Below are 72,089 nucleotides of genomic sequence, written 5' to 3' on the forward strand. Positions count from 1 at the left end.
AGCGCGTTCTCCACAAGGGATGTTCATTCCCCGTACTTTTTTTTCTTGTTTGGCGCCCATTTACCCCGCACGTTCTGGGTGTGCGTCCCCCACGTACGATAATATGTTGCACTCCAGTCTGAACTATCATGCATTGCGGCGTCGCGCGCAGAACTCTCACCCTGGGGTCACCGTCGTACAGTATATAAGGGGCGCGAGCCGCCGACCTCTCCACAAGCACACGGGAGCTGGTAGCCAGGAGCAGCTTCTCGTGCGCTTCCCTCTACCTCAGCGCGGAGTCTCCACACATCGCCAAGCTTGTTCGACAGCTCGTCAGCCATGGCAAGCGAGCCCCTGGCCAACAGCCCTCCGGCCGACAGCGAGACCTTGGGAGTCATGAAGAAAGAAGACGAATGTGGTTAGAGCCTAGTCGGGACCGAAGCTACCGCGAAGTCCCTCTGAGAGGAACTTGCAATGGGAGAAGTGCCCTGACGGGAGGCTGGGTGGCTGTCGTGGCTACTCCACTCTGCCCTGCGGGCTCGGTGCTTCAGTGCCATGATTTTGTCCCACTCTCTCTCCTTCTCTCTGTCTCTCTCTCTCCCCCCCTCGCTCTTTTTTTTTTTCCTGTTCCTCTTTTCCCAGACATAAAATCTGAAGTCACCTCAAAGACTGGAGAGGCGAAAATCAAAGAGGAAATGAAAGAGGAAAAATTCCAGCCCGAAGCGGACAGCAGAGTGGGAGGTGTTGGCTTCCCGGCTGGAGGCGACAGCTGCTTGTGCGCCAAAACCCACTGGGACTTGGGCAACTTGGAGAAGCCGGACAAACTGCTGCCCGCGTCCGGACCAGAGCAGCCGCCCGCGCTCGTGCAGCCGCCGGCGCCTGAGACGCTTGAGGCGCCCGAGGCGTTTCCGAACCGTCCCCAACGCCGCTACCGCATTGCCTTCACCCAGTACCAACTACAGGAGATGGAGGAGTATTTCCAGCGCGTCCACTACCCCGACGTGTTTGCTCGGTAAGGGGCTTATGACGGAGGTGGGGTGCATGTCGCTACGGGGCTCCCAAGCGTCTCTTTGGGGATTTCTTTCCCTTCTGTCGGGAGCCACTCGGCTCCTGCCCAGGCGGAGCGCTCCAGAGCCGCCCCGGCCCGCCTTCACTCGTGGGCTGGGCGGGGCGGGGCTCCCGGGGGATTCGCCCGCCTGCAGACCTGGGAGGGGGAGGGCCGCCACTAAATTGTAGCGAGTGCAGCCGGGTCTATCCTATCTTTTTCACTCTGGGGGGGAAAGGGCACGGGGGTCGGAACGGAAAAGTACCAGAGGCCCCTCGTCAGCCAATGGAAGCTAGGCGCGGTGGCGCGCGCCTCAGATCCCAGCTGGGAGTGAGTGTGGCCCGCGCCCACAACCTAGCTACCTGTGAGAAACCCGGAGGTGGGAAGATCGACGTTTGAAGTGGGCCAGGGCATAAATGGGAGAAGCTGTTCAAAAAATAAAGTGAAAGGGAGCTGGAAGCATAGCGCCTTGACTGATTCATTCGTGAGGTGTTTCTTTTTTATATTTGAATCTTGAACTTGAAGGGTTGTTTTTTTTTTTTTCTGTGTATGTCTCAGTATTGAGATTTGAACTCAGGGCTGGGCACTGTCCCTTTTTCGTTCTAGGCTCTGTCACTTGAGCCGCAGCTCCACTTCTGGCTTTTGGGGAGTTAATTGGAGATGAGAATCTCACAAACTTTCCTCCTGGGGCTGGCCTTAACCATCAGCGCCCACCAAATATTGAAGTATTGCTTAGACATATAATGAAGGTTTTTAAGAGTCCTTTCTTCACAGTTGGAGCCTCCAGGCCAGTTCTCTTGCCTCAGACTAGTCCTGGTCCTGCCTTGAAGCGCTCTTTTCTAACCCTGCAACAGCTCTTAGCTTGTCAAGGCTTTCCTAAGAAGCCCTCCTCTTGGAAGCCGAGCGCGCCTATTTGGTCCCTGGAGGGAGCGGGAAGAGGAGAGGAGGGTGACTGGTCTGAGTAGGGGAGGCGGGGGCGGGGAACTCGGGAGGGGCAGGAAGGCGCGCGGGGGGAGGGGGGTGCAGGGACAGGCCAGAGAGGGACCCGAACCAGGACCAATTGGTGTACGCAAAGGTACCGCTTTTTCTTCCTTTACTCGCCACAGAACAGGAAAGAATAATTTCTACAGAGCATAGAAGTCATTAAAGATTAAGCTTCTCTCCTTTGGAATAAATGGAACAGGCACTTGATAGCTCACACCTGTAATCCTAGCTACTCAAGAGGCTGAGATCTGTGGATTGAGGTTCAGAGCCAGCCTGGGCAAGAAAGTCTGTGAGATTCTTACCTCCCGTTAACCACCAAACACACCAGAACTGGAGCTGCGGCTGAAGTGGTAAAGCTCCAGCTTTGAACACAAAAAAACCTCATGGACAGTGCCCAGGCCCTGAGTTCAAGCCCCAGGAACAGCACCGGGAAAAAAAAAAAAAAAAAGCAATTTGCGGTATGGGGGCCTGGCTGAAGTGCCTAGCTAAGACTTCTAGCCTGGGGTGGGGGGCGGAGTTGAACTTCACAAGAAAAGGACTGATCTCTGCTATTTCACAAGCAAAAAGCCACTCACTCATTTGGCTAACTACCAGACAGTTTCACAGATATTTCCTTGTGTGTTTCAAGTTTGTTTTGGTGCTAGTATTCAGGCTTGAACAAGGAATCTCATGCTCGTGCTAGACACTGGTACTCCGCCTGAGCCATGCCTTCAATCCAGCTTTTTAAATCATGTTAATTGGTAATAGAGTCTCTCAAGGTTTTCTGGCCATACTGACTACAAATCAGAATCCTTCTATCTCAGCCTCCTGAGTAACTAATACCACAGATGTGACCCTCCATTGTCCAGCTATTCTCTTGTTTCTGTCTCATTTTACAGATCAGTTGCATGTGGAAAAACCCTCCCTAAAGCAAACTAAAAGATGACTTGTAAAAAATGTGTGGATAGAAATAAGGTACAACAACATATTTCACTTTAGGCTGAACTAATGATTTGCCCTTTTGCCTCCTCAGGGAGGAGCTTGCTGAGCGCCTGGGTTTGGCTGAAGGCAGAGTGCAGGTCAGTAAATCTTGAAAAAAGCAATGTAGCAATGAAAGCATTCATCTGGACATCTTGATTTGATATGTTGGCATTGTCTTTTTTGTGTTTGGATCTTTTTCTCAGTGTGTGTGCACGCGCGCGCGTGCATGTGTCCATTGGGGGTTGAACCCAGAACCTCCTGAATGTTAAGAATACACAGAGGTACATCTTTCATCACTTGCCTAGCATGAATCCCTGGGGTTATTATAGCCAGCAGAGCAAAACCTTTAAAGGACAGATGCAAGAAAGTTGCATAATTTTCCACTAACCTGAGAAAAATGGAAAGCTAGAGAGAATTTTATCCAGCCAAATTTGTACATTGCAGAATGCCACAAAAATTCACCTTCATGAAACTACCAAATGTGATAAGTGAGTATTCTCTTGAAGAATTTCTTGCATCAAAGATTTTGTTTAGTATTTAGGTGGTATTTGTTTTGAAAATATAGGTTTACAGAAAATTGTTTTTGGAAGATGTTCCTCATTCAGTCCAGATTCTTCCCTTTATTAATTTAAATGCATTTTCATTTATTCAGGAAGTAATTTTCAAGACACCAAAAGATAACTATTTGAGAATGTTTGGTTTGTTTTGTTTTTGCCAGTCCTGGGGCCTAGACTAAGGGCCTGAGCACTGTCCCTGGCTTCTTTTTGCTCAAGGCTAGCACTCTGCCACTTGAGCCACAGCACCACTTCTGGCTTTTTCTCTTTATGTGGTGCTGAGGAATTGAACCCAGAGCTTCATTTTTACGAGGTGAGCACTTTACCTCTAGGCCGTATTCCCAGCCCCTTGAGAATGTTTAAAAAACTTAAAAATCCAGTAGTTGAGTGCCAGTCATAGTGATACTCAGTTGTAATCCTGGCTTTCCCAAGGCTAAGGTGAAATGCCACCCAAGGCAAAAGCCAGACCCTATATGCCAAAAATGAGGGGGTAAGCACATACGCGTATCTAGAAAAACAATCCAACAAAACTTCCCATTGAGGGGCTGGGGATATGGCCTAGTGGCAAGAGAGCTTGCCTCGTATACATGAGGCCCTGGGTTCGATTCCCCAGCACCACATATACAGAAAACGGCCAGAAGCGGCGCTGTGGCTCACGTGGCAGAGTGCTAGCCTTGAGCGGGAAGAAGCCAGGGACAGTGCTCAGGCCCTGAGTCCAAGGCCCAGGACTGGCAAAAAAAAAAAAAAAAAAAAAAACTTCCCATTGAATACTGGAATGCTAGTGCCACAGACTAAGGTCACAGACAGGTCTAGCATCAGGTTGGAGACAAGACAAACAGAAAAACAAAAAGCAGGTTTGCTGGTTTGCTTCCTCATTCATTCCTGGGTTTACTAGACCTTTCAGTAGATTTCTGAAAGAAAAAAAAGCTAGAAAACTGTAAATAAGGAACAGTATAATGTTCTCCATTCTTTTAAAATTGTTCAATACGAACATTTGTCTTTCTTTTTTGCTTTCTTTCTTTTCTTTGTGGTATGCATGTTTGAAATCAGGACCTTGCACTTACTAGACAGAGCTTCTACCACTTGAGCAACACCCCTGCCCTCCCTTGTGAGAACTGATAATTTTCCTCCCTTTCTTTACCAAACATTATAGGCATAGGTTTTATTGGTGATGTTTTAGAATTTTTTTAAAACCAGAATTGGAAATACTGACTTCACATGAGCTCACACTGCAATTGGGCACTAAAGTCTAGACTATTAGGATACAGGAGGCTAAAATATCAAATATCAAAGAAGCTGTCCCAGAAAAACAAGCCGCAAAGATTCTAGGACTGACTGCATGGTCATATCACCCTTCACCTTACTGTCACCCGCTTAATTCTCAAGAGGAAAGATGAGCCTTTAAAATGTACTAGGGTTTGGACTTAGGACCTTATGCTTTTTAGGCAGGTAATGTACCACTGAGCCACACTTCCAGCCCTGCCTTCTTCTAGTATGACATTAACTGTTCAATATAGTAAATCAATCTTTTTCTCCTCTGAAGATCTGGTTTCAGAATAGAAGAGCGAAATGGAGACGAGAACAGAGGAACCGAACATATAATCACCCAATTCCTGTCGCTCTGAGCTCCCCAATTGGTATAATTATTAATGGGCCTTTTGGTCCAATTCCTGTTGTGGAGGCTACTTGGAAACATTTTCCTGTGGTGCCCCAGCCCATACGCTTCCCTCTATTGCCTGTTGTACCTCAGCCATTCCTGCCACCCAGGATGCCCTGGCCGCCCCTAGTGCCTATGCCTATGTTTCCTGGGCATCCTGGGTTTCCTGGACTTCCTGGTCCTGCTGGGCAGCCTGGATTTCGTGGTCCCATGGAGCCTCATGTGTTTCCTTTTCCTGCTGGGCCTCCTGTCTTTCCTGGGCCTGTTGGGTTTCCTATGTGTGTCGGTCCTGATCGACCTGCTGAGCCTCTTGGGCATCCTGGGTTTCCTGGGCATGTTGGTCCCTTTGGTCCCCTTGGTCCACTTGGTCCCCTTGGTCCCATTGATCCCGTTGGTCCTGTTGGTCCTGTTGGATCCTCTGAGCCTACTGGGCTTCTTGGGTTTCCTGGGCCTGATGGGCTTCAGCTTCCTGAGCAGGCTAATCCTGCTGGACCTCCTCTGCTTCCTGTACCTCCTGAGCTTCCTGGGCCTCCCTTGGACATGGGTCTTCAAGATATGCCTTGGAACCCCTTCCACAGCAGTCATTGCCATGCTCCTCACTAAAACATGTTGTTCATGGCAATTTTTTTTCCCCAAAGTATTTTTCTGCGAAATTTAAAAATTGTCCATACATAGCATGGGAACCAAGAGTAGTTCACCAAATACGTCTCAAATGAAATCCGTCGAGTAATGTTAGGGCCTTGTTTATTTTCGTTGTTGGCCTTATGATTATATGTTGTTCAATAAAGTTTTCCATCAGCATCGTTGTGTATTGGTTTTGAGTGCCAAGTAGGGATGGCAGAGGATGGGTAGTAATTGCTTTGAATGGAATGAGAAAGAGGTTTCCTTTTATAAAGTAATATACTAAGTCACTATCAATAGGCTGTGCACCCACAGAGTTCTCTAATTTACAGTGAGCTGCAAATTGTCTTTCTACACCCTCAAAACATCTCCATCCGAATTTTCTCATTGCCCAGTTGGGAGAAAAGGTGGGAGGAGCTGAGTCTCTAAGGAGAAAATGGTGTTTTCAGGTAGAATCATGGGAGGAGGCCAGGTGGGAGAAACTGAGTCTCATGGAAGAAAATGCACTCCTACCCTCCCTTAAAGCCCCATGAATAGTAGGTTTTAAGGAAGCTCCCCTAAGAGCTCGAGGTTTGGCCTGGGCTCCAATGCATGGGGCTTTAAGGGAGGTAGCAGCCAAACAGTTGCACAGTATTTCTTTTATGCTAATATACACTCCTATCCAGTATATATATATATATATATATATATATATTTTTTTTTTTTTTTTGCCAGTCCTGGGCTTGAACCTGCTCAGGGCCTTGGCTCTGTCTCTGAGCCTCTCTGTCCTGAAGGCTAGCATTGTACCACTTGAGCGACAGCTCCACTTCTGGTTTTTTCTGAGTAGTTTATTGGAGATAAGCGTCTTACAGACTTTGTTGCCCAAGCTAGCTCCAAGCCTCAAATCTGTGTCTCCTGAGAAGCTAGGATTACAGGCGTGAGCCACCAGCACCCGGCTCCAGTATTCTCAATTCTATAATTCACTGCTCTCGGTTCTGTGAAGGAGAGAAGGTAATAAGAGACATGTGGTCCTCAGACATCAAGGGAACTATAGGAAGGACCTCTATCAAGACAAAAAAAAAAGGCCTTCACACCAGGTACTCTTGACTCACTCCTATAATCCTACACACATGCTTACTTTCATACTTAACAGGTGATTCTGAAACAGCCACTCTAACTTCCTCTTATTAATTTCTTTCTTGTTATGCAATATATTTTGATGCTTTAAATCTTAAAACCGTAGGTAAGTACAAATAAAATTCCAAAAGCCTAATAGACCTCCACACCTTCAGATTAAAGGCCAAACAGCATCCAGCACATAAACCTGAAGTTAACTCTCATATCCAATCTGATACACACAAACATAGAACATTTATTTTAACTCAAGCTGCCTGGAAGATGTACATGGGAATATTCTTCCCCACAAGCACATTAGGTCTTCAAGAGACATTTATACTTGTCTATGTGTATATGCGCATGTGAACATGTGCGTATGATGATACTGGGCTTGAACTAAGGGCTTGGGCACTGTCCTGAGTTTTTTGCTCAAGGCTAGCACTCCACCACTTGAGCTACATCTCAGCTTCTTGCTTTTTAATGGTTAACTGGAGATAAGAGTCTCATGGATTTTCGTGCCCAGGCTGGCTTTGAACCATGATACTTAGATCTCAGCCTCCTGAGTAGCTAGGATTACAGTCCTAAGCCACTGGATCCTAGCTCATTTATACTGTCTTTAAACTAATATTTACCTGTAGCAGTTTAAATGATCCCCCTCATTCTAAGTTTAGTATGTATGTATGCAAGCATTCATTTTTGTCCCAGTACTAGGACTTGAAGTTAGAGCCTGTCCTGAGTTCTCTACCATTTGAGCTATAGCTCCACTGCTCGCTTTTGGCCATCCCCTTTCCCATTCACTGCCACCAAAGAGAATTGGGAATGCCCCTGAGTAAAGAAACTAACAAAGGTTAACTAACATCTCATCTTAACCTGTACAGCTCAGAACCCTGGGGGAGTGGGGGAGGGAATACAACTACTTCCTGCACAACCTCCACTCCCAGGACAAGGGTGCTTCACCCCAGAATCAGGAGTGAGCTGTTAACTCTATTTGGGAAATAGACCAAGTAAGAGGCCTGGGTCAGTTGTGTTATCAAGTTTTAAGTAGAAAAGACAGTACACTGCTCTTCTAGTTTTTGCTGTATTTATTTATTGTCAGAGTGATGTACAGAGAGGTTACAGTTTCATACGTAAGGCAGTGAGTACATTTCTTATCAAACTTGTTACCTCCTCCCTCATTTTTCCTCCTCCTTTCCCCCCTCCCTATTCTCTCCCCTCCTCCCTAACTTGTACAGTTGGCTTACAGCATATTGTCTTGTAAGTATTGCTGTTGCATTGGTTCACCTTTTGCCCTTTGTTTCTCCATTTTGATGTTACCCTTGCCTTCTCTAGTTCTGATAAACATATGCAATACCCAGGGTACCAAAATGAGTTACAGTGACATCAGGGATAAAACCATGGGGAAGAAAGACAAAAGAAAGAGGCATAATTTCACATTGTATGTTGAAAATAACAACAACATTGCTGTATGTTTTGTTTTTGCTATTTCCTTGTAGCTTGGAATGTAAAATAATTTGTTCAAAAAAAGTTTTGGGGGCTGGGAATATGGCCTAGTGGCGAGAGTGATTGCCTCATATACATGAAGCCCTGGGTTCGATTCCCCAGGACCACATATATAGAAAACGTCCAGAAGTGGAGCTGTGGCTCAAGTGGCAGAGTGCTAGCCTTGAGCAAAAAGAAGCCAGGGACAGTGCTCAGACCCTGAGTCCAAGGCCCAGGACTGGCAAAAAAAAAAAAAGTTTTGCTCTGAATAAATATTTAGCTTTTGTATTGCAAAAAAAATCTCAGATTAATATATCCTGTGTGTGTGTGTGTGTGTGTGTGTGTGTGTGTGTGTGTGTATGTATACAAGCACATGCCAGTCCTGAAGCTTGAAGTCAGGGTCTGGGCACCATGTCTGTGTTTTTGTGTACAAAGCTAATGCTCTGCCATATGAGCCACAGCTTCACTTGCAGCAATTTTTAGTTAATTGGAAATCATCTCTCAGGCTTTTCCTTACTGGACTGGCTCCTCAGATCTCAGCCTCCTCAGTAGCTAGAATTGCAGGAGTAAGCCACCAGGCACAGGGCCCTTTTTTTCAAACACTTAATCAGCATCTTAGAAATCTAACTTGACAATGTCTGATAATCAAAAAATTAATGTTTTAAGCCATCTATTGGTCTCCAATTAGTAAAAAAGAGTGCAGCTGTTTTCTGGTGGCTCACACCTGTAATCCTAGCTACTTAGGAGGCTAGGAATCATAGTTCAAGCCTGCCAAGACAGAAAAGTCAGTAAGATTCATCTCCAATTAACCACCAAAGAGCTAGAAAAGGAGCTGTGGCTCAACTGGTAGAGAGTGCCTTGAGAGAAAAAATCCAAGCAAGAGCTAGAAGCCTTGATACCAAACCCTAGTATTGGCACAAAATAAAAGGAACTACAAATAATGATTTTGTATTCCTAATAATAGTAGTGCTCTGAGTACACATAGAAATACTATTTTGTTCTTTTCTTTCTTTTTTTGGTGCCACTCCTGGGGCTTGAACTCAGGGTCTGGGCACTGTCCCTGAGGGTTTCTTTTTTCTGAAGGCTAGTGCTGCAACACTTCCAGTTTTTATGGTCCTTAATTTGGACATAAGAGTCCCACAGATATTTCTGCCTTGGCTGGCTTCAAACCATGATCCTCACATTTCAGTCTTTTCAGTATCTAGTATTACAGGTGTGAGCCACCAGTGCCCAGCAATTTTTTTTTTGCCAATCCTGGAGCTTGATCTCAGGACCTGACCACTGTCCCTGGCTTCTTTTTGCTCAAGGCTAGCACTCTACCACTTGACTCAGAGAGCCACTTCTGGCTTTTTCTGTTTATGTGGTGCTGAGGAATCGAACCCAGGGCTTCATGTTTGCAAGGCAAGCATCTACTGCTAAGCCACACTACCAGCCCTCAGCTCTTTTTCTTTAATACCAGTACTTGAGCTTAAACTTAAGGCCTCTCGCTCTAGCTTAGCTTGTTTGCTCAAAGTTGGCATGTTCTACTGTTTCATCCATACCGCCTCTTCCAGCTTTTTGGTGCTTAAATGAATGTGAGTGTCTTACAGAATTTTGTGTGCAGGCTGGCTTTGAACTGTGATCCTCAGAATTTAGCCTCTTGAACAACTAGAAAAAGTGGCATGAGCCACGAGCACCTGGTAAGGTGCCAAATAATTCACGCTGGTTTGATTACCATGACAACTGTTGAAATGTGTAAAAACTGTTGAAATAGGTCAAATATGGTGCCCAAATACAGTACTTTATATTTCCTGATTGGTCATTTAAAAACTTTACTAATTTGAATTCTCATTGCTCAGGGCCTCCTATAGGCAGAAAATTGAAGAGTTAGAACAAAATTGGTCCACAGAGCTTGTACTGGAGCTCCCAAACCTTGAGTGGGCACACTTAGTGGAGGTAAATGGTATCACAATATATTCCTAGTCACATACCCCTTTGCCTGGGAATGCTGTATTAACCAATATAAGAGGGGATGGAGATTCATTTGGGATTTTCCCAATGTTCCAATTTGTCAAGGGAGTAAAATATGTCGAAAAGAATGACCTCTTTCCTCAGCTTCTCTCTTTAAATGAGCATTTTCTCATTTTTTGAGGTAGCTTAACATAAGATCACCTTAATTTGGCAAGCAAGACAGATGTTCATGAACCCTATCCCAAAAGGATGCCAGCAGGGTCAAGTGTCAGTGGCTGAAGCCTCTGATCCTGGCTACTCAGGAAGCTGAAACCTGGAGGATCATGGTATGAAGCCACCCTGTGAAGAAAAGGCTGCTAGATTCTAGATTTCATCTCTAATTAAACAACCAAAAGGCAGACTGGAGGTATGGCTCAAATGGGAGAATATCAGCCAAGTGATCAAGCTGACCAAGCACAAGGTCTTGAATTCAAACCTCAGTACCATCAAGAAGAAGAAGAAGAAGGAGAAGGAGAAGGAGAAGGAGAAGGAGAAGGAGAAGGAGAAGGAGAAGGAGAAGGAGAAGAAGAAAGTAAAGAAAGAAAGAGAAGAAAGAAGAAGGGGCTGGCCCAGTAGTAGAATGCCTTCCTCATATATATGAAGCCCAGGGTTCAATTCCTCAGCACCACATATATAGAAAAAGCCAGAAGGGGCGCTGTGACTCAAGTGGTAGAGTGCTAGCCTTGAGCAAAAAGAAGTCAGGGAGAGTGCTCAGGCCCAGAGTGCTCAGGCCCTGAGTTCAAGCCCAAGCACCGGCAAAGAGAGAGAGAGAGAGAGAGAGGGAAAAGAACAAAAGAATGACAGCCCACTCTCTTTGTTTTGGGTTGGAAACAAGGGCTGGGTGCCAGCGGCTCATGCCTGTAATCCTAGCTACTCAGAAGGCTGAGATCTGAGGACTACAGTTGGAAGCTAGCCCTGACATCGTGTGTGTGTGTGTGTGTGTGTGTGTGTGTGTGTGTGTGTGTGTGTATTATCTCCTATTAGCCATCATAAAGCCAGAAATGGAGCTGTGGCTCAAGTTCGAAGAGCCTTGTTTCAAGGCTCTGTGCCTTTCTTCTGGAAGACACCCAATTTAAAGCAAAACTAGGCTCACAGTCCCTCAACGCACACCCAGTATTTTATAGATGAGGGAGCACAGGTCTGAAGAAGTGGAATAGCTTATCCAAGATAGCATGCGGACTTCATTCCAGAAAAAAGCCAGGCTCTGAGTGCCCACATGTTCCCTTGGTGCCCACAATCACCTAATCGGGAGCAGTGCACACAGGCTCAGGTTCTCATCAGCTACATCATTCCAGACTGCTTTCTTGAAAGAGATTGTAATCTTGGGGCTCCACCCTAAGTCTTGGCACTAGGCCATTTTAACGCAAGGAAAAGTAAGCAACTTCTGACGGCACACAATCTCCTGGTTTCCATGCTCCAGTCCTGAGCAGCAGGGGCTTGAGAGAGTGATGCAATTTGTACCCTCGTCACAAAAGGCTGAGTATGCTCCCACTGCAATAACCCTCACTTCCCCCAATCCCTTTGTAAAGCTGGGTCTGCCAACTGGCAGCACAACACATAAGCAACAGCCAACTCTGGGCTTGTGTTGAATTAACTTTTTTTGTAAAGTAGGCTAATAGTTTGGAAACTGTTCTTATGCAATTTGTATTCATTTTAAAGTGTGGTTATTTATGTTTTGCCTCAATCAATGTCACACACTCTCCTCACATGCGAATGTGGTGTGGTGGAAACCCCAAGGTGCAAATGGCATAAGCTTAATGTTCAAATATACTCCAGTGGTCTGTATGCCTCCCCGTGAGAAGTGGGGATCTTAAGGAGACTGTCTGAATTCCCAACATTTACATGCAAATATTTTTAGACTCTAAGAATACAAAAGACTCCTTCTGAAAGCACACTCTGTGTGCTTCACAAACAAGGGAACACAAGTGATTGAACAGGCAGCAAATAGGCATGGGCAGCATAACTGATATACCTGGACACCTCAGAAGTGCAGCCCCTAGCCAAAATTAGGGCTTCAGAGAAATGCAAAATGGGAATATGATTTCCTTTCCCAGGCAAAGAATCTTGGTTTAAGGAATAGACAAGGGGGCCTGGGAGTATGGCCTAGTGGCAAGAGTGCTTGCCTCCTACACATGAAGCTCTCAGTTCGATTCCCCAGCACCACATATATGGAAAACAGTCAGAGGGGGCGCTGTGGCTCAAGTGGCAGGGTGCTAGCCTTGAGCAAGAAGAGACCAGGGACAGTGCTCAGGCCCTGAGTCCAAGGCCCAGGACTGGCCAAAAAAAAAAAAAGAAAAGAAAAGAAAGAACTAGACAAGAGCTGGGTGCCAGACGCTCATGCCTGTAATCCTAGCTACTCAGAAGGCTGAAATCTGAGGACTGCAATTCGAAGCCAGCCCTGGCATATGTGTGTGTGTGTGTGTGTCTGTGTGTGTGTGTATGTGTGTGTATAATTATTATCTCTGATTAACCACCATGAAGCCAGAGATGGAGCTGTGTCTCAAGTGGTAGAGTACCAATCTTGAACAATAAAGCAAAGGGACAATACACAGGCCCTGAGTTTGGGACTCAGTATCAAAAAAGGGTGGGTGGGGGATAAACAATGACAGGATAGAGACCAAGAAAGAGTGTCTAGCTAGTTCTCCTTGGATAAGGGAGGCAAGGAGATGTTTTGGAGACCACACAGAAAATCAGGTTCTGATGACCCAACATTGAAAGAAGTCCTTTCTCATCGCTGGGTCCTGAGCTGATGCTGACGTACATAGTGAGCAGCACTGGGAATTGGCTAGTGCTTCTCCAGGAGGTAGCCTGTGGTGCTCAAGGAGGTAGTTCTGGCCAGCTGGGCTTTCCAAGGAGAAGAAAGGAAAAATCACCTGTGATCGTATGCACACTAGTGCCTAGAATCTTCTTCAGTCCCTATAACAAGGTGAATCGATAAGGTAGCCCGTTGTCATTCCCTACCATCCCTGTGCACCCATAACCGATTATCTTCAGGGAAGTTTCATCAGGATTGAAATGTCATGAAGGAAGAGGGAACCTCAGGATACAGTTGAAAGAGGGGACATCCTAGAATGTAATTGTCCCTAGCCAAAGTCTCCATTCCCAACACCTCACAAAACACCCAGGATAATTCTATTTCTTTATTTTAAAAAGAAAGAATTTCCAAACACATCCAGTGAATTCCATGGGCTCATCTACCACACCAAAAACTCAACTTCAATGCACAAACAAATATTGCAAGGCACTAAAATGATTATTCTGCATCTTTAGGGTCAAATCTGACTTCCTATTGAGTAAATACAATCAAGTTTGTAAATTCTACTTAATATTCTACTTAAATGCTCTGTTCATTTATTCCAAACTATTTCTTCCCTGTTCAAACATCGTTAGAGTGTACTCACACAAATTAAAATGGCCCTGATACCACTGGATGATATAACCTCGTGGGACTACCACTGTATATGTATGTGGTCAATTACTCACCAAACTGTCATTGTATGGATCCTAACTGTAATTCTTACACACCAGTATATCAAAGAGTACAATCAGACTTATAGGGCAGCATTGACTCAACAGGATTATAAATTTATTCCAAGGAAAGTCAAATTGTCAAGATAATCATTTTTCCTATCTATGTTATCTTGTTTTCATTTTATTTTGCTGCTGTTAAATTGTGTCATGCTTTGTATGGCATTTAAAAGGGAATACCACACAATCAGACAAATTGCATATATCTTTTTCAACTATAGGCCTAGCAAGGAGTTTGATCTCCAGAGTGCTAAGTCTGAGAGTACACCTCCCACCAGGCCCCCACAGCACTACAGCACAGCATGGTCATTTCTCCTCTACCCTGCCCTGTCTCCTCCCCCCTCCTCTTTCCTCTTCCTTCTTTTCCTCAGTTTCACCTCTCCAGCTGTTTATTCCATTTTGGAACACCCTATAGGCCCAACATGTGCATTTGACAAGAGCCTTCATAACCTGTAGCATCCCACTGACTCTTCAGTGGATATAATTCGCCCTTTAACTGTACTGTAAGCTTAGGAGTTCTCATTAGGACTTCTACTTTTCTTTTTATTATTATCTTCAAATAGCTGTACAAAGAAGTTGTCATTTAACAGAGTAGTTTAAAAATACAATATATCTTGCCCCAGGTCACTCACACTCTTTTCAACATTCTCACCCATCATTCCCCTATTTTTCTTCCTTCCCCCATTTTTTTTGTTAGTAGTTGGGATTGAACTCAGAGCCTCGTGCTTGCTCAGCTTTTTTGCTTACAGCTGGTGCTCTATAATCTGTGCCAACCCTCCAGTCCACATTTTGCTGGCTAATTGATGGTGAAGATTCAAGGGTTTTTTTTTCTACCTGGGATAACTTTAAACCAAGATCCTCTAGGTCTCAGCCTCCAGAGAATGTTAAGATTATAGGTGTGAGCCACCAGTGCCCAGCTACTGCTTACTATTCTAAGATGTTGCTTTACAATTAACATTCATCAACAGTGATAGTGGTAGGAGCAAAAATGTTCTGAAGCCCAATGTTGGTAGTACATGTCTGTAATTTAGCTACTGGGGAGGCTGAGATTGGGAGAATAGAGGCTCAAGTGGAGCCCACATCAAAAGGTCCATGAGAATCCATGTAGCAGTGGCATGTGCCTATTATCCTAGCTTTGATGGGAAGCCTAATACTGGTGGATTACATCCAGGTATATGCCAAGGCAAGAAGCAAGACCTTGTCTCAAAAAATAGAGGTGACCAGGGCTATTTGCATGGCACAGCAATATGAGAACCTGCCTAGCAAATGAGATACCCAGAGTTCAAACCGCACCCCACCCCCCCAAAAGAGATAAAATTCTAAAGGTTTATAACATGTTAAATACTATGCTAAGCAATGTTCGGGAGTTATATATTTTTTGAAGACGAAGAAACTAAGGATCTGCCCCAAATCACATAGCTAGCAAGTGGCTGTGATAGAATTCAAAAGTATTTATCACTTTAATATATAATATTTGAATTAAGTATTTCATTCTGTTTGCTTGAGGGAATATAGTCTGTTAAACCTTTTTACAATTTTTCCAACAGAAAAGATCTGAGGATCATGGTGGTTCAAAGACAGCCTGGGTAAATAAATCCAAGAGACTCTTATCATCAATTAACTAGCAAAAAGCTGGAAGTGATGGCATGGTTCAAGTGGTAGAGCTCCAGCTTTGAGGGTGAAAAAAGCAAGAGTAGAGGCCCAGAGTTCAAGCTACAGTGTCAACATACACACACAAGTAGAAAGGCACCATTTCAACAAGTAAGCCTGTTATGGTGGGCATGACTGTAATCCCAGCTATATGGTAAGCACTGTAGTTAAGGTAAACCTCAGGCTAGAAACATAACACCATATCTGAAAAAAATAACACAAAAAGGGCTAAGGAAATGCTCAAGTGTAGAATGCCTGCCTAGCAAGGATGATGCCCTGAGTTCAAACCCTAGTAATGACCCCCAAAAGAAGTGATACATGCCTTCCTCTGTGTGAAAAATAGGCAATTGTGGACTTGTGCTATCATCTTGAATTTTGAATCTTGAATCTTGAATTTTCACACTTAAAAAAGCAAAGCATTTATAACATGTTCATTTAAAACCAACATTTCTGATCAATTGATTTTTTTTTTTTTTTGGCCAGTCCTGGGTCTTGGACTTAGGGCCTGAGCACTGTCCCTGGCTTCCTTTTGCTCAAGGCTAGCACTCTGCCACATGAGCCACAGCGCCACTTCTGGCCATTTTCTGTATATGTGGTGCTGGGGAATCAAACCCAGGGCCTCATGTATACGAGGCAAGCTCTCTTGCCACTAGGCCATATCCCCAGCCCCTGATCAATTGATTTTGATAGCTATTTTCATAGATGTAAAGTAGGTTTTAATTATTATTTCGATTTGCATTTTTCAAATCATTAGTATTATATATCTTTACTTTTTTTTTTCTTCTTCTAAGAATCTAAGGACTTTGGCTTGTCACCAACCAGGGTAAAAAGTTCATGAGATTCCCATTTCAACCAATAAAAACTTGGCTATTGTGGCACACTTGTCATCCTATCTACACGGAAAGTATAAATAGGAGGACCACTGTCTAGGCCAACCCAGCAATAAGTGAGACCCTATTTGAAAATCAGAGAAAATAAAGGTTGGTTAGAGACATGGCTCAAGTGGTAGCACCTCTGCCAAGTAATCACAGGGATTTGAGTTCAAATCTTTGTACCATCAAAGAATAAGAATAAAATCCAGGTCCAGGCACTAATGGCTCATGTCTATAATGCTACCAACTCAGGAGGCTGAGATTTGAGAATTGAGGTTTAAAGACAGCCTGGCAGGGAGTCTATGAAACTCTTATCTCCAAGTAATTTACAGAAAGCAGGAAGTAGAGCTGTTTTTCAAGTGGTAGAGCAGTAGCCTTGAGCAAAAAAGCACAGGGACAGTGCTGAGTTCAAGCCCAATGACCAGTACCAAAATATAAAAAGAAAATCCAAAAGTTTGAGAAATATTTTTGTCAATACAATAGCCTCAAAAAAAAGAGCACAGTTCTTCATCAGAGAACCCTTGAGGAGCCAGGTGTTAGGACCAGCAAATGTAGCATCCAAGGCTCACAAAGTCTGTATTAACTAAGAAATATTGAGGAATAAACAACATTTAAAAAACTTTCAACCAGACTTGGTAATCTACACCCATAACTCTAGTACTTAGGAGACGGAGGCCCAAGGATTATAAGTTTGATGCCAATCTGGGCTACACAGGAGGTTGTCACACAAAAGAGGAGAACTTTGAATACAGATTCATAATTTAAAATGTTTTTGTGTCCCAATCTCTTAAACAATCAGGGGCTCTATTGAAAAGGGCCTACAAATCCAAAGGGACACAGAACATAAAAGGATCCCCATTCCCTCACTTCTTCAACCCCACCCCGGAATCCTGCCATGCTCCTGTAGGAGGCAGCCTTGCACCTGTTCTGAGGAAGGTCTCTACTTGTGAAGAGGGCTAAGAACTAGTAGCCAAATGTTCCCTGTAGCTTATTTAAGTCTAGTGAGGAAGGGAACAGTGACATGACAGTGTTCAAGAAAATGGTTCCACAGAAAACAAAGGGGCATGATCTCCCTGATATATGACTGTTAAAAGAGACGAAGAGACAGTAGAGACCAGGTCTGTGAAACCAAAAACTGCTTGTCAAATGGTATTTCCCACAGGATTGGGGCAGCGACCCAACAATATGTAACTAAAACCAAACAACTACTCAACATATAAAGGTCAAAAATCGACCTCTCAGTGGAATACAATAGCTCAAAAGCTATGTATGTGTGTTCATATAAGACTACTGTCGACATATTGTCTAATATCGACATTACATTTAAAGCCCTAGGCGAATTTTCTTGGGCTTGGCCACGTGACTACTGTATATGTTCTTGATACATTGTATATTGTATATGTCTACCTGACCTAGAGATGGGAAAGAAAAACAGGGCGTAAGATATCACAAGAAATGTACACACTGCCCTACTATGTAACTGTACCCTTTTTGTACAACACCTTGTCAAAAAAATTTGTGTTCAATTAATAAATAAATTAAATTTAAAAAAAAAGAAAGAAAATGGTTCCTCCCAAGCACTTACTTAATAAGCCCAAGGAATGGCATACTAGTTAAGCTCCTAGGGGGAAACGTGGTAGCAGCTGACCAGCCCAGTCACTTTGCAACAGTGATTGGTCTCTGTGCTCCATGGTTGATGGGTATGCCCATGGTTTAGGTCCTGAGAATACATGCCATCCTTTGGACCCTCTCCAATGAGCAGCATTGCTCAGTTTCCTGGGAGCAGGAATGGGAAGAGGAGACAGGAACCAGCAGGAAGGTAGGTGCAGGCCACTGGTGGGGTCAGGTTGCCATGGGCAACTCCTGTGAAAGTGCAGTTCAGTCCAGATACAAAAACAATTTTTTTTCATTCCATTTGTTCACTTTTCAGTTTTTTCCAGTATTGAGCCATGATCCTCAGGGCCTAGGTGCTCTCTGAACTTTTGTATTCAAGGTCAGTACTCTACCACTAGAGCTCCAACTCCACTTCCAGCTTTTTGCTGGTTCACTGAAGAGTGGCACAGATTTTCCTACCCGTTGGTTTTGATTCGCGATTCTCAGATCTCAGCCTTCTTTTTAACTGCTCAGAAACAACCAAAATTGTTCATTTAAAAAATTTCCTTAGTCTTTTTCTGTGCATATACAGATGTGAATACACACATTTTTTGTGGCTAGTCCTGGGCCTTGAACTCAGGGCCTGAGCACTGTCCCTGGCTTCTTTTTGATCAAGGCTAGCACTCTGCCACTTGAGCCACAGCACCACTTCTGGCTTTTTCTATATACGTGGTGCTGAGGAATTGAACCCAAAACTCCATGTATACAAGGCAAGCACTCTTGCCAGTAGGCCATATTCCCAGCCCCTACACACGTATTTTTTAAATAACATGCTATCATTTTGTAAGCAATTTTTACATTATTTCCCTTTGTTTTCCTAAAAAAAATAAAGTTCATCTTATTGGCCATAAAGTATTATACACATAGTCATAATTTTTTTATAGCTTAACTACTATTTTTTGTTGAGTGATTTCAGATCTTTCATACACTTGCATGTGCTTACTAATAGTGCCTGATCATTTCCTTAAGATGGGGAGGAGGGAGAGAAGTCGTTACTAAATATTCTTGTGTTTTTTTTAAATCCTCGTTTCCATTTGCTGAAGTTCATTTCAATAAGTATTATTTCATGTGATCAGAGGCACATAGACATTGCACCTTTGTGCTCCTCCCCTAAGAATACCCTCCTTTGGATCTCAGCCTCTTGAGTAACTAGGATTAACAAGCATGAGCCACTGGCTCCTGGCACTTACAGAAGTTTTTGTAGCAAAAGACAAACTCAGAGAAAGCTGCATGGAAGCAGTATGCAGTAATAAAAACAGAGAACCTGTGGGCCTAGGGTACAGCCCAATAATAGATCAGATACTTAACACGTTCTAGGCTCTGAGTTCAATCCCCGGGCACCAAAACAAACGACTACACCACACTTCTCACATTCAGAAATATTAAACCTTTTTTAGTTAAATTTGAGAAATTCCTTTATTAAACAACTAAGTTCCTAGCTTTGGAGGTGGCTTTAATGAAGCATGAAGTGAATGTAGTTTTCTTTTCCTTACCACATTTAATTGTGGGTGGCAATTTCTAGCTACTGCTTAATTGTTTACTAGTAAAATAATATCAACAGATGCAATAGAAACCACTGAATCTCTAGAGTAGCACTGTCTAAAAGAACTCTCTATGATGATGGAAATGTTTGATATCCTGTTTTCTAACACATGCCTCATGCGGCCAAGTAGCAGTTGAAGTACTGCTACAGGACTGAGGAACATTTGAAATATTATTTAATTTTAATTTCTAATAGTCACATGTGACTAGTGACTACCATGAAAACAATATGTCTCTATCTATAGTACCTAGAAGAAACACACACATGCTGCACACCGGTGGCTCAAGCCTGTAATCCTAGCTACTGAGGAGGCTGAGATCTGAGGATTGCATTTCAAAGCCAGCCCAGGCAGGACGTTATCTCCAATCAACCATCAGAAAACCAGAAGTGGTGCTGTGGTTCAAAGTGGTAGAGAGCCAGCAAAAGAGCTCAGGGACAGCACCCAGGCCCTGAGCTCAAGCCCCACGACCGACCAGAAAAAAAAAAGAATGAATGAAAGAGAACACATATATACACACGTTATTCTTAATATCTAACCCACATTTATTAAAAATTGAAGATTACAGAAAGCATGAACAAGACTGCCTTCATTAAACAAGCTTAATTAACCTATATTTGAATAATAAAGAAAGATCACAAAAAGAAATTTTGAGAATAATTCTACCCCAACTTCTGAAATTAAAAGAAAATCAGCTAAAACATTTTCCAAAGAAGGCCAACCATAGACTGCCCTCTGGTGGCAAGAGATAAAGTTGCTGCCAAAAAGTTGAGCAGTTTCTCCATCAACAGAAAACTGCTCAGGGATTTCTTTTACAAAATTGTGGCTTGAATAGATTGCAGGGCAATATATAAAGGAAACATCGTTTGTTAACAAAAATTATGTCTAATTTTCATTTACTTTAAATGCTCTCTCTGTAGAAATTTGATCTCTTCAGAATAAAAGGTGTTTTGTTAATGATATTTGGGAAACAGAGGTGCTCACGAAAATGTTTATAGATCCCTAATCAAATTGTTAGCCCAATTTTAGACAGAAATACTCTGTGGGTAAATGTTCTGGAATGGAACATGAAAGCAGCTGACTTGGAAATAAAATAGTGAGCAGCAATGGAATTTATAAAAAGTCAAGGTACACTGACAAAAAATAAAACTGTTATTACAAGAGGTTTTCATTCTGATATGCAGTTCAAAAGACAGCTCTTCCACGTGGCCAGTTTTAGTAACAACCATACATATTCATTTAGACTTAACTACTGAACTGCCTTCAATATAAGAAGTAGCTCAAAACAGAAATGACTACGGTTTTTCCCTCATGCCAATTAAGGAAAAGCAGACTGTATATACATTGCAGTAAGTACAGAATGTACAGAGGACAGTTTTATATATATATATATATGTATATATACACACAAAAGTGCATTAATAAGTAATATATTTAGCAGGAATACAGGAAAAAAAATCCTGGTTAACAATCTGGTACATTACAGTATTTAAGACTACTTGAAGAATCTCCAAACCAGTCAATTTCCTACTTGCTTTGGTTATGATAATGATGCTATGGAACTAATTTTTGAAATGAAAAACAAAAGAAAACCTAAAAACAATTTGAAATTTTTAACCATCTCCAAAATGTTTTACATATACTTGTATTTGTTAACTTTTGACAATGCTCCTATTAAGATTCTCAACACAGACTTAGAATCTGAATTAGTATACTCAAACAGGAAATCAAATTTACCCAATACCAGGAACAAACATGATCAGATCCACTCTTAAAAGCCTCAGTTGGACAACCTAACCCCAGTCTCAATTTAAATTCAACAGATCAGCCACTGTTAAAGAGCAAACAGCTCAACAAAACAGGTCATGGCTTTAGTCCTTCATTCTTTAGAATAATTTAACAGTTAAGTGTTAACTTGTCAATTACATACATTAATTCTACAACTAGCTTTAAGAATCAAAAAGTGTATGCATAATTAAGCAATTCTCCCTTTTTCACCTCAATCCTCACCACAAAAAAAGACCAGAAATTTCCACAGGTTTCATTCACCACAAAGGGTTAACTGAGACATAGTTCAAAAAAGTAATATATATTAAAATCAACACAAACCAAACTCGATTTTCTGAGTTTGGCATGAATGTCACACTAAAATGTAATTCACCAATATTTAATCTAGATATAAACACTGCTAACTTCAATTTAAAAAATAAATGGAGGGCTGACAATAAATATTCATACTTAAAACATGAAAATAAAATTGTAGTGAGTCAACTCAAGTCTTTAGCTATGCCATGCAACTTCCTTACTCTTAATAGCCAGTTGGAAGAATTTTGAGCTTCTCCAAAGACTTCTGGAGTAAGAAAATAATTATCCAAAGAAACAATGCTTTAGTATTCTAAGGAATATATTCCAGATACTATGCTGACAAAAAAGTACCTACTATCCCAAAATTTATGATGGCGCTTACTTAATAAATCCATTTTAAGATAGATTTATTTTACCATATAAGCTTATATAGATTAAATCCAATCCAAAGCTACCACAGCATATTTGTAATCAAACATTTTTAACAGACAATCCTTTTAAAGATTACATTTACCTCTAATTTAGACATGTTGAATGTCAGTGCGCTCAACGTCAACATTATTACTTAATGCAAATAGGAACTTTACTTAATGCAAATAGGAACTTAACTATCAGCTGTCCTAAAGTATAAACTAAGTACCCCACCATGAATTTCAAACACACATCTTCAGAAGTGTAAAGGTAATATGTTAAAAATGAAAGAGGATTGAAAAAAAAGCTATTACGCAAATGAATTATTTTAATCCCTAAAGTTAACAAAGAAATCTACTTACTATGTAATCTCAGTTCTTGAAATATCTTTGCTTATACCATAAAAATTGCCTTTCCAGATAAGTAAAAGCTATCTGGTTTAATAAAATATCTTTCCCAGGTTTGGGGGTACATACTTGTAATCCCAGCACTTGGAAGGCTAAAACAGACCCTGCAAGTTCAAAGCCAGCTATCTTGGCCTTTGACTTTCTTCAGTGGAAAAAGAATTTGTTAACCCATATTTTAGATAACGTTAAATGATCTAGCTGGCTGAAAACAAATTATGCAAATGAAATTTAAGATCTGAAGGTTTACATTTTATTTTACACTCTAGTACTACTAATTGGTTCAACTGAATGATTTTGCTTGTTGATAGCCAAATACCATGGGCCTAATATAAACCAAATTATAATACTCCAATTATTTAGGAGTTTGGAAAAAGCCTGATATTCACAAAAAGTACAGTTTGTCACCTGTAAGGCACATGAGGTTACACAGAATAAGACATGAACAAAAACTTTGCTAGAGAACCCAAAACAAACATGACTTCTATAATGTTTATGTGTGAACATTTTTGGCTTAAATATGAAGATATTAGATATAAATTTTACAATTTTTAAAGCTCATCAGAATCTTGACCTTTATAGAGTTTGTTTTGTGTGTGTGCCAGTCCTGGGGCTTAAACTCAGGGCCTGGGCACTGTCCCTGAGCTTTTTTGCTCAAAGCTAGTGATCTACCACCTGAGCCACAGCTCCATTTCCTGCTTTCTTGGAGATAAAAGTCTTGTGGATTTCCTGTCCTAGCTGGCTTCAAATGAAGATACTAAGATCTCAACCTCCAGAGTAGCAAGGATTACAGGCTTCAGCCACTGGCGCCTGGCTTTATATAGGTTTCTTATAGATTTTCCTTTATGAGGAGATCTAGCACTTTTAAAAGCCTAAATAAAATGAGACATGCACTCAGTTAAAAGGTCATTATTTTATAGGTCAGATTCTGGGATTAGTTCAGCAACAACTAATTTACCTTAGGGACAGAGGAACTGGATTGAACTATCAAATGTCATTTTATGCTAAATTCTTGTTGGAACAAATTGAAGCAGCCCCTTTGCACTGCACTATAAATTATAGTATATTGCTTCCTTTACTCAGTTGTGAAACAAAAGAAAAATACATACCATTTTAAATTAGGTTCCTATTTCAAAAACTGTGGTAAGGGCTGACATAATATTATGTCTCTAACAAACTGTGATTAGATCTGTTGGGGACAATACCATACCCTCAGCTAAAAGATATAATTTTAAAGCAGAGTGTCAGTTCACTAAAGATCAAAGAAACAGCACTGGAGCAGTAAGTCTTGTCTTTTATTAATCAGCTTATTAGAAGAAATACTGACTTGGATTTTTTTTAAATTTAACTCAGAGAGATGCCACCAGAATACATAAGTACATATTCCAAGAAAGATATAATTCAAACCTGATCTAAATGAGGCATTAAAACAGAACAAAAACACAGAAAATTATCAAAAACAATAAAGCTATTTTGTCTTTTGTGCTGGTTTCTGTTTTGAAAAGATAAACAGGGCTGGGAATATGGCCTAGTGGCAAGAGTGCTTGCCTCGTATACATGAAGCCCTAGGTTCAATTCCCCAGCACCACATATATAGAAAAGGCCAGAAGTGGCGCTGTGGCTCAAGTGGTATAGTGCTAGCCTGGAGCAAAAAGAAACCAGGGACAGTGCTCAGGCCCTGAGTCCAAGGCCCAGGACTGGCAAAAAAAAAAAGAAAAGAAAAGAAAAGAAAGGATAAACAATTTGTAGGGCCTTTTTGGATCCAAAGCAATGCCAAGTTGTTTAATTTTTTTATTAGAAGATTTCATTTGGGCACCAGTGGCTCATGCCTGTAATCCTCAGGAGGCTGAGATCTGAGAATGGCAGTTGAAACCAACCCCAGGCAGGAAAGTCCTGTGAGACTAAGCACCAAAAACAAACAAAAAGGCTGGAACTGGAGCTGTGGTTCATCAAGTGGTAGAGCACTAGCCTTGGGCAAAAAGCTCTGAGACACTGCCCAGACCCTGAGTTCAAGCCCCAGAAATATTGTTTTCAATCTCTTTCAAATCTAGCATATGTACAGTTTTAATTTATAGAAGTTACACAAAATGCACTTTTCTAAATACTGAAACCTTCACAAACTTTAAAATCTTCTTTGTGGCACTTTGGTAAACGTCTTTAATAGTGACTTTAGTTAAATCTAAGGTAATAAGACTATATGATGGTTGGGAGAACAGAGTAATCAATCTTAAATCCTGTTATAACCCTGTTTAGGATTTTCTTTTATAGATCACCATCAAATAGCTTCCAAGTATGTCACATTTAAATGCTGCTCTATTTCTCTGAATATGGCCTATTTTCCATCAAGTATAGGCAAATAGAGTAAGTAATCACTAGGTAGGACTTAGCTTTTGTTAAGAACAGGTAAAAATTTCAAATGTATTTTGCTGGTCTCTCCCTTTGCCCTTCTATACTTGGAAGTGAAATGAGGTTGACCCTTTGCAACTTCCATCATGTATTCTGTGGTCTATCCCCAAGAATTTTTGAGCCCTCCAAGTTGGTAAGGAACATCAAACAGGGGCTATGAGGAAAGTCAGAAAGACTGCTCCTATTTAAAAATATATATACACACATGTTTTCATTTAAACTCTTACTGTATCTTTAAAACATTACAACCATACTATAGGCCTTAGCAAAGCTGCAATGTATTTTTATCCTCTGTTGTAATTCTTTTAAATTTCAAGGAGTCAAAATCAAATTAAAAATTTCAAAATACATGAAAATTTCAGTTTTAACTAAACAAAGTTTAAGCCTAAATTTATCAACTGAAAATTAAGAATTTATATTAGCCAGGTGCTTACTAGTAAGCTTATGCCTGTAATCCTAGAATCACAGTTTGAAGCCAGTCCCAGCAGGAAAGTCCTTGAGACTGTTATCTCCAGTTAACCACCAGAAAACCGAAGGGAGCTGTGGTTCAAAGTGGTAGGGTACTAGCCTTGGGCACAAAAGTTCAGGGAGAGCACTCAGGTCCTGAGTCAAGCTCCATGACCAACAACAACAAAAAAAAAATAATTTAAATTGCTAGCTGGACACTGGTGGCTCACACCTGTAATTTTAGCTACTTAGGGAGCTGAGATCTGAGGATTGCTGTTCAAAGCCAGCCCAAGTAGGAAAAAGTCCATGAGACCTTAACCACCAAAAGGCTGGAAGTTGAGCTGTACCTGTACTTCAAGTGGTAGAGCTCTAGCCTTGAACAAAAAGAAAAAAAAACTCAGGGACAGCTCCTAGGCACTGAGTTAATAAGCCCCAGCCCCAGGACCAGTAAAATAAAACATTTTAATTGCTAATCTTTTAAAGCAAGCTAATGTTTACAAAAAGATAGAAACCCTATTAGCTCAGAGACTCTAGTTTTTTAAAGGTTGGCTACAACTCTTGCTACAATATCAAAATAACTTCCTAAACGTTACTCACAATAAAATTACAAAAGTCAGAAAGCAGCTTGATTGTCAGTAGTATCACTTTCCATCTTTTTTACCCACATGGATGTTAAAAGATGTGGTAGAAGAAAAGGAGTCATACTATTTTTACCTTCATGATAACTGAAAATTTTTAAATAAATTCCATGTTATATTTAAAATTAGAGCTCTATTAATAACCAACAAGCTACGGTGCCTTCTATATAACAATTCACAAAGGTTAAGAGAACTCTAAAGGGTTTCAACATTAAGTTAGAATATGAGACTGTTCACGATCATATGCCTGAAACTGCTATACCAAATATTTCAAAATTAGAGCTGTGCTGGATCAAAAAACTCAAACTAATTTAGAGAAGAGAGATCAATTAATTTCTGTCTTTAAGATAATTTTACAGCCTAAAATTTCATAAAGCAATGAAAAAGCAGAATTAGTTGTTTCACCTATTGCAGTATCCATTTGAATATTAATCAACCTAGCCTTTAGTCTAAAATTCAGCTACTAGTCACAACATTTCTTCACTAGTTATCACAGAAAGAATTCTGATTTTTACATAAAGAGAAAAACCGAAACAAATCAAACTGAGCAAAGATTTGGGCCAATTCTTATACCCTTGAGTTACTAATCAATGGAAACAGAACAAAACCTAATGAAGGCACTACTGTAAACAGAAATCGAAATTTTGTATGCATACTCACTTCATAAGAGATTTTCACCTAGAACTGAAAATTATACTATGGCCTTTTAGAAAAAAGTAAACTAAGAAATATTGACATTAAGAAGGGAACTGAATTATGATCCCTACACATGTACATACACTGACATAATAAACTACTTGTCAGTACTTTGATATCTCTAAAACTATAGAAATACTAGTCTTTGAAAAATCCCACATAACCACCATAAATTTTAAATGCTTAAAACATTTATTTAAGCCAATGGTTCTTAAACCAAATTGTGTAGCAGAATAACCTAACATTGGTTAAAGCAAAACACTATTCTGCTACTACATTCATGTGGTTTGAATGGTCTGTAGCAGGCTCAATAGTATGCATTTCTAGTAAGTTGTTGAGTGATGCTGAAGATACAGGTTCTGGGACCACTCTCTGAGAACCACTGGTTTAAATTTTTAATGGTACACCAGCACAACCCTAACCAAAATTTTGGTCAAGATGCATGTAAACTAATAAAGATAGAATAATGCTTGGAAAGAATGCTCATAAAATCACTCTTATTACATCAAAACATCAACATCTGCTTCATGGTCTTCCTCTGTCACTTTCAGGGACAGCACTTCTTCATTAAGGAAAAGCCCACTGAGCCTTTCCTTCCGGGCCTGCCTCTGCTCCTTCAGCTGCCTCTTGCGGAAGGCCTTCTGCTGTAACTTCCGCTGCTTGGATCGTTTCTGTCAAAGTGAAAAGTTCTAGGTCAGTAAGGTTTAGTTCTTGGCCCCAACATATTTTGTACATCTCTATTTTCTGAATTTTAAGAGTTATGAAAAATTCCCTGCAGTATGATTCTTAAAACAACTGAAATGAAACACTGGCTCAGAGATGGAAATGATATTTTAAGATTCTACTTTTATGGTGTTTGTCTAGGCAGGGTTGATTCTTGCTCATTTGGCCTAACACAGATAACCAGACACTTTGAAGACTTATTTTTCATGTATGGAAGGCAAGCACTCTTGCCACTAGGCCATATTCTCAGCCCCTTGAAGACTTATTTTTAAATTAAGTTACAGTATACACTGATATCAATGTATAGCAAACAAATTAATACTAGGGAGCAATACTGGATATAAAATTAAGGGAACATTGACCCAATATCTAATGTTTTCACTAATACTTCTCACTTAAAAGGTGCTAGAAATTTTACAATTACTGGGAAAGGATCACACCTTTCTCATTTTAGCACATACCATCTTAAAAGGCCATTAGAGACCTAGTGGGTACGCCAATTTTTGTCAATGAATAGATGGCAAAATAGAGTGATTACATATCCACAGAAAGCCTGCTATGTTTCTGCTACTTTGGTTTTAAGAGCCAGGGAAGATATTATTGTATATCTTCAAGTGACCATTAGTTTCCCACAGGGGTTCTCTTTTCAACTTTAAAAGACTCTATGCCATTGCAAAGGACCTAACTCCTCTGTTAAGCCATGAACTAGTCTACAAACACTTATACTTTTTTTTAAGTACCCAAGGATATCACAGAAGATTTTTTTCAATTGTGAAAAGAGAACAAATGACAGAAAGCATCATCACATTTAAAAATTACCTAAGAAAGATTAAAACATCAAGAAGACATTTAACAAGTACACAAAAGACATACACAACATTCTTAGGAGCAAATAAGACAGCAACATTAGCAACATAGTGAGATTCACTCAAGTATGAGTTGCAGTCAATAAAACAATTTTGAAGATTACTCATTATTTGCATCAATATCCTACTTAAAACAGACATAAAATCAGGAAAAATTCAAATTGGTGGATGTGGGTCAAAAAAGAATATTTGAAAGAATTCAATCTAGAGTGCTTTGTTCAATAGCAAAGCATCTTGCCTATTCAATTAAAACCAAAACCCACAGGCATCTAGATAGCAGGAAAATTTTTACTCTTTAAGAAATGTAAAGGAAAGAGCATTAGTATTAGTATCGAAAGGTAAAGTTTTGTATTGATTAGACATTTTACTTTTGAATCCCGAATCCGTTCTGCTGCACTTGCAGACAGGTTGCTGTCACTGTGTGCTCGACTCATGTTGGCACTGGAGTTTGAAGCAGAGTTTCCAACACTGGACCCACTGCTGCTTGCAGAACTGACCATGCTGGCACTGCTGCTGCTGGCGCTCGCACTGGCCCCGCTCACTCCACTGGTGCTTGCACAACTAAAGTTGCTTCTCTTCCAGGCCTCTCTTACAGGCCGTTGACGAGGACTATGCTCCTTGATATAGTTTCTGACCTTCAGATACAAACAAAACTAGTTAGTGCTGTACTTTTGATGTTCTAGTCTCAAGATGCCGGAGGAAAAAAATCATATTGTCCTTAATCCAAAAGATTGTCTCAATTCTGCAGATACATAAGTATACAGGACACAAGATCCTAATGGCAAGCTAATTTATCCCTAAACCCTATGAGTCTCATTTTTATCTACTGGAAGGAGATAATCCATTAAATCTATTAAATTGCTCCAAGCAATCACCTTTTTCTTAGGCCTTCTTAGCTCTAGCTGACATAAAGCAACAAAGATAGGTGATGTGTATATTTTGTAAGCCTAAACTTTCCCTAAACTGAATGCTTAAAAAGTCAGCAAACCATGTTTTCATAGATCTAAAGCAGAAATGTTAACTGCTTTTATTTTAAAAAAAAAAGTGATATTTCCATCATACTTATCCATCTCCTGAATAGCAATTTGGGAGAGAAGGGGGGCTATTTAATAAATGCTCCTAAAATCCCAACCATAAGAAAAAAAGAATACAGGACACAAGAAATCTTTCAGCTGGGAACATGGCCTAGTGGCAACAGTACTTGCCTCATATACATGAAGGCCTGGGTTCGATTTCCCAGCACCACCTATATAGAAAACGGCCAGAAGTGGCGCTGTGGCTCAAGTGGTAGAGTGCTAGCCTTCAGCAAAAAGAAGCCAGGGACAGTGCTCAGGCCATGAGTCCAAGGCCCAGGACTGGCAAAAAAAAAAGAAAAGAAAAGAAAAGAAATCTCTTGATTTAGGTTGGGCACCAATGCCCTATTCCTGTCATTCTAGCTACTCAGGGATCTAGCTGAGGATCAAGGTTTGAAGTCAGCCAGCGTAAAAAATTCCATGAAACTTTCATATCTAATCACAAAAAGGCCAGAAGTATAACTGTGGCTCAAGTAGCAGAGCATTAGCCTCCAGCTAAAGCTACAGAACAAACCGCAATTCAAACCTCAATACTGGTAACAAAAAAAAGGAAGATGCACGTACCAATTGTGCCTTGGTGATCCTTTCCTAAGAATGTCTTCTTTTGTTCTCATTCTATATGAATGCCTAGAAACTTGTATTATTTATCATGTCCCAGTGTGTGTATGTTTTTTTTTTTTTACTATCTAATGCGTTTACTTGTAGATTTATAGACACATCCTAGTTAACACAAATGAGGGAATAATATTTATTAAAATGCACTCCAAGAAATAGAAAGTTTTTTTCTTTTTTGCTGTTTTTGTTTTATTTTTGTTTTGTTTGTTTAGCTGTCTTTGGGTGGGTAAGGGGGAAGACAGAAATGGAGGGACGAAGGGTGAACAAATACAACAGTGGTACTCAACAGACACTATGTTGAACATGAACTATATCACTTGTGGATGAGGACAGGAGGGAATAACTGGAAGAAAGCAAGGAAGGAGCGACACTGTCCAAAAAGAAATGTACTCATTACCTAATGTTTGTAACTGTAACCCCTCTGTATATTACCTTTAAAATAACTATTTAAAGATTCCCCCCAAAAGGAAAAGATTGCTGAATTCAGGAATAGTTATCTCAAAACTGACAATGTTTACAACTCCAGAAAACATATTAGAGATGTGGATATTAAAATCACACAAAATATAATCAGTGGATGGAGGGTTATTAGCTTTCAGAATTTAGGACTTATAGAAAGTGAAACTAACAATACAATAAAATAGATGAGAAGAAGCATTTGTTACAGGTATTCACTAATGATAACTTTAGTTAATTAATGATTGTGTCTATGATTATGGTGTTATTTTCCTAAATTTCAGCAAGAGGCTAATGGTATTAGTCTTAAATGCTATGCATCAACTTACCATACTAATTAAAATGGCTAGAATGTGGAAAACAGTCTGTGTCTGTTGGGAGCAGTATTATAAATTTTCATAAGTGCAAAACAAACAAAGTAGAAAATAGCCAGGAGTGTGGCTCATGAGTAGAAAGCCTACCTAGCAAGCATGAGACCATGAGTTCAAACCTAGTACAATCAAAAAGAAATTTTTTAAGTAGAGTATAAAAATTTAAGTATTCAATTAGCCACGTATCAAGGAAAAACACAACAACAAAACTATATTCCAAAGGCAGTAGAAATACCCATTTTGGAATAGCTGAGGGAAAATTCAATAGGTTTCACTCTACTCAAAGTTCAATTACTCTCACCACTCAAATCTCTCAGCTCAAATGTTTACCAAAATATAATTCTTGTGCACAGCTTTTAATTAGTGCTTTGGTCATATCTCTTGTACGTTAGAATAAATCTATACTTAACAATCCCTTAAATGATGCGTTAAGCTTTAAAGTCTATACAACTGAGGAACAGGTTCTAGATTCACATTAACCAGAAAAGTACTTTAAGGTGAGGTGGACATAATAGTTTTAAAACCATGATGTTCTCAAATGTTACAGTTTTTCTTCACAGTACTAGCAATCAAACCCAAGGATCTGCATATGCAAGTCTGTACCACTAAACTACATTCCCGGCCCTATCATTATTTTTGCTAATTTACATTTCACAACAGTGATTTTGACCTTAACTCTCTAGGTACACATGACTAGCCAAGTCTACATTTTATAATCTGCTGGTATCTTTAATAAGTATATAGTATGCATTTACTAAACATACCTGCTTCAGTTTTTCATCTGTGAGGCAGTTAAGTTCAATAATAAACTCACTGTCTGTAGGGGAAATTTGAGCAGAAGGATCAATGATTTTAATAATATCAAGTTGCTCTCGGAGGCCCATCTCAGTACTGACTTTACGACTCAAATACTCGATATATTCCACCTATGTGATGAAAGATTACAAAAAAAAATCAATGCTAAAATCTCTGATCCTTTAATATTTCAGTTACAATGTGTTTTATGTATCAGAAGCTCTGATATGTAAATATCTGTATTATCTATACTGGTTCCCTAAAAACCAGTTAATGCTCAAATTTAGATTTACAAAACAATTCATTTACTCAGTAGCTATAAATAGGTATAAAATGAGCTTCACATATTCTCCAAACACATAAGAATATCAACATCCTTGCATTATACTCATAAGTTGACATGTATTAAAAACCTCTTTATACAACTAAAATATTTTTAAAATAAAAATGAGAATCAAGATGTTACCTGCTCATCATTTGTCATTGCACTCCAAGGAAGTTCATCTAAATTCCTGTGCTTGTTTTTCTTCTTAGGAAGTAGGCAAGGTGAACTTGGAATACTGGGTATGACGTCAGAAAGTACATCACTACCACTGGTGATGTCACTGCCTGGTAACTTTTATAAATAAGAACAATTTTACATGTTAACTTAAAGATACTTTAGCCAGACATAGTGGTGATGACCTATATCACAGCACTTGGGAGGTGGGGGCAGGAAGATAACTCAGTTCAAGACTAGTTTGGGCTGCATACTGAGTTCCAGGTCAGCCTGAGCTATATAAGACTTGGTCTTAAAAAATCAATATATTACTTGAATATAAGCTTAATAGGAAATACTGAGAGGACATGAATTCTGATCCAAACATATTTTATACAAAGCAGCAACATCAATATCACTATATTCTTTAAATGTATTCAGTTACTCAGCCTAAGAAGTTTTCCAAAAGTTTAAAATTGTAGAACTGCGGGCTGGGGGTATAGCCTAGTGGCAAGAGTGCCTGCCTCGAATACACGAGGCCCTAGGTTCGATTCCCCAGCACCACATATACAGAAAACGGCCAGAAGCGGCGCTGTGGCTCAAGTGGCAGAGTGCTAGCCTTGAGCGGGAAGAAGCCAGGGACAGTGCTCAGGGCCTGAGTCCAAGGCCCAGGACTGGCAAAAAAAAAAAAAAAAAAAAAAAAAAATTGTAGAACTGCATCAAAACATGACAAAATGCTGATTTAATAGTCATCACTAAGGTTTTTCAATTATATGTGCCAATATTACAAAAAGCTCACATAGTATAATGAGGAAGTAGAACCTCAGCAACTCTTAAGTAAGCTGCCACTAACGGGCTTTTTTTCTAGACACTGTGCTAGAAGTACTGTCAACATAAAGACAGATAATACATGGTTCCTGTCCTCAAGTTTGTATTGACAACATCAAAGCAATTAATTAAAAAATGCTTTGGGTATAAAGCAAAACTTTAAAGACAAGTATTATAAAATAAAATTAGATAAAAGACTAAAGTAGAAATAAAAAGCCTAACAAACAGAATATCAGCTTAAAGACAAACAGTAAAAATATTTATTACATATTGAAAATGTGCATACTTGATTAAAACTTGCAAATACTTAATTTATATTATTTGAATGCATTTGGACACATATACATACCTGAAAAACAATAAGTGTTAAGTGTGTACTTCAGCTTCAAAAGCCAGAATAAGTTTAACTTATATAAATATATTTAAGATATACATCTAAAAATATAAAACCTCTTATAAAAGAGCATTTTACAATTTTCCAAACATTATGCATTCATGTTTACAAGACACAAAACACCTTTTTATTGCTCTTTGGTTCTACAGGGTTTAAAACTATAATCTAAACTTTGACACCAGCTAACTTTTTCCAAGTGTCTGTGCCTTTGCGCCCTTAAAATGGTAGAATAAACCCTCGAGAGAGTGCTATTTTTTGCTGAAGTGCCTAAAGCACTACAAGATAGCATTTCAAAATGGCAGAGGTGAAAGGATAGCAGGGTGGCTCACATCTGTAATACTACCTACTCAGGAGGTTGCGATATGAGGATGGCAGTTTGAAGCCAGCCAGGGCAAGAAAGTACTTGAGACTCTCATCTCCAATTAACCAGCAAAAGCTGGAAATGAAGGTACATTAAGTGGTAGAGCATCACCCTTGAGCTTTATAAAAGGCTCAGGGACAGGGAAGACGGAAAGGTATTCAAGTAAGAATATAATTTAGTAAAATCATACAAAAAAAGCGCAAGATGAAAAAAAATATAAAACAGAAAAACAGTACTAGGGATTGATAGCTCAAAAGAAGAGCCAGAAGCTGCCTCATGAGTTGTAGAAGAGTAGGGCCTCAATCTCTAACATTTTCTAAGTAGCAATAACTTGACCAAACTATGTAAGGAAACAATTGGTCAAAAAGCAGTATAAGGACAAAATGAAGTGAGGAAAGTTTGAAACTGAATAAGAAGAGCTTGGTGTGATCTAGGCCTGGACAAAAATAAGCAAAAGTAGAAAGAAAAATGGGAACAAGTCTGAAATTTTTTATGAAAAGCAATGTACAAAGCTGAATAATTAAGAATGTAGATGTCAAGATCATAAGAAAGTGGGTAACATTTCCTCATCAGACAACTCATTCAGGGTGACACACTCAAAGACTTCCATTATTACAGGAAGAAAACTGAAGCAATATTGCACTTCTTCTAGTCCAACACCTTCAATTGATAAGGACAATGATGTCCAGGGAGGCTCCTACAACTAATGACAGAATCTAAAGTAGGATACAAATCAAGTGCTTACAACTATTCTCAGTATTCTTGCCTTAGATGTAGTTTGCTATGAGGGCTGGGAATATGGCCTAGTGGCAAGAGTGCTTGCCTCGTATACATGAAGCCCTATGTTAAATTCCTCAGCACCACATATAGAGAAAACAGCCAGAAGTGGCACTGTGACTCAAGTGGTAGAGTGCTAGCCTTGAGCAAAAAGAAGCCAGGGACAGTGCTCAGGCCCTGAGTCCAAGGCCCAGGACTGGCAAAAAAAGATGTAGTTTGCTATGAGAGAATTTATATATGAGGAAGAAAATGATAAAATTAGCTGTTTTCAAAAAATGCATACACTAATAAAATAAATATTAGCTAATTTGGCCAAGCCATAGTTCATCAGTGTTTAAGGCATTTTACTTCAGTTATTTCATATTACCCTCACACTAATCCAAGGTACTCTTGTAAATTCCTCTTTGCACAGATAAGAAATTGCAGCAGAAAGGCTAGACAAGTTGTCCAAAGTCATACAGCTACCAAGCATTACCGACAGGTTCAGGAGGTCCTGCTCTGAACCACCATGTACACTTTCCTTCTACATCACAGCAAGGCCCCTCTCTACCAAAAAGCATCTCTCTGAAGAATACTGGCTTCTCTGACATAATGGATAGTACTTGTAAATTAGTTACAAAATTCTTTTCTCTCCATTCCTATTCACGCTGTAGATCCTTTCCATTAAAAAGATGTGTCCAGAAGGAGGGAGGGAAGAAGGGAGGGAGAGATTGGCGGGGGGTGGGGGGAGGAAGAAAGGGAAGGAAGAATTCAATATGTAGAGAAACTATAGGGATAATAAAGGAAGCAAGCACAAATGTTCTTTGAATACATGACAGTCATTTTTCACTACACTATAAATTGTCACAAAGCAGAATATGTATTTTCCTGTAGACACACTATAATTGGATGTAGCAACAGATAACAGGTTACTATTAAATAATATGGTCACCCAAGTGCTGATGTCAAGTAGTCAATTGCAGGATGAGAGTAGCAGTTGCATAGGAGAATTAATTGCATGGGTTCCTGCATATTTTTTAGACCAGCAATTTTCCACTTCATAACTGATAATATATTTCAGAATAATAATGTTTAATGATCCCCATCCTATATTTTTCATGGGCAATATGTGGTATATTTATATTATAATCAGTAATTGTGACACAGAGAGAGAATTAAATCAAAATTCTGTCATATTTTCCGCAGGATGCAGCAGAATTTTATGAGTAAGCTCATTTCTGTAACAGCTGATGTGTAATTTCAGATTGCTCCTATAGGCTTCAGATAAGACAGCAAATTATTCACTTTAGATTTTATATACTTTCCTGCTGAACAATAGAAATAATTTCTCAGGCTCTAAGACTAGTCAAATATATCTATAATAAGGAAGGGACTGGCAGCAAAACTATCAGCAAAACTGATGCTTTGATGCTACTTCAAATGTTATGATGCAACTTCATTCTATAGTTAAAATCCTGCCTTATCAAGTCATTAGAATTTCTTTTCCCAGAGAATCTGTAAATCATTAATATTTACTTTAGTAACAACAGAAACATCTGTTCAAAAAGATTTAAACAGATGGTAGTTTTTAGCCACAACAGAGTTAATATGGATTTTTAAACTATAGAGTGAATTTTACCCTATATTAACTCTAACATGTAATTTGTAATTATCCTCTTGGATAATTCACTGCTCATTATTTTGAGGTCCAACAAAGACAAGACAGCATTTTCAACCGTCCTGTATATTTAAATGGTAAATATCCATGGTAACAGAGTACCCAGATTCCCATTTCAAAAGTGGGAAAACACATTAATAAGGCAGGCCTACTCTCTGTTCCAACACTGTAATCACTCATGCACATTAACAGTGAGCGGCTGGGTATGTTTTTCTACTCTAGCCACTCATGAAATAAGTGAAGAAATCAGCTATTAAATTTTTAAAAAGTGTGCCACCTTGTAACATTAGAAGTGATAATAAATCCAAATAAATCACATGATTACTGCCAATTTTTAAAGTATCCAGACTGACAAAGAAAACAGGAAGGGGAACAGTCTATTCACTGATGACATTAACTCAAACACAGAAAATTCTAAAGAACAGGGGTTGGAGGGAGATTATTAAGATTAACAAATAAATTCGGTAAAATTACAGGATACAGAGGGGTGCCAGTGGCTCATACCAGTAATTCTAGCTATTCAGGAGGCTGAAATCTGAGGATCACAGTTCAAAGCTATCCCAGGTGGGAAAGTCCTGAATGGTCTCATCTTCCATTAACCACCAAAAAGCCAGAAGTGAAGCGGAGGTGTAACTTAAGTCAAACAGCACCAACGGATAGTGAAAAAGCCAAGTGAGAGGAAGGCCCAATGCTCAAGCATCAGTGTACACACACACACACACACACACACACACACACACACACACACTCACCCCAAAGGCCCAAATGTAAAATCTAAATCTTTGAAAAGAAAGGAAAACAGGGAAAATAAATCTTCATGATTTGGGAATAGCAGTTAAATAATATGACATGGTCACAACCAAGAAAAAAAAATACAGAAACTAGCCTTCCTCAAAATTAAAAATATCTGTTTATCAAGACACTATGGGCTGGGTGCTGGTGGCTCAAGTCTATAATCCTAGTTACTCAGGAGGCTGAGATCTGAAGATCATTGTTCAAAGCCAGCTGGGACAGGAAAAGTTCAGGAGACTCTTACCTCCAATTAACTACCAGAAAGCCAGAAGTATAACTATGGCTCATATGGTAGAGCACAATCCTTGAAAACAAAAGTTCAGGGACCCATCCCAGGCCCTGAGTTTAAGCCCCAAAATCTACAAGAAAATTAAAAGACACAATCATGTAAACAGTCATTATCAAGTGAAAAGATAATCCACAATAGGAAAATATAGGTTGTAAATCATATATCTCTTAAATTTAGTGACCAGAAAAATAGGTACAACTAAAAAGATAACACAATTTAAAAACTGTCGAAGTATATAAACAGGTGTTCCTTCACAAAAAGATATATGAACAGACAATAAGCTCATGAAAACATGCTCAACACCCATTACTGATTACAAAAAAGCAAATCAAATCCAAAGTGAGATATTATCTCATACCCAGAAGGACAGACCTAAGGAAAGAGATAGGACTACAGGGATAGATGGATGGTTCCTGAAACAAAATAGCCTTAGAAGAAAGACAAAAAAAGACAAGAAAAGTATAGGCAATGATATATGGAAAATGAAAGTTTCCTACTTTGCAAAACATGTTTATACTTCCTAAAAACATGTTAATGTCTGAATGAATAAACTTAATGTGGTACAGTCATAAAATGGAGTATTATTCGGCTACAGAAATGAGTTAAGTAGCATTGTACATTATAACATGGATGAACTTTGAAAATACTACAAACTCAAGAAGCCAGACAAAAGAGACCACATATTATAAAAGCTTAATTATAGAAAATTTTAGAGGCGGGGCTGGGAATATGGCCTAGTGGCAAGAGTGCTTGCTTTGTATACATGAAGCCCTGGGTTTCATTCCTCAGCACCACATATATAGAAAAGGCCAGAAGAAGTACTGTGGATCAAGTGGCAGAGTGCTAGCCTTGAGCAACATTTGAGTGGAACTTTCTTCATTAACACAAGCCAGGCTCAAACTTACCCTCCGGTCTAAGCCTCCAGAGTGCTGGTTTACAAATAAAAGTATTTTAATAAAAAGTGTTTGACTAATCTTTTGGAATATAATTAAGTATTCAGATGGCTTTCAAACATAGCAAGCATTCAAGTTTGTCTGTTGAATAAAACATTTAGTGTATGTAAGGTTACTTTAAATGTTAATGTATTTTACAATCAGAAAATGGATGCTGCAATACAATAATTAGCATTTTCTGATAGAGTACGCATTATAAGGCAGCATTTTCAAACAATTCGTCACGCGATCATTTTATATGCTATATGTACAATGAAAAGAAACTGTCAAGTGAAAAACATCTCTACATAGAAAATATAAAATGACAAGTTATATTAAATTTCTGTTAACAGAACCAAAATTATACATTTATGACCATTAATGATTTATGGTATTAGGACACAATAGCATAACTCTCATATGAGACTACTTTTATAAAGCAGGGAAAATCAATTTATGTGGATTCATGCATAGAAAAGTACTGATTACTTTGTAGATGAAAATCTGCAAAAGGTTACCTGTAGCACTAAAGGCCTAAAAGGTAAAGCATATAAATTCTATCTAGTTTTAACGTTTATAACATGTTTGGAAATACCTTTAAATATTTTTGAGGTATAGATGAAACTATTATAGAGAAAATTATTACAGAGAAAATTATAGTTCTACATATGTAGTAATGATTTCAATAAAAATTTAAAAACCCACCTGCCATTCAAACTCACTATCTGACCAATCCCAGTAGGTGCTAATAGAAGAAGAGACATCACTGCAAACACTCCCCTCAGGAAATAAATCAAAAGAAGTAAAGTCTTGATCATCTAACAGGGAATAGCAATCATCTTGATCTCCGACAGAAACAGATGAAAAGAGCTCCTCGCTGCAGTCTGAGCTGGCAACACTTGTTCCACAAGAAGTTAGGTTCCACCTTCAAAAACACAATACAAAAGAAATTACAACAGCAACTACAGAACTACAAACCTAGTGTTAATATTAATAGTACATATTTATGATATGATAAATGTGTGCTTAGGTATAATGGTAGTGGGGGTGGGTTTCTTTGTTTGTTTGCTGGTCCTGGGGCTTGAACTCTGGGCCTGGGTGATGTCCTTGAGGGTTTTTTGCTCAAGGTTAACACTCTACCACTTGATCCACACCATTTCTGGCATTTTTAGTAGTTTATTGGAGATAAGAGACTCATGAACTTTCTTGCTCAGGCTGGCTTCAAACACTGAACCTCAGATCTCTGCTTTCTAAGTAGTTAGGATTACAGGCATGAACCACTGGTGCCTGAGAGTATGGTTATTTTTAAAGTCTTTACTTTGGGGCTAGGGCACAGTTCAAGAGGTAGATTGCCTGCAAAACATGAGGTCCTAAGTTCAAGCCCCAGCACCACCAAAAAAGAAAACCTGTAAGCAAATATACTAAGATATTTATGAATAAAATAGGCTTCTGGTTTGCCTTGAAATAATAAGGAAGAGTTTGGAGAATGGTTATAAATAATGGTATATTGGGCTGGGGATATGGCCTAGTGGCAACAGCGCTTGCCTCGTATACATGAGGCCCTGGGTTCGATTCCCCAGCACCACATATACAGAAAACGGCCAGAAGAGGCGCTGTGGCTCAAGTGGCAGAGTGCTAGCTTTGAGCAAAAAGAAGCCAGGGACAGTGCTCAGGCCCTGAGTCCAAGCACCAGGACTGGCAAAAAAAATAAATAAAAATAAATAAATAAATAATGGTATAAATAAATTGTAATATCGTATGTGAATGATTGTTAAAGGGTTCATTATATTAATTCTCCTTATTTTCCTAGGTGTTTGAAATTTGAGTAATATTGAAAAGGGATATATATACTAATTCCCAAACCAGGCAAAGACCCAACAAAAAAAGAGAACTACAGACCAATATCACTAATGAACACAGATGCAAAGCTCCTCAATAAAATATTAGCTAATAGGATCCAGAAAGTGATCAAGAATATCATACATCATGACCAAGTAGGCTTCATCCCTCAGTCACAAGGATGGTTCAACATCCGTAAATCAATCAACGTAATTCACCACATAAACAGAACTAAAATCAAGAATCACATTGTTATCTCAGTCGATGCCCAAAAAGCCTTTGACAAAATACAACATCCATACCTATTAAAAGCTTTGGAGAGAACAGGAATAGATGGAACATTCCTCAAAACAATAAAAGCCATATACAACAGACCAACTGCTAATATCATATTAAATGGAGAGAAACTTAAGTCATTCCCCCTAAAATCAGGAACAAGACAAGGATGCCCACTCTCCCCACTTCTGTTCAACATAGTGCTGGAATCCCTAGCCATAGCAATAAGGCAAGAGGAGGACATCAAAGGGATCCACATCGGCAAGGAAGAAATCAAGTTATCCCTATTCGCAGACGACATGATCTTGTATCTGAAGGACCCAAAAACCTCAGTACCCAAACTCCTACACCTAATAAACCAATTTGGCAAAGTAGCAGGATATAAAATCAACCCACAAAAGTCAGCAGCTTTTCTGTACACCAGCAATAGACAAACAGAAAAGGAAATTATGGAAACAATTCCATTTACAGTAGCCAAAAAAAGAATAAAGTACCTAGGGATCAGCTTAACCAAGGACGTGACGGACCTATTCAATGAAAACTACAAAAATCTAATAAGGGAAATCAAAGAAGACACAAGGAGATGGAAAGACCTCCCATGCTCATGGGTAGGCAGAATCAATATAGTGAAAATGGCCATATTGCCCAAATTGTTATACAAATTCAATGCAATACCTATCAAAATCCCAGCCACATTCTTCACTGAAATAGAGAAACCAATCCATAAATTCATATGGAACAGCAAAAAACCTAGAATAGCCAAAGCAATTCTAGGCAAAAAAAGCAATGCAGGAGGTATCACAATACCAGACTTCAAGATCTACTACAAGGCCATCATAACAAAAACAGCATGGTATTGGTATAAAAACAGATCGGAAGACCAATGGATTAGAACTGAAGACCCAGAAATAAAACCGCACTCTTACAGCCAACTGATATTCGACAAAGGAGCTAAAGATATACAATGGAATAAACATAGCCTCTTCAACTACTGGTGCTGGGAGAACTGGGCAGCCATATGCAGAAAACTCAAAGTAGACCCAAGCCTATCACCATGCACCAAGATCAACTCAAAATGGATCAAGGACCTCAACATCAGACCTGAATCCTTGAAACTACTGAAGGACAGAGTAGGAAAGACACTAGAACTTATAGGCACAGGAAGGAACTTCCTGAATAGAGTCCCAGGGGCACAACAAATAGGAGAAAGACTCGACAAATGGGACTACTACAAATTAAAAAGTTTCTGCACAGCTAAGGACATAGCCACCAAAATAGAAAGACAGCCAACGATATGGGAAAGGATATTTACCAGCACAGCAACAGACAAAGGCCTGATATCGGTCATCTACAGAGAACTCAAAAAACTAAGCCCCTCCAAGCCCAATAAACCTATTAGGAAATGGGCAAAAGAGCTAAAGAGAGACTTCACAAGAGAAGATATAAAAATGGCAAAGAAACATATGAGGAAATGCTCAACATCCCTGCTAGTAAAGGAAATGCAAATAAAAACAACCCTGAGATACCACCTCACCCCAGTTAGAATGGCCTATACTCTGAACTCAGGAAACAACAAATGCTGGAGGGGCTGTGGGGAAAGAGGAACCCTTCTCCATTGTTGGTGGGAGTGCAAATTAGTACAACCACTTTGGAGAACAGTATGGAGGTTTCTCAAAAAGCTCAATATAGACCTACCCTATGACCCAGCCATACCACTCCTAGGCATCTATCCTAAACAGCAAAATCCAAGATATCAAAAAGGCATTTGTACTACCATGTTTATCGCGGCACAATTCACAATAGCTAAAATATGGAAACAACCCAGATGCCCCTCCACAGACGAATGGATCCAAAAAATATGGTACTTATACACAATGGAATACTACATAGCGATTAGGAATGGTGAAATATTGTTATTTGCAGGGAAATGGTCGGAACTCGAACAAATAATGTTGAGTGAGACAAGCCTAGAACACAGAAAACAAAGGGGCATGATCTCCCTGATATATGACTGTTAACAAAGGGAGACAGAGAGACAGTAGAGACCAAGTCTGTGAATACTGTATATGTTCTTGATACATTGTATATTGCATATATGTCAACCTGACCTAGACAAGGGATAGAAAAACAGGTTGTAAGATATCATAAGAAATGTACACACTGCCCTACTATGTAACTGCACCCTCTTTGCACAACACCTTGTAAAAAAATTTATGTCCAATTAATAAAAAATAAATAAATAAATAAATAAGTAAATTCTTTTTTTTAAAAAAAAAGGGATATATAAACTAATAAAGTATAACTTTCATCCATAAATAAAATGTATAGCACAGTAGTTATGAGTAAGCTTTAGAGTCATACCAAGTTAAAATTCTTGCTCTGTCATTTGCTAGCTATTTGATCTTAAGCAAATGACAAGCTCTCCAAGCCTATGTTCCCATCTTTAAAATAGAGTAATGAGGATTATGAGAATGCACGCAGAGAACTTAGCACACATAAAAGTGCTCAACACATGGGACCCATTACTATTATTAAATGAAAGGATGAGAGGAACCACTTCAGAGAAGAGCAAAGCACCAACAAAATACACAAACAGAAATTCAAGAGGCTGTTGTATTTAAACATATTTTACACACTAATGTCATACATGCTCACAGCTGTGACACTAGAGTAAGAAAAGAGTGAACTAATGTTAGGCAGTGGTGGCTCATACCTGTAATCCTAGCTACTCAACAGGCTGAGATCTGACAATCATGGTTTGAAGCCAGTCAGGGCAGGAAAATTCATGAGATTCTTAACTCCAATTAACCACCACAAAGCAGGAAATGGAGGTGTGTGTCATGTGGCAGGGTGCCAAACATAACCAGAAAAAAGCTGAGCAAGAGCAAGGGGCCCAGATTTCAAGCCCCAATACCGGCACACACACACATGAGCACACATACACATACACACAGTTAACTACTTGGGAGGCAGTGATGGGATGAGTAAATGAGAACATTTCAGTTGGAGGGTAACACAGACAAAAAGTGAGACCTTATCTCAAAAAATAAAAAAAAAAAACACCCTAAGTACAGTGTTCCACACCAGGTATTCCAGAGACAGAGTGAGAGAATCACAGTCATAGGCTGACCTAAGCCAGAAAAAATAGGGAGAAGGGCTGGGATGTAGCTCAGCGGCAAAACCCTTGCCTCGCAAGTGCAAGGTACTGGATTCAATTCCCCTCCCCCCCCAAAAAAAAAGAGAGAGGAAAAAATAGGGAGAACCTATCTGAAAAACAAAGTAAAAAAAATGGGATTGGAACGTGACTCCATTGGTAGAGTGCCTGTCTAGCAAGTATGAAATTCTCAGTTCAAACAGCAGTACTCCAATGTTAATTTTTTTTAAAGGACTGAAATTTTAAATGGCCAGTAATTTTGTTATAGCTAACTAACACATAATGTCTTGGCGCTTTTAGTATTCTGCTTTTTTCACTTATTTGCTGAATATTTTCATTGCTAAGTTGTATATCCTTTATTCTTTTCTTTTTTTTTGCCAGTCCTGGGGCTTGAACTCAGGGCCTGAGCACTGTCCCTGCCTTCTTTTTGCTCAAGGCTAGCACTCTACCACTTGAGCCACAGCACTTCTGGCTTTTTATTCTGTTTATGTGGTGCACTCTACCACTAGGCCACATTCCCAGCCTTGTATAGCCTTTATAAGAATGACTTGGACTAAGTGTGTTTCACATTTCAGATTTTTTTTGGATTTTGGAATATCTGTGTATACATAATGAGGTGCAATGGAGATGAGACCTAAGTCTAAATACAACATTTATTATCTTTCACATGCACTTTATACACATAGCTTAAAGGTACTTTTACATATTTTGTGGACTATTTTTAATGCATCTATTATTTTGGCTCCCAACTTATCACATGAAAACATGGTAGAATTCAAAATGGTTCAGAATTTGGATTTTTGTCTTATGGATCCTCAACCTACATATCATTTGAAAACATTTTAGTATCTATATCATATTCCATTTATTGGATATATTATTTTGTTTACTTTATTCCCTAATGATAGATTTGTAGGCTGTTTCCAATTTGCTTTATTCTATATAATACTGAAATGAGCTTTTTATTTATAATTTTTGGTCATACAAATGATCACAGGATAAAGTACCTAAAAGGTAACTAATGAATCACATAAGGAGCACATTTACACAATTATCTTTCTGAAAGTCTGCACCAATTCCACCTTCCCCAGGCAACAGACCAAAAGAAAAAAGTTCATCTCACCACAACCTCCAAGTCACTAAAATTCTTTTTTTGTCAGTTGTGGGGCTTGAACTCAGGGCCTGGGCGCTGGCCCTGAGCTCCTTTTGCTCAAGGCTAGCACTAAGCTACTTTGAGCCACAGTGCCACTTCCAGTTTTCTGGTGGTTAATTGGAGGTAGAGTCTCTAGACTTTCCTGCCCATGCTTTGAGCTTCAATTCTCAGATCTCAGCCTCCTGAGTAGCTAGGATTATAGGTGTGAGCCACCAGTGCCTGGCATAAAATTCTTATTTAATTTTTTCTACTTATCTCATAGGGCAGAAACATTTATATATAACTTTTTGTTTTATGTAACTTTTTTTATTTTATTACTAGCAAGATCAAGTTTTAAAATATTTATTAACAGATCAGGCATGGCAGTACACACCTGAAATCCCAGTAGTCTGGGAGGCAGGAGGATCTCATTTTGAGATCTGGTCAAGATTCCATCTCAAAAATGAATAAAATACGTACTACTTTTGCTATGGTGTTTATGTATGTGTTAGTATTTCGTTACTGTTAAGTTCCTAATTCTATAGGAATTATGTTAGTAGAATTTATGACAGGTTTTTAGGATTTTTTGTCTTGAAATGTTTTCTTTTGTAAGTTTTCACTAATGAGATACCATTAATGAAATAATCTACATCAATTTGCTAGTACATAGGCATTTAATCCTAGAGATAGCAGATTTAGTGTTTCCAACCTTAATAATAAGCTGCTAAAATAGTGACTTACAGAAAATAAGCCTGTTATTTACCTATTATTATGTTGTTCCTCATTCTTTGTTAAACTCAGTATTTTCTTGAATTGTGTATATTTTAAAACTTCCTTCTTTACTAGAAAAATTCTATGGAATTTCTTCAAGTTTTTATATGCCTCCAATTGTCTTAGTGGGCTTTTACCAAAAACTTTAAGTGCAATTCTTTTAAACTAATGTGACAGTTTCAGACTTTTAACCAGTCAGCTCAACATTAAATTATTGAAGTTTACAAGCCCTTACATCCTATACCACTAAGAGAAAATGACCTCACACTAAGATTCTAACTATAACTGTAACACTCTCTAAGAAAAACTTTCTCCAAAACCTGAAAAAGTGTTGATAAGAATCTTAATGAAATGGTATTGAACTTAATAATTTGATTTGTTCACACTCTTTGTCCTCCCAACTTTTCCCTTTCTTGTAGCTTGCTTCCAAGGAGGTAAAATATTCTTAGAAAAGACAAAAAGCAAACAAAGCAAAAATATTATCACCACAGTTCCTGCTAAATTTACTAAATAAACTCAACTATTGTAACCTGTGGTTTCACTCCTATCACACTAGTAAAATTTCTGTTGATTACTCCCCAACTTGTATTACTAGCGAGGATGTTTTGCTAAAGCTGCACCCTTCCCCCACCACTTGTTTCAAAGTCCCTAAACCAAATTCCTTCCATGTGGCTCTCCCACCAGCAACCCATAGCTGTTCTACATCTCTAATTCTATACCTAGGTTAAAAAAAAAATGGGGCGGGGACAAAAGGCACACAAAAAAACGCTGGGGCCAGATGTAGCTTATTGGTTAAGGCAAATGCTTGGCATGCCTGAGTTGATCCCAGCACCACAAACAGACATACAATAGTCTTGGGATTTTTCTAGTTAATGGTGATTGAAATGGGGCTCTAAAATCTTAAAAAAGTGACTTATTCTGAGTTTTCAAGTGTTCCTCGTTATATACAAAAGGCACACATTTTTCACCATAGTGTAAAGTCAAAGTATTGATGCACTTCTGAAAGATGAAGAGAATACCTCACTTAGTAATTCATATTAACCTCTTTCATCTCATAATTTAATGATAGGATCTATCAATATCAGAATTTCCAATCTTCTAAATGGCTTCCCTTTTTGCTGGTGCTAGTGTTGGCTGCAAGAAGACATGGCTCATGAACAAAACAAGCTCTGATAGCAATGCTAAGAGAAAGCTCTACAACAGAAAAAATAAAATGTCTTAAACATGTGCTTATTTTAAGAATAACATTTAAGGCTTAATTTTGTAAATGTATTTTATTTTTCCAAAACTCTAGACAAAGCCAGGTAGATCATAAAATCAGAAAAGACGAAGGTTTAAAAATAGTATCTTGCTTTTTTCCAGGTTGGTCTCAAAGGATCTTCCCATCTCAGTTTATTGAATAGCTGAGACTACAGGTGTATACCACTGCAACTGGCTGGAAAATGGAAATTTTTTAAGAACTAGCTGTTTTTCATTTCTTTTTTACTAAACCTACAGAAGTGACATGCCAACTTCTATGACATGCTGACTAATCAGAACTGTGCATGCATTCAACTTTAGAGGTCATTAGTACTAGAGCCATGAGTCTCTTGGTTAGTGAGTCTGCAAGTGTAGCCCAGAGTTCATTAAATAAGCAGCCATGAAGTTGTCATCTTCACAAGGCCTGTATTAAGGGTATTATCAAAACAATCTCCCTATTTTCTGATCCAATAACAAAGAAACAAAATAAAGGCAAATAAAGTTATCTACCCACTGATAAGCTTTCTATATACAGTAAAGCTTTTGCAATGAATAAACCCGAAGCAGAAATTTAGTATTCAACTATTTATACCTGAATTTAGGTTTGTTGGTGGATTTGGCAAATTATGTGAGGGAAAAAAGTGACAGAAAAGAAGACCACGAAATAAACTGTGTCCATATATTAGTTGTTTGCCGTTCCCTGGAAATAAATCTCTCAAAGCATACAGTCCTATCAAACATTTTGAGGGGTAAAAAGGCAGAATGTTCCAGAAGAAAAGGTTTTAAAAACAAAGCAGGTCAGGACAGAAACATCATCTGTTGTAAATATTGTTAATTCTGCTTCCCCTTTCTGCTGAAAAGGATAGAGAAAATAAGACCCTGTTCCCATTCCAAAATAGGGTGGATGACAGAGCTTTTTAAAAGCTGGCAGTTAAGTAGGAAAATAATTCTTGACTTGGAAAAAGAGGAGCTTAACAGGAACCTCCTCTTACCACCTTCAATGACCCATTCTGGCAAGCAGCCTTGATCTTAGCAGTTTTTAAGGGGAAGAAAACACAGAAAAACTCTGGAGGAGAAAGAACAGAACAAGCTGTAAGTAATGCACTCTTTCTCTTCTCTCTGCTTTACTCTCCATCCCCAACCATTTTGGCAATGCTTACCCTTAACCTTCTGGCTCTCAGTCACCACAACAGGTGAATTCTAACACCATTTTACTTTCCTGGGTATGTTATTGTTCTACCGCTACAAAACTTAAATATCAAATACATGCAAAAATACTTTTATAGTCTTTTTCTATGTAAATAACCTTAAACAATTCATTTCAGCGATATTAAAAGTGCGTTGGTTACATCATGGATTAAACAAGTTTCTGTGAGTCTATGAAACTACTGTGACCACTGATAACACTGGATCCATTAGTTCTGATCCAAGATCCATCTCTGGGTCCAAAGGAGTAATCTATGTTCTCTTCTTTTTTTCTCTGGGACTCAGTTTCTTCATTTTTGTGATGAGCATATGGAGTATCTGTAAGAAACACACTGCCATCTCCTTTGGAAATGTTATGCTGATGTTCTGAATGTTTAACTATAGTATCTTGTTCCTGAAGACCAGAGCTTTTCTTTAAGAATACTGCTTTGGAGCTGGGAATATGGCCTAGTGGTAAAGTGCTCGCCTAGTATACATGAAGCCCTGGGTTCAATTCCTCAACATCACATATATAGAAAAAACCGTAAGTGGCCCTGTGGCTCAAGTGGTAGAGTGCTACCCTTGAGCAAAAGAAGGCAGGGACAGTGCTCAGGCCCTGAGTTCAAACCCCAGGACTGGCAAAACAACAACAACAACAACAAAAAGAATCCTGTTTTATACATTCCTTGTGCTTGCCATAAGAACTAGGTAAATCTGGACTGTGGCAAGACGGGGAAATAGACCAAAGATTTTTAAATGTGGAAGGATCTGATCAAACTCAGGAAACTTGGATCCAAAATCATAACTATACCTTATCTCCAGGATTTTTCACAGCTGAACTGTTGTCCTAGTCACCTGTCCACACACTCTCCCAGTCCTTTACATTGCTCTCAAATACTAGCTTATATTAAAAGTGAAGAGTATATCTAAGACATCTTCAAATCTCTTTCAACCTTTTCTGTAATTCATGGATGAGAGAATATGTGCAAGAGAGAATCCTCCTGAACACTGTCTTCTAATAAAACAAGTTAGAAGAAGATGCACCCTCTGATAAATCTGCACAAACAAATCCAGCTAACCCTTGCGCTGCCCCTCCCCCTCTCCCGCGCGAGCACTGAGGGAGCAACCCTTGGGCTATGTTACAGAAAAGAAGGTTTCATATTTATGTTTATACCTTGTAGGAGAGCTTACAAAACTACGGCAGAGTTCGAAAAGGGGGAGGAAAACAAGAATGGAATAGTTTCCGAGAGCTTTGATTTAAAGAAAAAAAAAACACTGTGATCGAGGTAAGGGTGAGGATAGGACTGTGAGAGTAAAATTTGGGAAAGGGAGTTCTATCTTTAAAAGTACTTTGAAAAGACCGATAGGTTAGTGTTGAGCACTCCGAAATGCACTGCGCAAAGGGAAGGAGTTAAACTTTTACAGATGAACGTAAACAGGGGAGCACCTAAAAATGAAGAGTAGGGGTTTGAGATGCTCAGGGTACATATGGGGGGGGGGCGAGAGGGGTTGAAGGAAAATGTAGGGAAGGGAGGAAAGGGAGAAAGAAAGCCAGGAAAGAGCTACTAGTAAGGAAAACCAGAGGGAAGGGGTGAAAACGGGGAAGTGGGAGCGGGGAGGGAGCCCGGGAAAGAGCAGTGGTAGGTGGGGGAGGGGTGATTAGAAACTCAGTTCACCGTGACCCGGCCGGAATGGGGGGTGGGGGCGACTCGCTGGCCCCCCGGAACGCTGCCGAGGTGTGCGGAGCCCACCGAAGTCCCTCGTACCTGTTGGTATGGAAGCGATGGAGCGGATCCGTGCGATGGCAGGAGGACAGCTGGCATCCGAAGTCACTGATGTCCAGGCAGCCTGGCTCCTCGCTGGGGCAGGCACCCACCCCACGAGGGGGTCCCAGGAACGGAAAGGGTTCTTCGGGGGTTAGAAACTTCTCATAGGAAGTGGTGGCCGATGCCTCGTCGGACATGGTTAGATAGTCCGGCTGGAGCTCCTTCTCTGGCTTTGGGGTGTTCCCGCGCCCGCCCCAGCCCCCACTCTTAACCTGTCCGCGGTCGCCGCTCCCGAGGGCACCCACCGCAGCTCACGGGCAGGCCGAGCGCAGTGGCTCACGGCTACCGGAGGAATGAATGGCCGTACTGAAGCTACTGCAGGACCACAACAGCAGGTAGCCACACAGTCAGCACCTCAGTGGCCTCCGTAGATGCCGGGCTGCCGTCGTCGCCACCGCTGCCGCCGCGATTCAGCCCAGCCCACGAGAGCAGCGCCGCCGCCCGGCCTGGGCCCCGCCCACTGCGCTCGCCACTCGCTGCAGCCCACCTGACGTCACCCAGGAGGGGAAGGACAGCAGGAAGCCGCTCCCCTCGCCCCCTGCTGGAGCGGAGGAAGAACTGAACCCTTGCCTCTGTAGCCCCACATGATTTGGCCCTTGGAGCCCCAGCCTCTCCCTGCTCCCTAACCCTTGAATCTGGGATTCCAGGCTCAGAGGAGGCGGAAGCGTCTTTGCAGACCTCCGCTGTTTTTCCACTACCGCCTGATTACTAAATAGCAAACTGCAGCCCCTTAGAAAAGAGACATTGCCAGAGTCACACCGAGGGTGCATGAGAAAGAGTCCACATGCCCTTATTCCCAGCACACTCAATCACCCTCTGCCAGTTCAAGGAGTATTTATTGAGCTCCAGTAGTCTGTGTGCCCAGCACTGTGCAATGAGCAAAAGAAATGGGTCAAGTAGAAAAAAAAATCCCTACTTCGTTCTCTGGTGCCTCAAGGCAAGAACCCTACATTTCAGCCACCCTGCTACTCAGCGCTGCGGAACACGTACAGTTCTTCTCTATTTGATGTCTTGGCGTGAATTATGCACTCTGCTTGGAATGCCTGCGCCAGTTCTCCCTGGGCCAGTTCTCCCTCTCGTATCCTTAAAGCCCCAATTCACTTGCTTCCTCCTCAGGGAAGCCTTCCCCGACTCCCAAAGACGCTTACACACTCCAGATATGACTCCCCACTGCCACTGAAATTACATTATGGAACTTAAGTTGTTCAGTTTACTAGTTCATATACTGTTCTTTCCTCCTATCATTTCTCTTTTCTCTATTCTAGTCAAACGCTTCCAGATCCAAATTCTTTACTAAGTGAACACAGTTTAACAACAACCCACTACTATTTTATAAAACGAAGCATGTATTTTCATATACAATGAAAAGAATAGAAGTGTTCAATAAAAACTTCTTTGTATGAAATTCTTTTAGCTTCATGGAAAACCTCATTACTTTGATCTAGAGGGAAGCAAAGAACTAAAATGAGGACATGTGGGAGTGAAAGAGCACAGGAGCAAGGGGAGGAAACAGGGAGGAAACAGGGCACTCGATGTTCCCAAGGGTGTTCCACAGGGTATTCTGCTGGGCACTGTGCCCTATCAATACAACACACAATAAAACAACTCCTCAGACACTCCTTACAATTTTATATACACTTGTTCTTCAGAGGAATGGATTGGGACCAGCACCCCCAAACACAGGAAGATTCATGATCTTAAATCTCATATAAAATGGTACAGTATTTGCCTTAAAATTTCATGTACAGTCATCCCTGAGAAAAAAATGGCGCTACCAGAATCCCAAACACAGGAAAATCCATGAATCCTCTAAGTCTCATATAAAATGGCACTTGCATAATACATACAGGTATCTCATATATTTTATATCAGCTCCTACATTCCTCCAGTGATTGTTACAATGTAAATGATTTGAAAATAGCTATTATGCTGTATTGTTTGGGTGCATAAGAAGAAAAAAATCTGTCTACAGAAGATACTTTTTCCCCCTCAAATACTTTTTAACAGGATCTTTCTACAGGAATAGTTTTGCCTTTAATTGCAATTATATTCTGGAGCATGTGGATGATCACATGATAACTAGCTGCTGCCACACAATTAGGACACTTATCTGAGTGTCATTTCAAAACAGTTACCACAATGTAATATCACTTTAATTGTCCTGAGTGAGCAAACAAATGAGGTGAGCCCCATACTTCACGGTTTGCTATACAAATGAAGGTTCCCAGTAGTTGAAAAAGAAGAAAGTGTTGAGCCACTGCAGTCCTCACAAGATCCCCTATTTCTCAAGGCCTGGGATAACTCCTGGCCTAAAACAGGCTAGATTCAAATGAATAAGAAGGTTGTGCCCAAGCAAACATTTGAAATAGTAACAAAGGACTGATAGCCCTGCTAATAGTTGCCACAATCTGGAAAAAGCACCACCAGAACTCAGATAAATACAAAGATCATGGAGAACTAGGACACTGAGAAATCTCTAAGTATCTCCCACTCCACACACAATCTCTGACATTTTATATTATTACAGTTTGTCCACATAATCTATCATGGGCAAGACTGATCACCTCTTTTGTTTCTGTAACATCAACTGTTTATAAAATAAAAGAATAAGACTTTGTCCAAGGGACTCTGAAAAATTTCAAAGACGGTTTTTAGTTGCAAAAGGTATCTTGCCAGTTATTCTCTTTCATTTTAGATTTTGGATTCAGTTTTCAGAAGGAAAAGGTAATTGGGAGGGCTGGGGATCTGGCTCAGCAAAAGAGCACCTGCCTGGCAAGTGCAAGGCCCTGAGTTCGGTCCGCAGCTCTGGGGAAAAAAAAAAGTAACTGGAAGATTTAGATATGACAATAGGATAGTTGGCTGCTCATATGAAGTATATTAAAATTTTAAAATATGCATAGAAATTTGTATGATTATTAAGAACCATTGCTCTGTGTCTCACTAGTAGAGCACTTGCCTGGCCTGGGGTTAGATCCCCAGTACCACTAAAATGATAGGTCTTTCATAAATGAGAAAGTGTTTCTAGCCCCGCACCAGTAGCTCATGCCTGTACTCCTAACTACAAAGGAGGCTGAGATCTGAGGATCTCAGTTTGAAGCCAGCCCAGGCAAGAACGTCTATGATACTCTTATTTCCAACTAATTATAAAAAAGCCAGAAATGGAGCCTTGAGTGAAACAAACTAAGGGACAGGGCCTAGGACAGTACAAAGAAAAGAGAGACAGAGACAGAGGAAAGTTTTCTTAAATAATCAAGGACACAAAGTCAACATAAAGTATAGAAAATTGTAGAGGTAAAAGATGGAATCACTTCTATTCAGATTATACAGAATATTCCTTCACTAATGTACATTAAATAAAAAGTAAATGTCTAGAAATATAAAATGAATGCAACACACTCAAGACCTCCTAGTGTAATAAGGAGGCTGAGTCTAAGAAACTTCTGGCAGCCATCCTGGTGCCTCTTGCTGGGTAGAGGGCCCTGCAGTGCCTAAAAGCCTAGAGGTGAGAGAGGCTATTGACTGAATGCAGATGCCAAGCTCAAGGTGAGACTGGAGGACTCCGTTTTGTAGAAATGCAGTTATCATAGCCTTAGGAAAGCTTTGCATATAGAGAATGCTCTGATTATGCCTTCAGTAACTCCCTAAATGGCTTGAATCACCAGCCTCTGAGTAGCCTCTAGGTATAACCTATATGGAAGGTTGATTCCTATCTTCCCTAGATGGAAAAGTTCTGCTGGTACCTGAATATATCCATTTAATGTCTGGCATCTTGTCTTCAGGGTGGGGTAATGTAAAGACCCCCCCCACTGAGGTAATGGGCATACATGAATCGCTGGAGACAGGGGTGGGCACATGGCTAATAGGTTACTGGTCTTATCAGTCCAGTGCCTGGGACTGGGAGCTTTCCTGTGACTCTGCCCCCTGACCTGAGCCTATTTATGCCCAGACCCATACCAGTGCAAGAATGCCATGCCCACTTGTCTCCATGTTCCTATCCTGTCTCCTGTCACCTGGCTGTTCTCTGGTCACCAGGACTCCCAATTCAGCTCCACTGGTTTGTTGGTATTGTTTTTGTTCTTTCTTTACTCTCTGGCCTGTGTCAAGTGTATTTGTGGGCTGCAGGCCTTTGTAATAATTAGCTTCCTGCAGACTGCTAGCCTCCAATGAAGACTCCAAGATTCAGTCCTTCAAAATGGGGCTTTTCTGTTTTCTCACCTTATAACACTAGAATATTACAGTTCAGTTAAGAAGGCACACCTATTGGGAAAAAAATGTAGCAGAGTTTGCTAGTTGTCCAACACATAGCTTTTCTCCCTGTTCTCTTCTAATTACAGAAACATGCTTAAGCTATGAGTGGATATGCACCCTGACAGAAGAAAAGCACTTTAAATCCCAGCATTCTTTTCAAATGGGCTTGCACATATATGTAAATGTAGGTACGCCAGAAAAATGGATTTAATGTTGGAGTAAATGAATAAGATACCAGATGTTTTGACATTTTTATCTTTGCATGTAAATATATTTTTAAATCTGATGATTTTTTTTTGCCAGTCCTGGGCCTTGGACTCAGGGCCTGAGCACTGTCCCTGGCTTCATTGTGCTCAAAGCTAGCACTCTGCCACTTGAGCCATAGCGCCACTACTGGCTTTCCCTATATATGTGGTGCTGGGGAATCAAACCCAGGGCTTCATTTATACAAGGCAAGCATTTTTGCCACTAGGCCATATTCCCAGCTCCAAATCTGATGATTTTTAATCCACCTTTTTTTGTAAGTTATTTATTAATTAAACAAAAATTTTTTGACAAGGTGTTGTGCAAAAAGGGTACAGTTACATAGTAGGGCACTGTGTACATTTCTTGTGATATCTTACACCCTGTTTTTCTTTCCCTTCCCTAGGTCAGGTAGACATATATACAATACACAATGTACCAAGAACATATACAGTAGCCACGTGGCCTACGCCAAAGAAAATTCACCTAGGGCTTTAAATGTAATGTTGACATTAGACAATATGTCAACAGTAGTCTTATATGAACGTACATACATAGGTTTTGAGCTATTGTATTCCACAGAGAGGTCAATTTTTGACCTTTATATGTTGAGTAGTTGTTTGGTTTTAGTTACATAGTGTTGGGTCGCTGACCCAATTCTGTGGGAAATACCATTTGACAAGCAGTTTTTGGTTTCACAGACCTGGTCTCTACTGTCTCTCCGTCACCCCATCTTAACAGTGATATATCAGGGAGATCATGCCCCTTTGTTTTCTGTGTTCTAGGCTTGTCTCGCTCAACATTATTTGTTCAAGTTCTGACCATTTCCCTGTGAATAACAATATTTCACCATTCCTAATCGCTATGTAGTATTCCATTGTGTATAGGTACCATATTTTTTGGATCCATTCATCTGTTAATCCACCTTTTTTATTTTGTAATGAATTTTTCAGTCTTTTTTGTCTTAACATTAGTCACACATACTAATGGAACACTGCTACAATATTTTGACTGATGCTCCTAATGAGGACCTGCTATCTCTTCTGAATCATATCAGTATTAATTAGGATATGTATATATATAGATATACATATATACATATACATGCATACAGAAAGAGAGAGAGAGAGAGAGAGAGAGAGAGAGAGAGAGAGAGAGACAAGGCCTCACTATATAGCTCATTCTGTCCTCAAACTTATGGTCCTCCTGCTTCAGTCTCTTCAAGTACTGGGATTACAGGGATTCACCACATCAGGCTCAGGGTACAGTTTTATTATTTGCAAACTACTAATCTAGTCTATGGGTTTTTTTGTGTTAATCATATCATTCTTATCAAGCATTCCACTTCAGGTTCATTTTGGCTCTTTTTAATAACAAGAGGGCTTGCATTAAATAGAAATAAAACAATGAACAGTTGAATCAATTAAGGATTTGTGCTATTACAGTAAAAAATCTCTATCACAAAATAATTACAGTGCAACCACAATTTTAAACAAATGCCTTTTTCTAACAATTCTAAGAATTGTTTAAATTCTGTAGTTAAAATGAATCATGAACACGTGTCTTCATTTCCAATTTGGCAGAATGGGTTTTGCTGTCAGCAGGACATATGAGGAATAGGCTGAGCCTTTTGCTGATTCAAGTTATTCTGTAGGCCTAAATTCAATCTGAGGGATCCTGTCTACTTGTACCTTAAGTCACTTCTAATCTCCCCAGGGACAGATATGGCTTCTCTGCTCACAATGGTGAATAGCGTTGCCTTTACATAGTCTTTAACAACTAGGAAATAAGTATGAGTCTTCCATAAGGGATTCCTAGAAGCAGAGTCAAAGTAGGACATAGTTCTTAGGCAAGTGACTTATTGAGGGAGTGCTCTCACATACATGGGCAAGAGAGAAGTAGGATATGGAGAAGGGATAAAACTGAGCTGGGTGGAAACCAGCTTTAGCATAGTCCTGAGAGTGATTCTGGAGCACCACGAAATGAGGCAATCTTAAGGCAAAGAAAGAATGGAGAAAATTAAGTAAAAAGCCTTCTCATGGTACCTGGGAATATGGCCTAGTGGTAAAGTGCTCGCCTCATATACATGAAGCCCTGGATTCTATTCCTCAGCACCACATATACAGAAAAAAGTCAGAAGTGGCTCTGTGGCTCAAGTGGTAGAGTGCTAGCCTTGAGCCAAAAGAAGCCAGGGACAGTGCTCAGGCCCTGAGTTTAAGCCCCAAGACTGGCAAAAAAAAAAAAAAAAGCCTTCTCATGGCACCTCTGTTCTCTCTTTCTACATTTACTCACATTTAAGTAGAAGGCCAAGCCAAGACACAGGTACCATTATTGGTCTGGTTGATGGAGTGAGGAGACATCATTGTTCACCTACAACTGGAATCCAAAGGATTTAGTTATTCAGGAGGCTGAGATATGAGGATCAAGCTTCAAAGCCTAGGACAGCTTTGAAAGGCAGGAAAGGCCGTAAATCTCCAATTAACTGCCAGAAATCCAGAAGTGGTGCTATAGCTGAAGTGGTAGAGCGCTAGCCCTGAGTTGAAGAGCTCAGGGACAGTGCCCAGGCCCAGAGTTCAAGCCCCATGACCAACCCAAACAAACAAGTCACTATTTTGTTTCGAGTCAAAAGTGAATATTAAAGTCTCTGGGTATTGTTTGAAAATAGGAAAAAATCTTTTAAACTATTCAGCTTTAACACAATGGTGATGTGAGATGAAGTGAGGATCTTGTCCTTTTTTCTTCAGTAGTCTTAATTAAAGTAGGCAATATTGGGGCTTATGTTGCACAGTGAAAGGCAGTTTGGGGCTGGTTATGACAATAGCTATTTGAGTTCTGTCCTTTGCTGGCTGCTTTTATGGGTATTTTTGTTGTTCGTTTGTTTTTGCCAGTCCCTGGGACTTGAACTGTTTCTGAGCGTCTTCGTGCTCGAGGCTAGCGTTTTACCTCTTGGGCCATAGCAACACTTCTGGTGTTTTGGGTGGTTAATTGGAGTTAAGAGCCTCTTGGGGACGTTCCTGTTTCGGCTGGCTTTGAACAGCGATCCTCAGATCTCAGCCTTCTGAGTAGATAGGATTACAGGCGTGAACCACCGGCTCCCGACTAGTTTTTATGCCTTTTAACCTAAAAGATCTCTGTTTAAATTCACGCAAATGCACCTTGACTCGAAGGGGTTAAAATGAGGGCCGGAGGTGGGGCGAAGAGGATTGTGGGTGCATAGGAAATAAGCCAGGCGCTTCTCTACCGTCTCCGACTTTACATGAGGAGTAATGACCGTTGACCCTTTGGGCACTGCCACTGCCACAGCTCTCTGAGGTCGCAGGGCCGTCGGACACGGGTAAATGGACGAGGCAGAAGTTTGGAACACTTTTTATCAGCCGAAAGGTCAGCACTCCTTACTAGCAGCTTAGCGGAGAAAACGGAAGTGAGCACAAGAAAGTGACGGACCGAGTGACCTGGTGGCGCTCACTGATGGCGTAAGCATGGGGCTGAGCTGGCGTTTAACTGTGAGGTGTGCTCACGTTTAAGTGTTCTGCATCTTTTGATTATTTGTGTCTGGAGACAGGAGCAATAGAAAGCTGGAGAAAGGATGGAGAAAACTGCTAAAATGTGTCATTGGCTGGGCATGAATAAAACTGAGCCGCAACCCTTTAAGGTGATTATATTGGCATGATCAAAGCTGCTAGTTTGAGATGCTGAATTCTGTACCTGTTTGGGTTTTGTTTTTTGCCAGTCCTGGGGCTTGAACTCAGGGCCTGAGCACTGTCCCTAGCTTCTCTTTGCTCAAGGCTAGCATACTCTGCCACTTGAGCCACAGTGCCACTTCTGACCATTTTCTATATATGTGGTGCTGGGGAATCGAACCCAGGGCTTCGAGCATAAGAGGCGAGCACTTTACCACTAGGCCACATTCCCAGCCCCTGTACCTGTTTTGAGTACTCTGTTAAGCCTCTGCTTGAGGACAGGCTTTTATTTCTTTACCCTTAGGCTTTATTTTCACCTTTTACAGCTCGAGGGTTGCAATCTGCTTTTAGTCATAAGCAATTACACTACAAGGAGTTAGACATAGATTCATATTCAATGTTTTTTTTTTTTTGCCAGTCCTGGGCATTGGACTCAGGGTCTGAGCACTGTCCCTGGCTTCTTTTTGCTCAAGGCTAGCACTCTGCCACTTGAGCCACAGCGCCACTTCTGGCCGTTTTCTGTATATGTGGTTCTGGGGAATTGAACCCAGGGCCTCATATATACGAGGCAAGCACTCTTGCCACTAGGCCATATCCCCAGCCCCATATTCAGTTCTAAAAATATACTCGGAGGAACTTGACTGCCCTGGGTGTTGAAGTCTCGAACAGCTTTTTTGACATGGTGGTTTAGCTTCTATAAAGAAGGGTAAACACACTCCCAATGCTAAAATTTGAATTAAATCACCATAGATGCAAAGAGTGCTTAAATTGTTTTTTTACAGAAATACACTTCCTACTTTGGGTCCACAAATGAACCATAGACCTGAAAAAAATGGTGGGATTCCTGGGGTGAGAATGATTCACAACAATCCTGTGAAAAATACAGTCCTTCATTAGAACAAACGACTGTACATACAGTCCTTCATAAGCATAAGGGACTATCCTATGCTGACAGGTACAAACACTGTCATTTGCAAAATATTGCCAAGAGCCAGTGGCTCATACCTTTACTGCACAGAAAGTGAAGTCCTTGAGACTCATCTTCAATTAATCACCAGAAAGCCAGAAATAGAGTTGTGTTTCAACTGGTAGAGCCGAGAGAGGTGGTTGGTGGTGGGTTATGTTTGCCCACCTGGCCTAACTCAGCTTCCAGGGATCACTGCTAACACCTTTGGGATCCCCAGAGCAGGAGTGGCAGGGGAAGGGAGGGTGGGTCCTTGCCCCCCCCATCACTGTCCCAGGTGTCCAAGCTGCACAGCTGACTCTTGGTTCCTACAGAATGTGTATGAAACACCTGGTTCAGTAATGGCTTTCTCACCTCTTGGATAGTTTTCATCTCATTCATGTAGAGCTACATGGGTTGTGAAGGGGACTATGGCTTCTTCCTGCTGGGCAGCCTGTGTGTGGCATGGAACAGGACCTCCTACACTGTGGGCCTGGCCTCACTGCAGAGACCTATCCAGCTTGTCACTGGGGGGCCTGGCCACAGACGTGAGGGCCTTGCTGCCTGCCAGCCTGCTCTAGGCTTGTCCCCGCTGAGCCTCTACGTGGGCCAGCTAGAGCTGAAAGCCGAAGGAATAAGCCCTGCCTAAGGTTGGAATGAAGCAAGCTGTCTACCACTTGAGTAAGGCACAGGGTGAGGACTGGCTGGGTGCTGGACAGCCCATGCCGAAGCACTGGGACTTTAAAACCTGAACCTTTGCCGGCCCATAAAAAGAAACTCTCGGAGATAGTGACCAGGCCCTGAGTTGAAACCTTAGGAATGGCGCGAAGGAAAAAATATATAGACTGCGGTGCAAACAGCCCTTCATACACATAAAGGACTAAGTGGTGGTTGGTGCAAATAAAGTCCTTCATCTATATACAGGATTGTACTGTTCTTGGTGCAAGCAGGCCTATACTATTTGCAGAAAGGACTACTGTGATTGGTACAAAAAAGTGCCTCATTTACATAGGGTACTTTGGCTCAAAGGCTCCTTCAGCTTCATAAAAGACTTGTGATTGGTGAAGATCTAGTTCATCTGTACTGTGTTTTATGCAAACACAGTTCTTCATTTCAATAAGAACTTCACTGTGATTGGTGCAAACACAGTCTTTCATTTGTATACATGACTATACTGTTGTTTGGATAGTTGCATGTTCATACAGAACCGTGCTATGATTGGTGCATATATAATCCTTCATCTGCATAAAGAAATGTGCTTTTATTTTTAGCCAGTCCTGGGCCTTGAACTCTGGGCTTGGGCACTGTCCCTGAGCTTCTTTTTACTAAAGCTAGCAGTCTGCCACTTTAGCCACCATTACACTTCCAGCTTTATATTTTGGTAATTTATTGGAGATAAGATTTTCACAGACATTCCTATACTGGCTTCGAACCACAATCCTCAGATTGCCTCCTGAGTAGCTAGGATTACAGGTGTGAGCTACTGGTGTCAGGCTCTACTATGCTTTTTGCAAACCGTCCATCATTTGCAAAAATGTATAGCCTCTGACTGCTACAAACAATCCTACATCTCTCCAAGGCAGAATATTATGTTTGGTGCAAATACAGACTTTCACTTCATAATGGTCTGTACTGTGATTGGTACAAATAAAGTCCCTCATTTACATAAGGAGTGTACATTTTGGGTGCAAAATGATCTTTTTTTTCCATAAAGGACTGCACTATTGTAATAACCTGAGGGGGGGGGCGGGAAGCCCATGCCCCACGTTGAGGGGACCAGGACAGGTACCATCACCATCACCATCACCACTACCACCACCATCACCACTACCACCACCACCACCCCGACTGCAGGCGGCTGGCCGGGGGATATAAGAGGGTGGGATTTCCGGGAGAAAGGGGAAAAGGTACGGAAAAAAGCAAGGTGCCAGGAGGGTCCTCATGGAGCTGAGGAGTGCCTGGGTTCCCCTCAAGCCTGAGGGGAGCCTGGGCCTGCATACAGAAGAGGCCCAACCCCGGGCCTGGAGATGGAGGAGGCCTGAGTCCAGACCTGTGGTGCGAAAAGGCCTGAGCCCAGGCCTGCCAGACGAGCGGCGCAGGGAAGCCTGAGTCCGAGCCTGCAGAGAATGGAGGCCGGAGCGGCCTAGCTCTGGGCAGGAAGAGAGAAGAGGCCTGCAGAGCCGAGGCCTGCTGAGAGCCAGAGGCCTGAGGAGAGGGGACAGAGTGGAGCAGACCAGAGCTGAGGCAAGCCAGGCCCGCAGAGGAGTAGAGCAGAGCCTGAGGCGTGTGAAAGAGCTTAAAGTACTTTAGTATGCTTAGTCTGAATAATCCTGCACAAAGAATTGTACAGTTAGTAGTACAAACACAGCCCTTCCTAAAAGATTATATTGTGGTTCAAATACATATATTGTGTGTGTATTGGTCATGGAGCTTGAACTCAGGGTCCCAGCTCTGCTTTTCCCTCAAGGCTAGCACTCTAACACTTTGGGCCACAGCACCACTTCCAGTTTTCTCCTGATTAATTGGAGATAGGAGTCTACCATATTTTCCAGCCAGGGCAGGCTTTAAAATGTAATCCTCAGCTCTCAGCCTTCTTAGTAGCTAGGATTACAGGTGTGAGCCACTGGTGCCCAGAAATGAGACTCTCCAATCAACTACTTAGACAAAGCCAGAAGTGGTGCCAGCTTCTCCAGTGGAAGAGTGCTAGCTTTGTACAAAAGCAGGTCAAGGACAATACCCAGGCCCTGAGTTCCTGAGTTCAAGCCTCAGGAATGGCAAAAAAAAGTCTCAGGGGCTTTTCTGTACATGCTGGCTTCCAACTATAATCTTCAGATGTCAGCCTCCTTAGTAGCCAGAATCATGAGCCACTGGCATCTTGCTTGTAATATTTGGAGTGAAAACACAATCCTTAATTTGCAAAAAGAAAGAACCAGACTGTTAGGTACAAACAGTCCATCTTCATAAAGCTAGTGTTTCTCAGATTCAGCCTTTCATCTGCATCAAGGATTACATTATGTTTAGTACAAACGTTGCTTCATTTGCATAAAGTAATATACCGTGATTGATACACACAGTCCTTCCTTTGCATAAAGGATAGTGCATTGAGCACTTTCCCTTCATGAAGGATCTAACTCGTGCAAACATTCTTTCACATGTCCCTCGTTTGCATAAAGGTTTGAATTTGTGTTTTATACAGTCCATTTGCAAAAAGGACTGTTCTATGTTGGATGCATAGTTCTTCATCTTCACAACAGACTGCACTTATTCCTTTATCTGCTTAAATGACTGTATGATGCTCGATTTAAATAGTCCTTTTGCAAAAAAGAATGTACTCTGACTGGTACAGTCCTATTTTGCATAGAGTACTGTAATATAATGGGTGCAAACTTTTTTTTGTACTTACAAAAAAAGACTGTACTGTGTTGTGTAAAAGCTCTCTCCATCTTTTTTTTTAACTTTTTGCCAGTCCTGGGGCTTGAACTCTGTGCCTTGGCATTGTCCCTGAGCTTCTTTTGCTCATGGCTAGTACTCAACCACTTGAGCAATGGCACCACCACTTATGAATTTTTTGAGTATTTTATTGGAGATAAGAGCCTCATAGACTTTTCTGCCGGGGATGGCTTCAAATTGCAAGCCTCAGATCTCACCCTCCTGAGTAAGATTATAGGCATGGGCCACGGGCACCCAGCTTCAAACTTTTGATCGCCTTAAGTTAACACACTGTGATAGGTCAGTTTCATTCATTCATCTGCATAAAGGACTTTACTGTGATTGGCAGAAACACAATCCTTCATATGCATAAAGTGAGGGGACCGAACCACCACCCCCAGCCTGCAGGCAGCCGGGAGATATAAGAGGGTGGGATTTCCAGGAAAAGAAAAGAGAGGCACAGGGAAAGCAAGGCCCCCGGTGGTGCCTCGTGGAGCTGAGCTGTGCCCGAGTTCCCCTCAGGCCTGAGGGGAGCCCGGGACTGCGGACAGGAAAGGTGCAGCCTAGGCCTGTGGACAGAGGAGGCCCGAGCCCGGGATTCCACTTTGCACGTGGTTCGCCATGGGCCTCCGCTCTCCACGGGCCTCCGCACCGCTCTCTGTGTCTGCTCCTCTGTCCACTCTCCTCAGGCCTCGGCTTTACAGGCCTCTCCTCGCTTCAGGCCCAGGGCTAGGCCTCTCCGGCCTTCATTCTCTGCAGGCCCAGACTTGGGGCTCCCTGCGCCACTAGTCTGGGTTCGGGCCTCCACCATCTGCAGCACTGGGCTTTTCTCCTCCCGGAAGTCCCCGCCCTCTTCTATGCCTGGGCTGCCTGCAGGCTGGAGATGGTGGTTCTGGTCCCCTCAATGTGGGGCAGGATCTTCTTTTAAGCTCCTTAGTGGGGAGGGGCTGCTCGCCCCCCCCCCTGCCCCCAGCACTCTGAAAGCCTCGGGACTTGGGCCTCTCCACAGGCTCGGTCCTCTTCCTTCTGCAGGCCAGGGCCTGAGGAGAGCTCAGGCACTGCTTGAGGAGTTGTCTCCTGCTGCCTTCCTTTCTCTGTGTCTCTCTCCCCCTCCCTTCCCTAACCCCAGCCTTCTAGAAACCCATAGCCAGTGCCCCGCCCCGCCCCCACCCCACCAAGCACCTCCCCAGCAGCAGGGCGGCATGGTGGTGACCTCAGCTTAGGGCCTGAGCCCCCCCCCCTTTGATGCCCCAGGAGGTCCTTCCCACCAACTAGCCCCCCAGAGGGAGGGTATGGCCGTGACCTCTGCTTAGGGCCTGAACCCCCTTTGACACCCGCTCCCCAAACAGGGTGGTGTGGTAGTGAAGTCAGCGCAGGGTGGTGCTTCCCGCCTCTCAAAAGGACTGTACTGTGATTGGCAGAAATAGTCCTTCATTTGCATAGACCTACTCCATTCCATTCATATTGCTAGTCGTTATTCTCCCTATAGACACTGTGATAGGTCAGACACATTCTTTCATCTGCATAATAAACTTTACTGTGAATGGCAGAAAAAGTCCTTCATTTTCATAGCTATTATATTTATGTTTGTAGAAACAACATTTTTATATTTTTGTCAGCCCTGATGCTTGAACTCAGGGCCTGAGCACTGTCCCTGGATTCTTTTTGCTCAAGGCTAGCACTCTATCACATGAGCCACAGCACCACTTCCGTTTTTGTTTTTCTGTATATGTGGTACTGAGGAATCGAACCCAGATCTTCATGTATGCTAGGCAAGCACTCTAACACTAGGCCACATTCCAAGCCTTCCCCTCCAGTCCCTACCTCCCCCCCCCCCCCCCGCGCCTTTTTTTTTTTTTTGGCCTGGTCCTGGGGCTTCAACTCTAGCCTGTGAACTGTCCCTGAGCTTCCTTTTGCTCAATGCTAGCACCACATCTAGCTTTCTCTTAGTAGTTTATTGGTGATAAGAGTCTCACAGACCTCATGCCCAGGCTGGCTTCGAGCCACATTTATCAGATCTCAGCTTCCAGAGTAGGTAAGATTACAGGCATGAGCCACAGGCACCCAGCTTCAAACTGTCTTTCAAGTCCTTAAAGGACTGCATTGCGATAGGTCAAAATAATCCCTTCATTTGTATAAAGCAGTTTGCTGTAATTGGCAGAAACAGTCTTTCAACTGCTTACACCTAATATTGGTAGTCTTTTATTTCCGTAAAGAATTACACTGTGATAGGTCAGATTCAACACTTCACCTCCATAAAGGACTTTACTGTGATGGGCAGAAACACAGTCCTATATTTGCATAGACTTACTGTATTGTATTCATGTTGGTACAAACTCCTTTCTTCTCTGTAAAGGCCTGCACTGTGGTAGGTCAGACTCAGCCTCTCATCTGTACAAAGTACTTTACTGTGATTGGCAGAAACACAGTCCTTCCTTTGCATAGAGCAACTGTACTATATTATTCATCTTCATAAATAACTGTATTCTAATGGCTGTAAACATAGTCTTCCATCTTCATATGTCTTTACCTGTGTTTGATGCAGTCCATCATCTTAAAGAACTGCAAGGTTTGTTGTTGTTGTTACTGTTGTGAGGTTTTATCTCAGGGCCTGGGCACTGTTCCTGAGCTATTTTACTGAAGGTTAGCACTCCACCACTTCAGCTACAGCTACCCTTCCATGTTAGGTGGGTGATTGGAGAGAAGAAACTCAGGGACTTTCCTGCTATGATCCTCAGATCTCAGCCTCCTGCTTAGCTAGGATTACAGTCTTTAGCCACCACTCCAGGGCAGACTGCAATTTTACAGGTACAAACATTTCACTTCACCTAGCGATCAACCTAACCAAAGACGTGACGGACCTATTTAATGAGAACTATAAAAATCTAATAAGGGAAATCAAAGAAGACACAAGGAGATGGAAAGACCTCCCATGCTCATGGGTAGGCAGAATCAATATAGTGAAAATGGCCATATTGCCCAAATTGTTATACAAATTCAATGCAATCCCCATCAAAATCCCAGCTACATTCTTCACTGAAATAGAGAAAGCAACCCATAAATTCATATGGAACAGCAGAAGACCTAGAATAGCCAAAGCAATTCTAGGCAAAAAAAGCAATGCAGGAGGTATCACAATACCAGACTTCAAGCTCTACCATGGAGCCATCATAACAAAAACAGCCTGGTATTGGTATAAAAACAGACCAGAAGACCAATGGATTAGAATTGAAGATCCAGAAATAAAACCGCACTTTTACAGTCAGCTGATATTCGACAAAGGAGCTAAAGACATACAATGGAATAAACCTAGCCTCTTCAACTACTGGTGCTGGGAGAACTGGGCAGCCATATGCAGAAAACTCAAGGTGGACCCAAGCCTATCACCATGCACCAAGATCAACTCAAAATGGATCAAGGACCTCAACATCAGACCTGAATCCTTGAAACTACTGAAGGACAGAGTAGGAAAGACACTAGAACTTATAGGCACAGGAAGGAACTTCCTGAATAGAGTCCCAGGGGCACAACAAATAGGGGAAAGACTTGACAAATGGGACTACTACAAATTAAAAAGTTTCTGCACAGCTAAGGACATAGCCACCAAAATAGAAAGACAGCCAACCATATGGGAAAGGATCTTTGCCAGCACAGCAACAGACAAAGGCCTAATATCTGTCATCTACAGAGAACTCTAAAAACTAAGCCCTGCCAAGCCCAGTAAGCCAATTAGGAAATGGGCAAAGGAGCTAAAGAGAGACTTCACAAGAGAAGAGATAAAAATGGCAAAGAAACATATGAGTAAATGTTCAACATCCCTGGCAGTAAAGGAAATGCAAATAAAAACAACCCTGAGATACCACCTCACTCTAGTTAGAGTGGCCTATACTCTGAACTCAGGCAACAACAAATGCTGGAGGGGCTGTGGGGAAAGAGGAACCCTTCTCCACTGTTGGTGGGAGTGCAAATTAGTACAACCACTTTGGAGAACAGTATAGAGATTTCTCAAAAAGCTCAACATAGACCTACCCTATGACCCAGCCATACCACTCCTAGGCATCTAGCCTGAACAACAGGTCCCAAGATATCAAAAAGAATTTTGCACTTCCATGTTTATCGCTGCACAATTCACAATAGCCAAAATATGGAAACAACCCAGATGCCCCTCCACAGATGAATGGACCCAAAAAATATGGTACCTATACACAATGGAATATTACATAGCGATTAGAAACGATGAAATATTGTTATTCGCAGGGAAATGGTCAGAACTTGAACAAATAATGTTGAGCGAGACAAGCCTAGAACACAGAAAACAAAGGGGCATGATCTCCTTGATATATGACTGTTAAGGAGAGGGAAGGGGGAGACAGTAGAGACCAGGTTTGTGAAACCAAAAACTTCTTGGCAAATGGTATTTCCCACAGGTGTAGGTCGAGGACCCTACATTATTTATCCAAAACCAAACAACTACTCAACATATAAAGGTCAAAAATTGACCTCTCAGTGGATCACAATAGCTCAAAAGCTATGTATGTACGTTCATATAAGACTATTGTTGACATATTGTCTACTGTCAACATTACATTTAAAGCCCTAGACGAATTTTCTTTGGCGTAGGCCACGTGGCTACTGTATATGTTCTTGGTACACTGTGTATTATATATATGTCTACCTGACCTAGGGAAGGGAAAGAAAAACAGGGTGTAAGATATCACAAGAAATGTACACACTGCACTCCTATGTAACTGTACCCCTGTGCACAACACCTTGTCAAAAATTTGTGTTTAATTAATAACGTATAAAAAAAAAATTCACGGGCTGGGGATATAGCCTAGTGGCAAGAGTGCCTGCCTCGGATACACGAGGCCCTAGGTTCGATTCCCCAGCACCACATATACAGAAAACGGCCAGAAGCGGCGCTGTGGCTCAAGTGGCAGAGTGCTAGCCTTGAGCGGGAAGAAGCCAGGGACAGTGCTTAAGCCCTGAGTCCAAGGCCCAGGACTGGCCAAAAAAAAAAAAAAAATTCACTTCATCTGAATGAACGACTGTACTATTATGCAAACAGAACTTTTTGTTTTTGTTTTTGTTTTTTGTTTTATGCCAATCCTAGGGCTTGAACTCAGGGCTTGAGCACTGTCCCTGGCTTCTTTTTGCTCAAGGATAGAACTCTATCACTTGAGCCACAGCGCAACTTCCAGCTTTTTCTATGTATATGGTGCTGAGGAATCGAACCCAGGGCTTCATGTATACAAGGCAAGCACTTTACCACTAGGCCATAATCCCAGTCCCCAGAACTTTTTATTTGCGGATAGAATATACTAGGGTTGGTGTGAACACAGCCCTTCATTTGCATAACTGTTGTGATTGCTGCAAATATACTTCTTTATTTGTATCATTTTCTATGGTTGGTATAGTCTACATGCCCCTTTTCTGACTATAAGCTGGATGTTTTATTTTTCTTTCAAGTAAGTTGGAAGACACCCTCATGGGTTTGCTCCTAGTGTATAACGTGTGTCTTCCTTATCACCACATATATCTACAACATTAAACCTTATTTTTCACTGGATAGTTCCTCTAGTTATAATATGGATTACGTAGAGGTGAAGAATTTGCCAAGAACAAAAGGGAGACCAGTCTCTAGCATTTGTGAGATTTAATTAGTTTTCAAAAGGTGGGAAGGTGGGGGTGAGGCAGGGGTATCCAGCTGAGTGGTTTGGGATGTCTTACTCACTAGACATTATGTTGGAATTGAACTGTACAACTTAGGTTGGGGGTGGTAGAGGGGGAAGATTGGTAATAATGAGAGAGAGGATAACACTGTTCAAAAAGTAGTGTACTCGCTGGTGGTTCACACCTGTTATCCTACCTGCTGAGGAGGTTGAGATATGAGGATAGTGGTTCAAAGCCACTGGGGCAGGGAAGTCCCTTTGAGACTCATCTCCAATTAACCACTCAAAAATGTAAAGTGGCGCTATGCCTCAAAATGTCTGTAGAGTGCTAGCCTTGAGCAAAAGAGCTCAGGAATAGTAGTGCCCAGGCCCATGACCAACCAAAAAAAAAAAAGGGGGGGGGGAGACCTCGGGGTAACACCTTTACAATATTTCTTTTTGTCGGTCTTGGGACATGAACTGTGGGCTTAGGTCCCAGAGCTGAAGTCTAGCGCTCTACCGCTTGAGCCACAGCGCCACTTTCGGCTGGTTGTTGATTAATTGGACATAATACTCTCACAGACTTTCCTGCCCGGGCTGGCTTTGAACCGTCATCCTCAGATCTCAGCCTTCTGAGTAGCTAGGATTACAGGCATGAGCCACTGGCGCTCCGGGTATTTTTTTTTAATCTTATTTCTGAAATGTCCTAGGCACTGGCCATCCTGTTCGTGTAAGTCCCTGGACATGAAGTTTGGCTCTGACTCCAAACATTTGCTCCCTCTTCCCTCCTGAGCCCACTTGGCATTCCCGCCCTCCCTCTTCAGTTCCTGGGCCCCCTGTGTGCTCCCACGCTCTGTCTGGGCTCCAGTATTCCCTCTTCATTTCCCGGGCCCCCTCATTTTTTGGCTTCCAGGCTCCCACTTGGCTCTTCTTCTCCCTCCTCGCTCCCGCGCCCCCTCTGCTGCTCCCAGACTCCCTGTTAGGCTCCCAGGATCCTTCTCTGGCTACCAGGCTCCCTCTTCCACTCTTGTGCTCACTTTGCTCTTCAGCTACGTTTTAGGCTCCCTCTTCACTCCGAGGCTCCTCCCTTGTTCCCACACTATGCAACTCCCTGTTGGCTTCTGGGTCCCCTCTTCGTCCTCATGCTCCCTCGTAGCTCAGGGCTCTCAAGCAGCAGCCGGCTGCAGGGGAAGGGGGGACGGTCCCGGTAAAGGAAGTACAGTGGTAAGGTCTGCATTTAGGGGGATGGAGGGCAAGGGGCTTGGTCCCAGGAGGAACTCCCCTGATTACCAACCTGGTGGGAAAGGCTCACAAGGATCAACACCCAGGAGTGACTGATTATGAAATGCTCAGGTGTATGGTACACGGAGGACCCCAGGGTCGCAAGTGTATTTGAAGTGCCAATCCTAGTACATCCTTTATGCAAATGAAGGACTATATGTGCACCAATCACAACACAATCCTTTATGAAGCTAAAGAACAGCACCACAGTAGTTAGTCCTTTATGCAAATAAAGGATTATGTTTGCACCATTCTCAGTACAGTCTTTTTGCAAATGAAAGATTATATTTGCACCAATCACAATGTAGTCCTTTATGACAACAAAGGGCTGCAGCACATTGTAGTCCTTTATTCAAATGAAGGACTGTGTTTGCCCCACTGGGCCACCAGCTAAAGTTGTCCCTCATCTGGATGAAAATGCGTGCTATAGGAGCTGAGAATGTGGCTTAGTGGTAGAGTGCTTGCCTAGCATGCATGAAGCCCCGGATTCGATTCCTCAGTATTACAGAAAAAGCCAGAAATGGCACTGTGATTCAAGTGCCCAGGCCCTGAGTTCAAGCCCCAGGACTGGCAAAAAAAAAAAAAAATGCCCGTAACATAGAGTTCCCTATACAGAGTTCCCTGAGGTGTATGATGGCAAAAAGAATCCAGCAGCAAGCTGTTTCAGACAGCTGCAAATGGGTAGTACCTCTTAGAGCCAGAGTTACTCTTTGGCAGCTGTGCATTGTACAATGCATCTTCTCAAGATGTCTGCGGAATGTTGAAAGCCGAAAGCAGTGGGGCTTACATAAGGACAAGCCACACACCCACCAAACAGGGCTGCTTGGCTGATAGTTCTCCACTCAGCATAATTGGTCTACACTAGGAAGAGTCTAACAACTGTCAGGGAGTCAAATTTCCCTGTACCTCCAATATTTTGGCTTATTTAAAGGCAAAGTAAGCCTCAAAAAGGGTGCGTTTTAATAAAGGCCTATCATTAACATTGACAGTGCTTTAACAGTATCTAACAGCGCTGGAATCACATTTAGCTCCAGCTTCATTCCATGAGGAAGAGATAGGTCTCACTAAGCTGTCTCATGCCTAGACAATAATCCTGACATATTTGTAAAAATCACTTCTCCTTTACTGCAAGGATAGGAATAGTTGCCTCAGTATATGAAACAAATAATTTATTTGAATTGTTCATAAGACACTGGTATGGTATTAGTAATGAAACTGAAGAATTTTAACCCTTCAATTTTCCTTGGTAATTGCCTAGTAACAAGAGAATAAAGAAGTATTTGTAGGGCTGGGGATATGGCCTAGTGGCAAGAGTGCTTGCCTCATATACATGAAACCCTGCGTTCGATTCCCCAGCATCACATATATAGAAAACAGCCACCTTTTTCCACCATCGCTGAAGCAGGAGCGGGCCAAAATGAAGTTCAATCCCTTTGTCACTTCTGACTGAAGCAAGAACTGGAAAAGGCATTTCAATGCACCTTCCCACATTCACAGGAAGATTATGTCTTCTCCTCTATCCAAAGAGCTGAGACAGAAGTACAATGTGCGGTCTATGCCCATCCGAAAGGATGATGAGGTGCAGGTTGTACGGGGACACTATAAAGGTCAGCAGATTGGCAAAGTGGTCCAGGTTTACAGGAAGAAGTATGTCATCTACATTGAACGGGTACAGCAGGAAAAGGCCAAAGGCACCACTGTCCATGTGGGCATTCACCCCAGCAAGGTGGTTATCACCAGGCTGAAACTGGACAAAGACCGCAAAAAGATCCTGGAACGGAAATCCAAGTCCCACCAAGTAGGAAAGGAAAAGGGCAAATATAAGGAAGAAACAATTGAAAAGATGCAGGAATGAAGTAATCTTACATACAACTTTCATTAAAAAAAAAAAAACTGTATCAGAAAAAAAAGAAAAAAAAGAAAATGGCCAGAAGTGGCGCTGTGGCTCAAATGGCAGAGTGCTAGCCTTAAGTAAAAAGGAGCCAGGGACAGTGCTCAGGCCCTGAGTCCAAAGCCCAGGAAAAAAAGAAACAAAAAAAACCCCGAAGTACTTGTTTATCTCTTTTTCATAGCATTTGAGGAAATACAATATTATTTCCAGTGACAGCCATGGAAATTTAACTCTTTTGATCTGGTAGAATACTGTTCAATTTTGTTGCAGGGGGTGCGGGGAGGGGAGAGGGGCTTTTTGAGATGATTGCTCCAGGTAGCCCAAGGTACATAGGCCTACATGACCTCTACTCAATACCTTCCTGCACGACTCCTTGAGTATTGCAATTACAGTCATTCACCACCATACCCACCTTTGCTTCACTTTTAAGGTCTCCATACATTGCCATTTGATCTATAAGTAAAACTACAAAGCCTAGTGTTATGAGACAGTCAGCACAACTACCTCCTTGAGTCTGGTGAGTGAAGAATTCAGGTAAGACATGAAACTTAGCAAAAATGATAGAAAAGTTTACTGGGAAAGAAGTGTCAGAGAAAGGATACATATAGCATGGTTCTATGCAAAGGCACCACTTCAGTTCATCTTCAGCCACCTTCTAGATACAGACATGAGCATTGTTTTAACAGGAAAAATTAGGGACAGAGGCAAAATCTGCATAGCTTTAGCCTGGGTTACAGGACTGGCTGGTCATTTCCTCAGTTCTGGTTCTCCCAGTTCTGGAGTTGTTATCGCAGTCATAACTTGAGGGGAGCAATGTCCTTCCCATGAGATGATTCTGGCTCCAGAGTGCAGCCTGATCATCATAGATCGGGGGGTGAGGGTCCTGCCCTGTAAGGCTGTGCTGTCTTAGAGGTAGTTTCAATCCCTTGTCATAAAGATGTTATCCACTTGTGCTGTCTGTATTGGAACCCAAAGTAACTAACTGCAAAGTGAGTATGGAGAGAATGGCTTAAGAGAACAATGACAAATAGAAAATTAAGGCAGAGATGGCAGACTTTCCCTTTGTTTTTACTTAATTTGTGGCAGCAAAACCAGTTTAATAACCTTTTATAAGCACACTTTGGATAGAGTGAAAATAGTTTGTCTCTAGTGTGAGAACAACAGCATTAGCCTCTAGGTTTTGAGCACTTATTGAGATTG

The 72,089-nt window shown here is 41.1% G+C and overlaps 1 protein-coding gene and 1 pseudogene across 1 annotated transcript; one reads left to right on the plus strand and one right to left on the minus strand.

The window, feature by feature from the left end:
• Positions 1-25,858: 25,858 nt before the first annotated feature.
• Positions 25,859-49,924, minus strand: Fam199x (family with sequence similarity 199, X-linked). Its single transcript, XM_048335912.1, has 6 exons — positions 49,464-49,924; positions 38,807-39,026; positions 32,060-32,209; positions 31,563-31,724; positions 28,652-28,918; positions 25,859-27,365 (listed from the first exon to the last, which is right to left on the minus strand). Exons 1-6 carry the CDS (start codon positions 49,658-49,660, stop codon positions 27,195-27,197), a joined length of 1,167 nt encoding a protein of 388 aa, XP_048191869.1. The 5' UTR covers positions 49,661-49,924; the 3' UTR covers positions 25,859-27,194.
• A 20,471-nt stretch (positions 49,925-70,395) lies between these two features.
• Positions 70,396-70,893, plus strand: LOC125343528 (annotated as a pseudogene).
• The last annotated feature ends 1,196 nt before the right edge of the window (positions 70,894-72,089 follow it).

This window comes from Perognathus longimembris, chromosome 28 (assembly GCF_023159225.1).
Source record: "Perognathus longimembris pacificus isolate PPM17 chromosome 28, ASM2315922v1, whole genome shotgun sequence".
Lineage (NCBI taxonomy): Eukaryota > Metazoa > Chordata > Mammalia > Rodentia > Heteromyidae > Perognathus > Perognathus longimembris.

Coding starts and splice junctions, on each gene's coding strand:
- Fam199x (XM_048335912.1), bottom strand. CDS start 49,660: ATGTCCGACGAGGCATCGGCCACCACTTCCTATGAGAAGTTTCTAACC. Junction 32,210..38,806: donor ATAGTGAGTTTGAATGGCAG/GTGGGTTTTTAA, acceptor TATTTATAAAAG/TTACCAGGCAGTGACATCAC. Junction 28,919..31,562: donor CAGATGAAAAACTGAAGCAG/GTATGTTTAGTA, acceptor TTGTATCTGAAG/GTCAGAAACTATATCAAGGA.